The sequence below is a fragment of the Thermobia domestica genome, chromosome 6, assembly GCF_964235325.1.
Source record: "Thermobia domestica chromosome 6, izTheDome1.hap1.1, whole genome shotgun sequence".
Taxonomy (NCBI): Eukaryota; Metazoa; Arthropoda; class Insecta; order Zygentoma; family Lepismatidae; genus Thermobia; species Thermobia domestica.
In genome coordinates this window covers 42697961-42770049 of record NC_137459.1, presented here as the reverse complement: position 1 = coordinate 42770049, position 72089 = coordinate 42697961, and positions in this window count along the sequence as shown.

The following is a 72089-nucleotide window of genomic DNA, read 5'->3' as shown; positions in this document are numbered from 1 at the left end:
TCGCGAAAAGTGGACTTTGTGGTGAACAAACACCGTGTGCGTGAGTTTCTTCAGGGTTGTCCCATTTCCTCTCACTTTATTTAGTCTACCATGGTATTCATTTCTCATTATTATCGTCTCCTTTAGCCTATCCGACATAACCATGACACATAAAACTGCAAGATTTTATTTCATTTTCTACTCGTATTGTGAAGGTTCTTCATTACTCACAAGACAACGAGCCCTTGCATTACTGAAAGAGGAATGGATTTAGCCATCAATCAGCTTTCCAATGGAAGTAACTTTTCATTCGTTGTACTAATCTGGTTGCTCCAGTATCTCCTCCTCCCCCCGTTGCCGAATGTTCCATATGGTTTTGGCGTCTGCAGGCAGGCATACCTTATATTCACTTCTTTGAATTACTTGTTCATTTTGTAACCGTGGAACGTAAAATTCAAAGATTTCATTTCATTTTTGTTCATTTTGTAATTCTTCCTAAAATTTCAGAAGCTATGAAAAGCACATTAAACTGTCAATTGTTTAAAGCATTTCAAATGTTTTGGTTTCTAGACAATTGCTTACGGAAACTAGTATAGGCTTCATAATAATAGCATTATGTACTAAAAGCGATGAATGTAAAGTGAACTGAAAATTGTTTCCCTCAAAAACAAACAAACAAACAAAAATCTTCCCCTCCCCTTGCTCTAGTGTTCTCGCTACGAACCTGCCCTGCATTTCAACATAATATCCACCTGGACGCTCCACGACTATTATATCTGATTTTTCACCTTCGCTATCTATCTGACGAAATATTTAACGAAAGAACTTGCAGTGTACTTTTTTTTCTTTCTTTTTCTACTATGTAACTATGTTTTTATTCTTTTCTGGTAAGAAATTCATTTTTCTCATTACAACTTCCGGATTCCATTGTTTCAACCAATACTTGTAAACCTCTTTACTCGGCAAGATTGAAGCAACGCTATTCTTATGCTGTTAATTCTCAACCGATTACTGCATGTTTTACAATGAATTAATTACTCTACAGAATACATGATCTTCATTTCTTAGAAACCCATTCACATTTTTTTACTATTATTATGTTCTGGAAGATGTATAAAGGAAAACGAGGGAAGAGGAAATATTTGTTCTTTGAATGTTGTTTCTTCAACAATATAGGGGGTGGGGTACTGTGACTCAGTGATACAGTCACGAACATTAATAAATGGAGGTTGGAATCATAAGAAATAATGACATCAGCCTCCATTTATTAATGTTAGTGACTGTACAATGCTTTCCTCTAGTGCATAAGTTCCCTGTTTCAATCCCCGGTCAAGTAATTTTGTGGTGTACAACATCGTGTCTATGGGTTTTCTCGGGTATTCCTGTTTTCTCCCACACTCCCATGCCACCAATTCCCTCTTCCATCATCATTTACTTGCCTTAATCATCCACCTTCTTTAGCCTAAAGGATATAATCGTGGGACGTTAGAACAAAATATTTCATTTTCGTCTTCAAAAGTACAGGAAGAGGCAACGTTCTGTTTTTGTCTACTGTCGGCGAGTGTATGAATAGATAGACGCCAATAAGCATTCCCATTCATACCCACATTACAAGGTATTTGGTAGAACAATTCAGACAGACTTATTCAGATAGTGACGACTAGAAAACGATGACCATAATCATGTTGTAAAATACAATAAATAAAAAAATAAACAAACAACAAACTAACAAATAACATATCAGCATAAGAACTTATTTCATTACGCTCCTGGATTTCAAAACCCATTAGGAATCTGAATGTAACTGTAAATCTACAAGTAATGGCGACCTTTAGTGCTTTTGCTGCATAGATAGGTGAGATAGATCTTGAATGTTTTGAGTATTTCCTTGAACTCATAGTCTTCGGCATCTGTTGCTATAGGTGAAAGAAAGAAAGGAATAAAGTATATAAGGTGGGGGGACCCCCCCAAAAGAACGGATTGAAAGAGTGCTGCTGTTCCTAATCGTTTTTGCCTGCTCACACAGGATCAAATCATTCGTGTGAATTTGAGCCAGGACTTGAAAAATCCGATTGAAAGTGATCCAAACTTTTTGATCAACATGATGACATTTTCGAGAATTAAACAAAATCTAAAAGGAAAATGATTTGATGGTGTAGATGCTATAAAAAGAACTTCGCAGAGCGCACTGGACAATATAAAAGTTGAAGAGTTCCAGAGGCGCTTCAAACAGTGGAAAAGAAGATGGGAGAAATGAATCGCATTTAATAGAGAGTACTTTGAAGGAGACTGAAAGAATTTTGTAAAAAGAAAAAAAAAATAATATATATATTTTTTTTAGAACAAAAGTCCGGTTTCCTTTCGGTCCCCCTTGTTTGTAATTTAAAGCTAACTAAAATGTTGAAATTACAACAATTATATTATGTCTATGAGAAACTAAGATGCATATTTACTACATGAAATGTTTTAATACTACAGAAAAAATTCCACTACCTATTATTTGGAAAGTACAAACTAATACGCATTTTGTACAAAGATTACGCATATTGTTACTATGAAATAATGTATGCAAACAAAATATAATTTCCAGAATAGCTCATGCAAAAAAGCAATTGGAAGAAAAGCAGAAACTTCTAAGCGGAAACATCGACATAGATTTTTTCTAAAGTTTAACGTCTCATGTTTATGGCTATTATCCCTTTGAAATTACGACTTTTTAAAAGGTAAATTATAGATTTTCAGTTAAGTAGCTAAAGCATCATCCCTATTTATCCTAGGATCATTCCTTGTACCTCATTTTATTCATAATAGAACACCATTTTAAAGGGTATCATTCACATTTCTTTTTTATGGTTCTGAGGCGGGAAATTTTGAAAGAAATCAGGATTTCTTATTTTTTTTTTAAATTCTGAGCCCTCTGGACACCGTCCTCATTTTAACAGACATATCAAAATCAACGGAAAAATACTAATGGGTGTACTAATTGTGTGTAAAATAAACTCAAACTTCTATCTTGAATAGTAAGAGCGGGAAAAATATTTACCAATGAGCTAAGAACATCCCCACAATGCTCCAGATGACTCTGATATAATAATAAAAAAAATACCATAAGTCATCCCGATTTATCTTAGGATCATGGTTGATACATATAATAATTCTCTTCAGAATAGAACAGAGTTTCAAGTGGCTACCATCCACATGTCTCCATCTTGTATCTGGGGCGGTAAAATCGCGAAAAAAGAGTGTTCGTGTTAAAAATATCTTTTTTTTTTACTTTTTTTCTCCTCTGAACTCCCATGTTTTAACGCAGAGATCTGAAACAAATCTGAAAAATACTAAAGAGTTCACTGAATGCGTGTTGCTAAATTTCAATCATCCAGGTGCAAAAGTAAGGCCACCAAAAATAATATCCCTACAATACCCCAGATGCCCGTATAAACTAGATCTCAGGAAAAACAATTCTGAGACATCCCTATTTATCCTAGGATGCTTCATACATGGTTCTCTTCAGAATAGAACAAACTTTCAAACGGTACTACTCATATGTTTCCATTATGAATCTGAGGCGGGAAAATCGCGGAAAAAGAGATTTTTGTTAAAAATATCCTTTTCTTTAACTTTTTGCCCCTCTGAAACCCCCTGCTTTAACGCAGAGATCTGGAAAAAAATCTAGGGGCGCACTGAATGTGTGTGCAAAATATCAATCTTCTAGATGCAAAAGTAAGCCCGCCAAAAAATCATGGGCCTTTATGATTAGCGTCATACTAAAGGACTGACTACTGCAGGAATCATATGTTAGTCGAACTCTTTAGTATGGCACCAATCACGTGTCAAAACGACTCTGCATAAGGCCCAATAAAAGTAGGCATAACGAAAACATGTCTTTTAAGTTATGACGTCATCACACCCTATGTCGCGACACAGAAAGGCGTGAAAGCATACGAAACGTGTTACACAATGCCTCCAGGCTTGAAAAAAAAAAAACGAAGTAAAAAGCTTCAGTTTTACTTTTTTAATCGAATAATGAAAATTCTACCCTATACCCTAAAATGCAATTTAACAGGCCTAGATTTACGGGCGCTAGGGGTAGGCCAACCTTAATTTTTACTGACCCCCCTACAATTTTCTCGGTAGGATTGCAAATGAACTATAATAAGATGATGAACTATAATATGTTTGTACTGGGCCCCCCTAACTTCTACCGCCTCCCTAACTTCTACCGCCCCCCTACATTTTTGGGCTGGCTACGGGCCTGCAATTTAGAAGGGTTAATGGAAAGGAATTATTGTGAAATTAAAATTTTAGTGTCCTCTCATCGGGAATTGAACTCGAGACCACATTAGATATAGACTTGAAGAAAATGCTGATGACAGCGTACGTATGGAGTGTGGCGTTATATAAATGCGAGGCATGTACTCTAGGAGAAGAGGAAAAACGTAGAATGAAAATCCCTGAAATGTGGTACTAGAGAAGAATATTGAAAATTAAGATTGGTGGATAGGGCCTCAAATGAGCAAATATTCGAAATGGTAGGAGAAAAAAGGCTGTATTGGAAAATATTTCCAAAACAAGAAAAAGTTTAATTGGACATATTATGAGACATTGAGGAGTAGCTATGGAAGAAGTAGCAAACCAAGTGGAAGGACACGGACTAAATCTTACAAGATGTAGGAGGAGAAAGTACAAGGAAGTGAAAAGAGTGACTGATAATAAAGAAATGGGGCCGCGGTGGCTCAGTTGTAGAGCGTTTATCTCTGGTGCTTCGGGTCCCTTGTTCGAACCCAGCTCGCGCCAAGTGAACTTTGTGGTGAACAAACACCGTATGCGTGGATTTTCTCGGGGTTGTCCCGTTTCCTCCCACTTTCTTCATTCCACCGTTTCATTTATTTCTCATCATCACCGTCTCCTTTAGCCTATCCGGCATAACGTGGGACGTAAAACTGAAAGATTTCATTTCATGATAAGGAAAATTGCAGAGCTATGTGAAACCAATCGAAAGTTTGCTAACCTTAAAGGAAGGTCCGCAGCCAAGGGAGATATAGGACAGCCACGGCTTTCTAAAATTTTTGTTGCAATAGGATTGCGATTAGGGAAGCTAGTAGGCCAAACTTTGGGACTACTACAAGCACAGACTTTTTCTGATAACAAGTTCTTTGTCTTCCGAGCGGTATGGCAGGGAGCTGGATTTTGCTACCACACGTACGGTATTCCAGCAGCTACCCTATGCCCAAGATGTTCGCCATCTACACATATCTAGTCTTAGTCTATGGATAGTCTGTTCTTGGGGATAGTTTTATTTCAGACAGTTTTATCAGAAACTGCTCAAGCTACTTTGTTCACATTTCATAAATACAAATTTCACTAATTGTCCTATAATGTAGCGTAAGCCGTTTCTTCCGAAGGTATCTACTAGGGGTAGTTGGTTATTGGCGTTAGTTTCTTCAGACGATTTTCTCAGAAATTGCTAAGGCGTTTGTTTCATATAACACACTGACGATAGAATACGGAGATTTCGGTTTTCATCTACGGCAGGAGTTGTCAACATTTTCCACTGCCGCACCACAAAAGCATAATACCACCATAAGTAATACGCACCACCAACTACGGGTTCCATACTACAAGTAGTAGGCGTGTCATAGTTTGAGAAACCCTTTCAACTGAGCATTTAAAGAACCCTGTAGGTAAAAACTAAAATCTTCGTGAACCATTATCTACTGACGTATGAAAATCTCCGTATCGAGTCGTCAATGTGATAATATGCTCATGTTATTTCGAGTGAAAATCGACAAAGCGTAGTTTAGTTGTTCGAAGTTTTTGGAAAGCGGTTACTCTAGTATGTATCATGAGTTAATATACGTTTTTGAAATATCGATTATTATTAAAGGAGCTATAGTGAAGTGATACAATGAGGATTATGGCTACTACGCATACAACATCTGAATAATTGTTGATGTAAAGCGGTTTAGAATTTTTAACGACTTTTGCTCCCCCTAAACATTCTCGCTTCCCATTCCCCAAACTCCTTTGGCTGGTCGTAGACACGCTGAGAGGAGTTTGATCCTTGCATTAAGCTATTCCATTCGCCTGGGAAAAAAATTCAAGGGACAGTTCAATTTAGTACATTCTCTACATTTAATTATTATTGCTTTTTCTAGCTACAAGATTAGTTCTCTTTTCAACATTGAAGCTATATGGGAAGTAGACCTATAAAATAACCTAAAATTCAGTTTCCTTGTATTCTCTCCAGAAAGAAAACACAGATATTCGTAGATTGAACACGCGCCAAAGGCTATATAACTTCAATTAACTTTGTAATGTTACTGTTGTTACAATTAAAAACAATAGTTTTCGAATGTAGGCCTATCATATAAGAACGTCACATCACCAGTTATAGCTTCATATTTACTAGCATAATTAAAATTTAAACTGTGTATAAAAATTATAGAATTGGTATTACACATAAACATATCGTTGTGTAAGAGTATGTATTTTTCTCGTATAGGAAATTCGTTATTCCTTTTCACATATAGAAACTAGTGCCGCCTAGTAGCAAATGTATAAAATAGTCACATTTAAACTAATAACGCAAAATGCAGACAAAATACAGCGTTGTCATCTTTCGTATTCTTATTAGGTTCGTATTATCGATGACAGCGCTACGCTGTGCATACATTTTCCGTTATTAGTGTAAATGCGATTATTTTATACATTTGCTACTAGGCGGCGCTAATTATGTGAACAATAGTCTTATTAGGCGGGAAGCGATTCTGATTCGATCTCTCGTGACGCAACGTGAAGATTAAGTTTTAAATTTGAATTCGAGGATTTTAAATCAAAACCTGATGGTCAAACGTTGTGGTTTAATTTCACCGATTGTCTATACGTATATTTTAGTGGACTAGCATATAGTGGTAACTGGCAAAATTTTCGCTCTCAAAAATGTGTACTATGCACGTATACAACAGTTAGGTTAGTTACTGACGCACAATTGAATCGTTTAGAGTATTGATCATCATGTAACCATCATGTAACCATTTGTTTCTGAGGAGCCGTTAAATTGGTCTACCATAAAATAACACTTGCTTTTCCTGCCGGTGTGCATACCAAGGACGTGAAATGTGTGCTACCGATAGACAACTCCCATCTCGTGTTTCTTTCACACATGTTTTTGTGGGCACTGTATCCCGGCGCTCTGAGAGTGCCCTTCCCCCCTCGGAGGAGACCAAAATAATACGTCTATAAATATAATAAATAGAATAATGTAAGCAGTGCCCCCCGGAATACTAAGTGTGCCCTCCAGGAACATTGTTCATAAAAGAGTCTCTCCCATCTATGTATGCACTCGATTGTATATTTCACATTCCCCGGAGATCTATAAATATTTAAATATATGGAGGGTTTAATATTATAGAAACACTGTTACACCACATTGAGTACGATTGGAGATATGCCTCAGGGAAAAATTCTCCCGTGTCACTCTCTGAAATCATCACTGACTGTAACACTTCCAATTTATTCTCCAGATACCACGAAAAAGAAAATAAGAATGCCTATTTGGATAACTTTAATGTGGGTTAGTATTTCCTTTTCAGTTTAGCCAAAACCCAAACCATTGTGTAAATAACACACACCCCTGTGTATTCGGCTCTCTAACTATTGATGAGACTCTCATACCTCCCCTCTTTCCGCTTTGAATACTTCCTGGTAGATCACTTAAACCCCGTATTAAATAGCTAGTAGAATACAAGTTTTTAAATGATTATTACTAAGCGTTCTGCCTTTCTGCAGGTCCTGGGACTAATGAGGCGATTTCTTTTCTGTCTTTCTTTTTTTAAATTTTAGGTTTCTTCCAAATTTCTCGACCTTCAATTTCCTCTTTTAACTTCCAATATTTTTTGGATCAAAAGATCAAATATATTTCAGGCAGAAATTTTCTTGTAGGGCTTATATCTCGAGAACTTCATATAGTGTAGCCAAACCAAAACTACCACTTAGTATAATGTGCTTATTCCGAAAAAAAATACGAAAACTCGATTTAGGGGCCACTAAAAATTTTTGTGGTCCCTGATCCAAAAAATTCAATGTTTTTTATTCATTTACAAATTTTCTTGTAGGCCCTATATCTGGAGAACTGCACATACTGTAGCCAAACCAAACCTACCACTTAACTTAGTATGATGTCCTTATTCCACAAACAATATGAAATCTTAATTTAGGGTCCATTCAAAATTTTTGTGGCCCCTCATCCAAAAAAATCAATATATTTCATTCAATCAAATATTTTCTTGTGCGCCTTATATCTCGAAAACTACATACAGTGTATCAAAACCAGAACTACTACTTAACTAAGTATGATGTCCTTATTTCGTTAAAAAAAAAATACGAAATCTCGATTTAGAGGCCATTAAAATTTTTGTGGACCCTGATCCAAAAAATGCAATATATTTCATTCAACCAAACGTTTTATTGTACGTCTTATATCTGGAGAACTGCATATAGTGTATCCAAACCAAAATTACCACTTTACTCAATTTGATGTGCTTATTCCGTAAAATATACGGAAACTCGATTTATCTAGAGGCCGTTCAAAAATTTTGTGGCTGCTGTCCCAACATCTAATTATTGGCCAAGATCGCAATCTTTTGATCCATTTTTTGGATCATTCCTAAAATTCTTGTTTCTTCTATCTTTCAACTCATCGATTAGTTGTGTTTTTTGTTCTCTCAGTTTCGTTCCAGCTTTCCTTTTATGGCGGTATGAAGATGGTAATTTCTTCGCAAGATGTGTTCAATCCATTCGAAAGTAGCCGGCTAAAAGCGTTCTCTTCTCTCCTATCTGTTTCAGAGTATCTTCGTTCGTTATTTTCTCTGTTTATTTTATCTTATCCATTTCTCTATAACAGGCAAAGTTTCCAGATCTATCGGGTTTCTAACCTTAGTTTATGATGCTTCCTCGTAGTAAATGTTTATTTTCCTACTTCCTGAAGGAGGGTTAAACCACGAAATCCCCTTGGGTGCGCCACTGGTTCCACCCACATCGAATTAGGTTTACGATTTAAGGATTTAGATTTCTGGGCTTTCGGCATCTAAGGCCATTTAGCCCTTCACGTTTTGAGGGATGACGCCCCTCGGCGAGCACGCAATCCAGGGAATGGGAAGGAAGGAAACGGCCTGGGATCTAGAAGTTAGGTACCAGCCCGGCATCTGCCTAGTGGGAATGAGGAAAACCTAAAAAAACATCATTCAGCTGGCTGGCCTGAAAAAGCGTTTTAGGCGGGGATCGAATCCGGGACCCCTCGCACCAAAGACGAGAGCATTAGGGAGTACGCTACGAGGGACAAATCGAATTAAGGACACTTTGCTCTAGAGGTAAGTCTTGTAGTTCTAAACTCTACACTAACTCCGTAAACTTCATTGTGTATTAACAAGGAAAAAAATACGCAGGAAAAATAGGAAGTAAAGTATGACTGAAGAACGTCACGAAAAGTTGTTGTGTGTAAGATGAAATCGAGAGGAAAAATGCTAAAGTGATTATTCTATAAAATTAGTAGAGACATTATTTAAATACAGTGTACAATAGACAATCAGTAAATAATTTTAAAAGAAATTACTAATCCAAAAATTTACCATTTAACAACTAAAATTTGTGTGAAGAAAACATAACTGTTACTTCTACTGGTTGTCTATATGTCAACATATATCAAGCAGTTAGAGTACGTTTGTTTCTTCTTTGAACGCTTCTCGCTTAAAGGATGGGTCTGTCTGCAACGTGCGGTTACCACGCCAAAGTTAAGTTACGAGTTACAATACGCTAGGAAACAACAAAACGCAAGGCTACTCACAAGTCACTGTAACATACTTGTTCACGTGTGCCAACTAAGCAATTCAAATACCCGCCAAATAGCAATGTCCTCACTGATTGGCTAGCTGACAACTAACGTCACCTACATGACAAAGCCAATAAGACGTCTTTGGATTAAAACCTTCACGTGAGTGCTAGCAAAGCTACTTTAAAGGCCAACCAACTAACCAAGTGGATGGCGGGAAGTACGAAGATAAAACAAATGTACTATAGCTGAGGTCATCAATAGGAGAAAGACAAGAAAGTCCAACAATACATAAGGGAATATGACAACAACAGTAGGGATCTCATTCTGTAGTGGTTTGTCTCAACACAACACACAATTTGCATTTTAGTCCGCGATAATCCTTTTAGCAGCTATAATTATTTGTCGAAGTTTTTGCGTTGCGATCCCCAAATTGTGCGAAAACCAATACAAAATGTGGCCCCAGAAATGTAAAAGATTTCAAACTGTGTCTTTTATAATGGAATCCTACGTTTTGAGTGTTATTTACATTATTATTATTATTATTATTATTATTATTATTATTATTATTATTATTATTATTATTATTACTAGTAGTAGTCTTTAAGAGAACAAAGCATTGAATATTTAGAATTTTCAAAAATGGTGCAAGAGATATAATCTTGTGCTTAAAGATCAGTTTGTATACCAAGTTTCATTCCTAAGCTTGAGAGATTCTTGGGATAGCCTATTTCCTGTAAAAATGTTGATTTCCCACAGCCTAAGGAGAGGCAATTTAATGAAAATGGCATGATAAAATCCCAGCTCTAGATAGGTTCTATGTTAAGAAATTTGTACCACATGGTTTAGCTATTTTTTCGTTATTACGTAACGTGTAACGTCTTTCTAATTATTGCAATACGTATAGACTGGGAAAATAGATCGATGAAGACTATTGGAACCGTTTCTCTATCCTTAGAATACGCATTTTAATGTAAGTGCAAAGATAAAACCCGTAGTGTTCCCCCTACCACTAATACTTCTCACCTCAAATGAAAGGGGTTGTCCCTATTCACCACAGCAACCGCAGAAACAATAGACTGCATACTAATATAGGCTTAAGACCTTTTCAATTATTTCAAACTAGTTGAATATGCCGATGCTTCGCACGTGGGCTGTATTTGGAAGTTAACGCCTGTGGGAGTATCACCATTAATCTCAGCGAAAGCGAAAACTGTGAATTTTATATTAATATCGGTCATTTTGGGCTATTTTTAATGTCTCGGTATGCCCCACCCCGTTGACTCCCCGCCCGCATGCAATTGTAACTAAATTTGCAAGTTATCGCTAATGGAAGTGTCACCATTGATTTCAGCAACCGCTAAAACTATGGATTTGACACTAATATCGGTCATTTTCTACTACTTTTACATGTGCCGGTAAACGCCCCCCTGAAACCCCTCGTTCAAATTTTGACAAAAACGTTTAACTCTGGTCTGGAGCCTGGACCAATGTATTCGTGACTAAAATTTGGTAACTCTCGTTCAATTTGTCAGGTTCCCAAGCTGGTTCCAGTAAACGTCCCCCTGAGACCCCCTGGTTCGAAAGTTGATAAAAGGGCTTCGTTTTTATCGGGGGCCTGGGCCAAGGTACCCCTGGCCAAACTTTGGTATCTCTCGGTCCACTCGTCTGGTCCTCAGGCTGCGCACAGACACACAAACAAACTCTTTATTTTGTTTGTATTAGATTTTTGATACGGTTTCTTGCTTATTTCTCCGAGTGCTGCATCAGCGAGTGTCACCTCATTACTATTATTGTGTTATATAATCAGGGAAGGATTCAGCTCCCTTACAAAAAGAATGGAATTGCGGCTCCCTTGTTATTACTTACCTAGCGTTTGTCTCTGAACGTGGAACTAGTATCCAAAGAAGTGATCATATCTCTGTGAAACGTTTCAAATACTTCAACAAATGTAAGAAATTGAACTGTTTGCAACACACAAAGCATAGAAACACGAGCAAAACATTCGTTAACTGTTATTTCTTTTTTAATAACTAAATATTGACATTGCAATGAATACAAAAACAAACGCTAAATATTTCTAATTTTAAACATCCACCTGGTGGGTTTCTACGAAAGCTTTATGCTTCTTGCTCTTCATTGTGTTGGACCGCCCAGTTCAAGCGATTGTTTTGTTGCGTCTTGGTCTTTCATTTTTTGCTGTTCAAAATAGAAACAAACATTGTGTTCAAATGATATTAAGGTGGTGCTAGGGAGGTTTTACTCCTGCAGTATATTTAACACGGTATATTATAGTTTGTACCACGTTTGGTTGAAATCGATCCAGAGTTTCAGTGATCCCTATATATATATATATATATATATATATATATATATATATATATATATATATATATATATATATATATATATATATATATATATATATAATATAGATATATATATAATGTGTATATAAGGAAGTCCTGAATGAGTGACTGGCTGATCAACGCCAGAGCCAAAAGCCGTATGCTAGAACCTTGAAATTTCGACTGCGCACTGGACTTGTGGCGCCAAGTTCCACTAAAGAAATATATTTGAAAGCTCGGCATTGAACGGGTAATGTTATTCTTCCTGCCTTTTTCCTTTCTGTTTAAAAGAAATATGAAGAATATTGTAACACGTGTTTATTTTCAAGGGGAAGTTCATATACCAAAGGGTAAATACGTATACGGTCAATGGAATGATTATAGGGGAATTCTTTGACATTCTTTTTTCTAGACGTTTTGAATTAAGTCTTTGAGCGAAAGGTGCTTACTTTTTATCCAGTTTCTGAATTAGCAGCCTTCAACGACTGTTTACAGCTGACAAATACCAATGCAAAGAGAAAAGACATTTAAGGACATTCCTCTATCTCTCTTTTTTTTATCTAGGTTCTGAATTAAAACTCTGCTTACAGATTGCAATAGCTATTTGTCGTTATTTGAAAGGAAGTTGTGAAAAAAAATATCACCACAAGACAAGCCTATCCCTGACCGGGCCCAACCATCAAATATGGCGATCTTTATTTCCTAAACGATTGGCTATTGGTCCACTGAATTTTGTTCAGATCCGGTCAGCAATTGGTGAGAATGAAAGTACTACATACGAGAGGGGTGCTGATAAAGATTTAGCCTTACCAAGAAAAAAATGAGCTAGGAAGCCGAAATTAGCAGGATATATAGATCAGGATCTCTATAGACTATGTTACAAAATGCAATGTCCTGTGATATTAACACCCTTTTGTTTCTCGTTTCAGAAATGAACATAGCTACACCTCCAGTAGGGATGCACACGAGACAAGATTTGAGACTGTCTCGTCTCGAAAATGTACTGTAAAAGTGATGTATCGACTCAAAAAACGTATATTTTTCTATTGGAAGAGCTGTGTCTCGACTCGAATTTTCTCAGGAAAATTATGTCTTGACTCGACTCGTGAGCATCCCTAACCTCCAGCAAGCTTCAGTCCAGAGAAGCATAGGACCGTCATGAAGTTTGTCTTCCTCCAATGGAAAGGTGCAAAGCAGATCTACGATGAAATGAAACAAATTTTGAGGGACCGTGGGCCGTCATATGCAACTGTCAAATGCTGGGTGGCAAACTTCAGAACTGACCACTTTGATGTTGAAAGTGCGAAACTCAGTGGCAGGCCTGTTTCTGTGTCTGTTTTCGAAAATGGGCAAGCCATCCAGGACGTGATAACGGAAGATGGTCGAATATCAGCCAAAATAATTACTACATGTTTGGGCATATCACGTAAAAGAGTTGGAACCATTATTCATAATGATCTGGATATGAGGAAGGTTGCAGTAAAGTGGATCTCCAAACTTCTAACGAAGGAACAAAAGCAGGAAAGGGTAAAAACTTCCCAGACAGTTTTGGAACATTTTTCAAGAAGTGAGGTTGTTGTTTTGGAGAAACTCGTAACTGGCGATGAGACATGGATCTATTGTTATGATCCCGATAAAAAAAAAAACAGTCTAAGGAATGGAGGCACAGTTATTCTCCACGGCCAAAGAAGTGCCGTGTGAAGAGGTCTGCACAAAAAAAAAAAATGCAAAAATCTTTTGGAATATGGAATGAGTTCTGCTGGTGGACTACCTTCCAGTGAGTGCAGCAATTAATGCAGTATATTACTGCGGTCTCTTGAGTAAGTTGCGCGAAAACATCAAGCACAAACATCGTGATAAGATCTCCAAAGCTGTTCTGCTTTTGCTTGATAATGCCTCCTCACACACATCTGAAATCAGGATACGCTGGCTACCCTAGGCTTTCAAGTGTTGTCTCATCCTCCTTATTCGCAGGACCCAGCTCCTTCCGATTATGATCTGTTCCCGAATCTCAAAAACATCTCAAAGGTCACCGTTTCCAGAGTGTTCAAGTTGCAACTGATGCTTCAGATAAGTGGTTACAGCAGCAGGCAAAAGACTTGTATTTACAAGCATTTACAAAGTTGCAGGACAGATATCCCAAATGCATTGACCTATTAGGAAACTATGTAGAATACTGTAGGAGTTTTAGCTTCCTAGCTCAATATTTTCTTGGTAAGGTTCAATCTTTACCAGCACCCATAAGGCGAGGCAAGACAAACCAAACCTGTCCCTTGCCGAACCCGGCCTACCAAATTTAGCATTTTTCGTTTACTTGGACATAGCTTATTTACCTATCTAATTTGGTTTCAATCCGGTCAGTAGTAAGCGAAAAAGAAATCACACACACACACACATCTGGGGTAAAGATATAAACTACCACATACTTACGTCGAGAGCTAAAAATACAATCCATTAGAATTTTAAGTCAACTACACTTTAATAAAATGCAATAACATCCGTGTAGGCGTAAATAAGGAAATTGATGGAATAATAGTTTCCTGTTCTCGTCTTGTTTTCTTTCATAACTCTCGTCTCACCTTGATTATGAAAAATATCTTTCGTCCCTCGATTCTCGGAAAAGATTTCTCTACTTGTCTCATTTTTTTCTCGTTTCGTTTTATGTATAAAATTAATGAACTGACTCTTTTTTCAATGTCATCCAGAACTTTCCAGAACACTAAAATGCTGTGAATGATAGAATAAAGAATGCTACTGAAATAATACGTCTAATAAATTTAGATGTTACCGTGCGTACGAAGACAGTTCGGATTAAATTGAATTCAAGTGTAGCTTCTAAGTTACAGGCAGTTCAAGTAGAAATGAATGCAGCAAGTTAGAACGCTGGCTTGAGTGTGGCTCAGGAAGGATTATGTACTAAGATTGATACACAGTTGCAATCGGTGCGTACCGAAATGAAGGCGATTCTGACAGGCCATAGTTCTCAGTCATGTAGTCAAAAGCTAACTTAGAAGAGAAGTTTCAAGTTTTGAACACGAACATTAGTGGACTTACTTCACAATTGTTAATGCTTAGGCATAGTAATAATTAATATGGTAACAAAAGTCGACACTGTAAAAATGAATTTGCAATACGGTTAGACAGGTTTCAAATGAAATTTTGAAAATTAGGTGAACAAGTTAGATTAAATGAAATGAAATCTTTGAGTTTAACAAGTTAAATTAATAGAGAAATAATATGGTGAGTTTCGATGTTATGTATTGATAAAAATAAGTGAAGTAAAAGTGGAGATTCCCGAGATCAACGTAACAGTGAAATGGGTACTATAGTTCACTGGCACCCATTGGTTTCTCCTCCTTCGAGGGTCCCTATGTCGCAGTTTCCTTCAAACGTAGGTCAACTACTGAATAGAAGAAATACCTCAAATTCTTTCGTTGTTAATGAGAAAATGAGGATTATTATAAAACAGTACAAACGTTTGAGGTTAGATATACTGCTCTTTAGCTTGAGATGTGGAAAGTCACCACGCTACCAACAGAAAAATATCAACTTGATTTTAGTGATCGTTTGGAAATGCATACTCCATAGGACGTATATTTTAATCTTTTAACTTGGGGCTCAAGTGGAATACAATAATTTGAATTTTATTTGTTTTTGTTTTCTCGTAAAGTCATGCAATCGAGTTAGAAAAAGTGATGTCTAAAGTACCAACGCGATAAAGCAACCATAGTCAAATGAGAGTCCTGGCTTTAATTCTCTGACAACTGGACAATAAGATGTTTCCGTTTCTGTAATTTATCTATACCCTCTGTAAATTTAGGCAAACCTGTAACTCACATAGGAACTTATAAGGAGACTCAACTAGGCCCCTACCTCTCATTATCTTTTCTTTATGTGTTAATTCTTGTTTACTAGAATATTGAGGTAAACAATGACCTTTTATTGTTTGAGTTCTACAAAAAAACTAATGTATTTTATGCTGATTCATCTTTTTCTGTTTTATGTAATTATATGTAATAAAATGTAATAATCATGAATAAACTGAAAGATCATCCATAGCTCCACCTCCCTCGCCAACTTTATGCTCACGTCGTGGCCAGTTTTCGACGAAACCAGCTGTCCATCGAACCTAGATGGATCCTTGAAATACCCTCGTCTACTTCCGCACTGGGAGTCTTGCAAAGGTCTTGGGATAGTCTTTCGGAGATCTTTCTAAAGTCACTTAGAAGTCATCTAGCAGCCACGCTTTTTAACTGGTTCTTGGAACCACCGATACTTGGATACGTCCAGAACAAGGCGAAGCCGAAGCAGACACGCCCAAGGTAACTTCCCACAGAGCCTGAATTCATTATTTTCCCCTTAACCAACAATCTGTTTTCCTCAAATAATACTGCGTACCATTCTCTTTATATTTCTACAAAATTCTGCTACTTGCAGCACGGAAATACGAAGAGAATATGTTCTCCGTTCTCACTACACGTCCGTCTGAGCTAAACCTCCTGGTTAAGATCGGAGAACTATATTCTCCTGCTCGAAACAGCTCTTTAACTTCTCAACTTTCGCCATACTCTTTTATGGTGCAGATGTTTCTTTTCTAACCGTGTCTAGAAACCCTTCTAGCTATTCTTACTTGTTTTTTCTCATTTTCTATGACCTTTCTCTTTACTCCCACTTCTCATTCTTGTCTCAGCCTGCAGAATGCTTTCCCACTGAGGTACTTTTACCAAGAATAGTCTGTGTCTTCTCTTCTATTCTCGAAAGAGCTCTTTCGTGGCTAAGCTGTTAGTATACGCGCCTTTTGACATGGGAGACCCGGGTTCGATTCCCGGAGTGAGCTCATGTGGTTCGTATTCCACGTTAATCAGTAGGCCCTGTCTCATATAGCCTCGCTACTGAAAGGGATGTTAAATTCAAATACAATTCAACCCAAATTCTATTCTCAAATGCAACAGTTTAATCTTTGATTCTGTTTAAAGCGTCACATTACTGAAATTTAGTCAATGACAGCTGTCAACACTGCATGCTAAAACCTTTTTTGAACGTCGGGAGATAGCAGTTCTTCTGTCCTACACACAGAGAAGTACATCACGTTCGCAGCCCTGTTGTGAACGTAGTGTGATGATGGAACGTATATACGCAAGTGGAAAAGCAAGCGGAGAGTCTACTTTAAAAGAAAACTTGTGGGACTAACGTTACAGAAAATAAAAAAATAAAGAAACAAGATAATATAATACTCTGAACATTATTAAATAAAGTACGCACAGTATTAGATGATTCACGGGTTCTTATGGACTGCATCTTTGACTTAATTTCAACCGTAGGTAATGATGCAGGGCTTTTTAATAAGAGGTAGGTGGCCAGGTTTTTCTTGAACAAGATTGTACAAAGAAGTTATGGATGTCAAGTTCCCCCACGATAAATTTTTGACCCTCTCGGTCATAATGTCCTGGCTCCGGGCCTCAATCAGCCTCTTTCAAGTAGCAACGAAGGTAAAGTCGGTTGCACATTGATCAGAGGCGAGCAGGGGAGGCTGCAGAGAGAGAATGTGAATAGTGCATGGGCCATGTGTCTACACTAAAACGTTGCAGAGACCTTTGTTTAGTAAGTTTCCTGTGTGTAGTGTCACTCGGCTTGGATAGGCTGCCCTGCTGTCAATTAGCGGCCGGACTAGCACGTGCTCGAGTGAATATGCGGTACGAGGCTTTGCTGTATTGCTCACAGTACTGAACCTCTGCTAAGCTTTCCTGTGTTCAGGTCAAATTGCGACCAACTAAATGCTCACCAAATCACATCTCCTAAGTGTCGGGGTCGCGAAAACCGCCACTATTACACTTCTTGTAGTCCATATTGGCATGTCTCGAAACAGGAGATTTTTATACCTTTACTTGTGTGGAGCAGGCAGGATTTCATCAAGTAGGTAAGGCACTCAATTTCTCATTATTTCCAGAACAGCTTGATTTTAACACGAGTAGCAAGTTTTCATTTTCTTAAAATATGATCTTGCTCAAGGTTAGATTAAAACTCCGAACATCCCCACTTGTGTATGCCACTACTTTATATGTATACGGTCCCTAACACTTACATCACAAGCATGGTAGATTAAGTACAGTATGTATTAATTACCATATTTTTCAAGGCTAATTTAAAATATTATATATTTAAAAAATGCTGTTCTTGATTTCTAGTGTCTTCGTCCTCTCTGTTTCGAAATAAAATTTATTAAAATTTAAGACACATCAGTACATAAATGATTTATCTATTTTGTTTAATGAAAGCATTAAAAATAGTTCGTTCATAACTCAACGTTCTTTACCAGGATTGAGACTAGGGACGTTGTACAGGTTGTGGGTCCTAGGGATTCGGACATTCTTCCCCCCGGAATGCAGACTTTTCTTTAAATTTAGTCTAATTTTACAAATTTTAATGTAATTTATCCTGATATTGAATTAGGAGCCTCAAAAGCTTTGGACATCTTAAATAAATTCCTGACTACACACTTCGCTGAGGCTATATGAGAATTTAACGTAGAATATCAGAGACGGATCTAGGAGGTAAAAAGTGGGAGGAGACAACCAGAACCCAGACTATGATAGGTATATCATGAGTTTACTATAAACTTTCAAAAATATATAAATAAGCTGAAATTACGTTTGCCAGTCAAAAAAACTATGGGGGCCTCGCCCCCCGCCTTCGAGCTAGATCCGCCACTGTAGAAGGTATAGCTACCTTACATAACTAACAGAATTAATTAGATTAAATTTTGAGTTTAACGTCCCTTTCAGCAGCGAGACTATATAACACGTGGACCTCAGCTTAACGTAGAAGCCAAACCACATGAGCCTCCGTCGGGATCGAACTTGGGTTTCCAACGACAAAGGCGCATACGCTGACCGCTTAGCCACGAGAGAGCTCCCTAACAGAATTGTATGTTGAAACACGGATACTAAATATTCTTTTAAGTACATTTGCTCGTTTTTATCTTATTTTCTTCATCTTCTTCTTCTTGTTTTTTTTTTTTTGTATTTAACAAAATCACTTATGACTTCCTAACTCAGAACTTGACAATGGATAGTAAAAAAAAAGTTGAAAAAATTGGATTGGATTCGAACCGATGACAAAAGTATTTATCGCTTCAGAACGAGTGTGCATATTAAAAAGCTGTAAAAAATAAATTTGGTGGTGGATTATGCGGGAATAAGTTTAAAACGAAAGTAAAACAATTAGCGGGTGTGGTGGCAAAAGGTGAACGACTTTCGAATTCATTCAACACACCCTTTTCCAAATAATACACGAGCCTGGGGGTGAGCGAATTCATTCGACCGGGGCTCACCCCAGCAAATGGATAATTTTTTCTAATATATATATAAAAGGATTATATACTTTATAGTGAAAATGGATAAATTGTTTTCGGATTTGTAGTTTTGTTGAAATATCGGTTGTAAATGCATTGAGAATGTAAATATATTTAATTTGAAGCTTAATGTTAGTTTAAACACTGAAATCTTCCATAATAACGTCTTCCAACAAGGTCAAAATGGAAGGTGAAGAGTGTGTAAGCCTGTATTATTGTATAGATTGAGTTTGAAAATAACGTCAAAGCAGTATATTTCAACCTCATTTATTAAAGATATATGTGATAAGTACAATACTGCTATCAGGTTTCAAGTTATTAGGTGATAATGTACAAAATTATGAAGTGGATACTTCAATTGTAGTACACCTAGTTGCAATTCGTCAAACTAAACTTTGAACCTCACTGCTAACAGCACCTCGCCGTGGTAGAATTTTGAAATATTTTCAGTATAACAAAAGGGAATAAAATTGAAAGTGCTGATTCAAATAAGATCTAATGCCATTCTAATTAAAGTAAAAAATTAACATTGTAAAAGATTTACAATTGTAGAATGCGTAGGGAACAATATGGACTACATGTCTGCTAACGAATTCAGAGTTTGTACGCCATTGGCGTATCTACAATATTTTGTAGTTTCGCATCTCTTACGTGCAGATTAAGAAAGGTGGAGCATAGAGGTGATAACTCTTGTACGCATTGTGTTATGAGCAAAGTCAACCGCTAATAACTTAAATAGATGTACTATGCAACGTTTTATGACCGACGGGAGATGTGTAGCACGGAGAGTTAGGGTATCGAAGGCACTGCTGTGGGCGCTTTTGACAACCATTGCATGTTTAAAATTATTTAGAATATTCACAGCAAAATAAACTGAAAGCTGGTATATAGCAAGGGACTTACGGTTCCTAAAAGAACACTATTTGGCCTATGTTTAGCAGACGGGGTCCAGCTCTTTTCTCTAAAAAAAAAGTTATAATTTTGGTAATTTCTGCTCACATTCGGTTAGTTTGGGGTAGGGTTGGTTAGTTTAAATTAGGTTAGGCTAGTTTAGGTTACGTTAGGTTAGTTTAGTTTATGTTATATTAGTGTAGGAGTCCCGCATAATTTTCCAAAAAATGATAGAATTTCGCTTATTTCTACTAATATTACTTTAGTTTAGGTTAGTTCATGTTAGCTTACGTTAGTTTATGTTAGGTTAGGGTAGATTTGGTTACGTTATGTTACGTCTAAGTACTTGTATCACTCATTTCTCCTGTAAATTTTGCGTTTTTTACGTGCTTCTGGACCCTTTGTACTAAACATACCCCCACTATTTAAAGCGAACATGTTTTAAAACGCTTTCGAAAGCGCATAATGTATAAGGTATTTAAAAAGATTGATCTATATATACTTCCCTCCCTTATGGAGCATTCCATATGGGAGTGATTCTTATTTAATTAGGCTATGTTCTAGAACACGGAAAACAATGTGCCATGCGAAGCTCTAACCCGCCTTCACTCGCTAACGCTCGTTCGGCAACACTATGTGAATTAAATATTGAACTCTGGTTGTGAAAGAAACCATCTAGCTACTAACCTATATGGGAGGACCTATGTTCTAGAACCTCCCCATTAATTGTTTCATTTCTGCTTGTTGCTTTAGTTGAAAGTGCGTTACATGCAGATTTACAAAACACCGTCATATTCAAAAGTATTTTATTACAATTTTCGTGCTCTGAATGATTATTTAATACATTCTGTATCCTTATTTCCTTTTCACTTGCCCAAGTAATTGTGTACAGAATGATAATATACGTGCAAACTGTGTGATCGTTATTGGTATAACTACGAATTTGTACGAATGCCATAAAATTTATTGTGAAAAAAAGTACAGAAACATTAACCAACCTGAGCTAGGTATCCACTAAAAACCGTGAATGATATGCAACCGAGTCAGTGCAGGGGTGCAATGGGGCCGCACGCTTTGTGTCCGTAAAGTGCAGGCGCGTTAGCGACGGAGGGTATGCGCACAAACGAGTATAGGAGAAAACGTACTTTATATCTCATAACAAGAGCGTACTTGTATATGTTAGTATACAACTTGTTATGATTCCACGCTAGGAATTGTACAGTTGTAAACACAAAATATAATTTTCCTTCATTGTGGAGAAACAGTCCGCCGGTGAACATTAGTCTGCACTGTCCTAACATTGTTTTATTTTCACCTATTGCGCTTGATAATTTAGTAGATGTTACTCTGTGTGACTGAGTAGAGTTGCCCTATTTCTGCACCAAAAACGTAATTGAGGTATAGTTGTACAATAACAAAACCAAAGTTCTAATTTTACGGGCTACATCTACTGCCACTATGAAAGATCAATGCATAATGATCATATTTATGTTGGCAGGTTACCTCTAATTAGAGCAATAAGGTAGAAAACAGTATTGTAAAGATAATTACTTTACAATCCTCGTTGAAGGAAGCCGTCGACTCTGAGTATGGAGTTCAAAACTTTACATACACTTCACAATAATATTCTATGCTCCAGCAAGGGAAGTTGTCGACTGTATGTCTGGAACCCTAACTGTCAGTACCCTTCTCTCCCCATACCTTCGGGATCCTAATATTTCCACTGAGCTACGAAGCGAATCATGTTGTCCATATATACCTAACATAAATGAAAAATCGCTAATACAATCATAAATTTATGGCATTAGAATATGATTTTACGAAAAGAGGCATTTTGAAGTTCAATGTAGTTCAAACACTCCTTTGTATTATCTCTGACATAATTGAAATTTTATGTGTAAGTATTCTAAACAACAATTTTCTAGAAATGTTTGTGAACGAACTGTGTATTATTCTTATTGAAATATTTCTTCCAGCTTAAAGATGGCTGCTATGGATTCGAATAAGCCATATTTATCTGGAATTTCATGATAAGGATGAAGTTTCAGTCGTACTCAATTCGTGGATTTTTGTGGATGATAACGAAGAAATGCTATACTACTGACCGGACGAAGATCCAAGAATACTCAAACTGAAATCGGAACCAAGCCAATAAGGATGAATTACTTGGGGAATAGCTCGTGTATTTGCAGAATGTAGTAACTTAAACCTTTCTAGGTCATGCACTGTATCGAGCAGCATCACTGTTTAAGCATATGTTCTGTTAATGCTTTGCCAAACCACCGGGAACACGTGCAATATTTATTGCAAAAGGGGAGAAACTACTTTAGGATAACTTCCCCTCAAGTTGCATTTTAAAAGCCTGGAAAGGAATTCGATCTCTCAAGTTTTCCTTCTGCTCAAGGATGTATCAATTGAAAAAAGTCATTCCCCAATCACTATACAGGAAAGGGTTTTAAAAAGTCTATTCTGAGCCTTAATTTAATATTGGTAAGTATGGCCAAGTATGATAAGGACAAGCCAGCAAGACATGTTAGAATATCGTACTGAAGTAGGGCTTCGTCCTCGCCCCCTCTCCTGCACCATGTAAATCGCAAGTTTACAACTTAGTCACTATAATATTGTATTAGTAGTAAATGTAATTTGTGTGCATATTATGTTTTTTTATTTTGCAAAAAAAAAAAAATCTATCTTCTGTACAAGGAAACCACAATATTTTATCCTGTTTGTCTATCATGTTGGAAATATTGTAAAAGTAGCTATGTTTTTAGTCTAATATGAATATATAGTTGTAAAATCACATCAATGACATGTTCTATACCATATGGCAATCAGCCAATGTAAATGGTCATTGAACGCAATAAAATTCAATTCAACTCAATTAGTCGAGCGTTCAAATTACGTTCAAAGAGTTCGTTTAGGCAACGAATCGGACTAATTCCTGTACTTTATTTCAGAAAGACTTTCAGGACAGTCTTGATAATTGCTTGTCATCCAAAAGCAAATACATAAATAAAAGAGGAAAAAAATGATAGAGTCATATAACATGTCAACTGTAGAATGAGGGGTAGATCTTGCTTTTAGGAAATTTTAGTTTAACGTTGCATGATTATGCCCTGTATGCTGAAAGAGAAAGATGGTTAATGAAATTGAATGATTGTGAAATTATTTTTTTTTTTTCACTCTCACACCGGGAATCGAATCTGACCACGTGCATTAAAAGCGTATGCGCTAGCGAATAGAGCAGCGGTGAAGTGTGTCTGGCTTGTGTTGCAAACTACATATTTTATTTTCTTATTGTGCACATGTTTATAAATAACTATGTGTGAGGATTCTTTGCGCTCCAAGTCTCGGTCCGATAGCATTGTTATAATTAGAGCTCGGATTTTAGGAGCATAGAAAATTCGCAATACAGATGCATTTATGCTCGTAAAAATTACCAAAATATGACTTAAAAATACGAGCTTCCCACTATTGAAACACTTCAATTTAAGTGTTTCAAAAGTAGACTCAGTGATACCAGGTATTCTTAGATTTAAAAAAAAAAATCAAACAAATGTCAAATAATCCCCATTCTTAGAAAATACCCTTAAACTTCGTGAAATATATATATATATATCGAAAACAAAATGAAAGAAAAATCAAAACGGGTTTTTATCATAAATACCAGTGATGATTTTAGTGGGTGATCCGGGGGAAATTCTCGTAGAATCCCGTACTCAATGTGAGTTGCTAATAATTTCACAGTACTGCTTTCACCTCTTGTATATCTGAAGTCTTCCCCGGATATGAATGGAAATATTACCACCAATATGCAATAAAGAGACTTATTCAGATTCTAAAGAAACTGCAGGGGAACAGAAATGCAGGGACAGAGAGAGAGAGAGAGACAGAGGTTGCCATTTCTCATTTTTGTTTAGTTCATGCTACGACAAGTCAGGAACTTTTCCTCCCCATACTGTAGAGTATTCCTTTGTAATAGCGTAACACAATGCCAAATGTTTTTATGATATAAAATTCTAAACAATCTCGTTGACAATACTAGCACATATATATTTCTGAGTGATAAGTGAAAGTCGCCTAGAATATGAACAAAAATATGCTTTTCTATTGCTTCGAGCCCAAATATGACCTAGAGCTAAATCAAATATTTAGTTGTATTACCACAGAGATCTGTTTATATTTAACTAGGCATATAAGCAGATGCAAGGATAAAAATATGACAAATAGCATAGAAAGCAAAGGCATAGTTATGATCATTGAACGTTTCTTTTTTCAACACACAAAGAATAAAAAAGTAGATGACTGGACTAAGACTCGAACCCTGAACCCTCGCCCGATTAAGGGGTCTCAGTGAAAGAACACCGACTTCAAGGGTGAAAGAGTGTATAGCTGATCTGGGAGCGGACTTTATAGCATAGTGGTTAACGCGTTGGCTCAGTATTCCGAAAGACTTGGGTTTGAGTCCTTGCCCAGTCATCCACTTTTTTACTCTTTGCATATAGAATTCGCACCTAGAGAGGATTTGGTGTATTAGATATATGTTGTTTCCTTCTTTCATCAATATAGTTTCTCTTCAAACTTTGCAGTTAACTGCATCATTCCTCAGTGTGTAGCTTAACATTTTTTTTTTTAATTTTGAGAATTCTCCCCTCTCTCTCCCAAATACTTTTAGAGAGGAATTTGGTTGAGAGAATACATGTCAACGTTCAACATAATTTTAAAAATCAACAATTGCATATGTTTCATGATGCTTTGTCTTAGTAGTGGTAAATCTCGTTGTGATACTCATGCTTTAACACTAACGAATTTCTTTTTTTTTAATTTCTTTGTAAATTATTTCAAGATGATTTTATAAAAAGCAAAAGGTGCAAGACACATCTGGCGTGCATTTCACGGCCAACAAAACTATACAAGGAAATGAGATTAACCGGACACTGCTGGAGGTATCACTGGCAAAATTATACTCGCGGTAGATACTTGGCTACTGACAAAGACTGCATTTGCTGCAAGCGATATGGATACAGGTTTACTCGACGACATTCGCACAATGTCTGCATGTGGTTTACCCGTAGTTCATCTTTAAGGAAGACATTGATATCAAAATTATTTTCCTAGCTTAATTAGAAGCTGAGCCATTGAGGTTTAAATTGAATCACATTGCGGGGCGTCAAGCATGTGACTATTTCACACCGTAATGTCTCAATGGCCGTAATTCTGTAACAACGCATTTCGCGACATATAGTCATATGAACGTTTTTACTTGTCTACCCATAAGGAATCCATTCCTGAAATTTTGCCGTACCTTTTCGTTACACCCTGTATACCAGATCAAGGTCTACCATCATGCGAACTTAGATTTCGACCAGATGAGTTGGATGTATGACATCCTAGTTACGAAAAGTGACTCAAACTTTGCCCACCTATCCTATAAGTCAGGAACTGAGTTATAAAGAAGGTCAAAGTCTACCCCTGAACCAAGTTTTATTCAAATCGAATAAATTCTTTTTTTTCTATCTCGAAAATGTGACCGAATTGTATCTTCATTTCAATTCATAAATTTATGAATCAAAACGTATATAGCGTCCAAATATTTGGTCTAGTGTTTGATTTTTGGGTCTTTACGTTTGTTATTTGTAATACTTCAGACATTGCACTGACATTGAGTGAGAAGTGTAATGGATGAAGACGGAGCGTTTGTCTAATATGCTGTTTCACACTTCTCTCTGCTCATAGTTTTAAGGACGATCAATAGGCTTAAGTTTTATATGTATATTCTCAGCTGTATTTAGTACAAGTAATAATCTTAGTAACTTACGTAACTTACCTCCTTTCTTTTTTACTTGCTCGCACTGCTATATATATGAAGTACTACCTTAGTGATAAACCATATTTTAATCTCTAGGATATGTATTTGCGTTAAACCAGCTTATTAGCCGAAATTATTGCTTTTGTATGCACAACATAAGTTTATAAATTGTTGCTTCTTCTGTTAGTTTTTAGGGTGTGTTCAATAATATTTTATTCCAATTTATCAGTGTTCGCTTTATACATAAAGTACATACAAACTAAGTTTTTGATACAACTGTATTAAAAAAGAACAAAAACATCAATTACTCTTTAAAATCTAGCAGGAAATCAAACATAATGATCATGAATATTAGTCTAGTCATAAGTTAAACGATATATCCATAATTATTCTTCAGAAATGATTTCAGCATACTGGTATCACTGTGCATTGTTTACTAAATAACAGAGTACAAAAAGTAAAACATATAAATAATATAGAAAAACAATATGACTATGGAATGTTAGTTGTGGAAAGTAGAAGTTTCAGCTCAATGTTTTCAAATAAAAATTACTGGATAACATATTTTGAATATGTAATTCAAAGTGGGTTCAAAATTAGATTATTTTGTTAAAAACTTTTCTAAAACTTGACCCCAAGTCGTTCAATGTGAAGTTCTGTGACAAAATTTTGTTTAATCTGATGATTACCAATTCTTTGTTATTTAAAATATCATGATATACAGGGTGAACCTGAAATATATACACAAACTCCTGGAGGTGATTCGTGACATCAAAAGAAGGCAAAAAGTTCTCCTGTGTGTTGTCAAATTCCCCGTCATGTACAACTAAAACGGGTGACAACTTGGATTCGAAACTCGAATAGTGACAATTGGAACGGAATAGAAAGACGTGCAAAGCGTACACGACGAGGAATTCAACAACATGCAAGAGGACTTTTTGTCTCCTTTTGATGTTACGAATCACCCCCCGAAGTTTGTGCACATCTTTCAGATTCATCCCGTATATTGTGTCTATGAAAGCATTATTGTAATAAAAGCTTTGTGAGATACAGTTTGATAACTGGTGGGAATACATATAAAGAGTATTACACCTTAAACTTCAGGTATACGTCTCTTTTATCCTCCTTTTTATTCAGGTTACGGTGGCTCAGTGATAGAGGGTTCGCTTCTGGTACGAGGAATTCCTAGTTCTGTACGAGGTCATGTGAGTTGTACAGCATTGTGTCCGTAGTTTCTGTTGGGAGTTCTTTATTTTCCGCCCGCATTCCCATTCCTTGAAATCTTCCACAATCAATGATTTTTATTAATGATCCATCTCCTTTATCCTAAAGGGCATAACGTGGGACGTTAAACTAAAAATTTAATTATTTTTTTCTCTTATTAGTTTCGTGCTGAACAAAGATGTTAAACTATTAACAAAACGAAACAAAATAATTTTGAAGATTTCTCGATTATCAAAAAATATTCTCAAATTGAAGAAAATATGATGAAACCGGTAGAGAAAATTCCATGAGCATTACCAGAGCGAACTTAAAAAGAATGGAGAGATGGAGCTGGAGTAATAACTGTGATTGTTCTTACATGTAAAAGTAAATCTTTCTATCCGCACTTTCTGTTTCTCGCAAAATATCATCTCTCTATGACTTACGATTCCGAGATATGACTCCTTAAATCACTTGAAATTCGAACTTTTTTGGCCAATATCTGACAAAGGGTGGTCAGTTGGTCAGTGGCTACCGGTTGCCATTTGGTTCCAAAATGTTCACCATCCTCTTAGCTATTGGTCAACACAAATATGACCTCTCTATGACTCATGATTCCCGAAATATGGCTCCTTAAATCTCCCAAAATTGGACATCTTCTGGCCAATATCTCGGGAATGGTAAGAGAAATCGAAAAATTCCACCACTTTCTCAGATAGTTTGTGATGTTCTATTGAATGGCGGGCTCAAAATTGAAAAATTCGCAAATAACAGACACACAGATATAGAGAGTTCAGTAACGAACTTTTTAAGTTCGTTGAAAATACTTTTGAGGAATGCGAAATCGCCAGCATAATATCCGGCTATTCGTTCAAATATTTTTCTTGTTTCTTTTTCTTTTTTTGTGAACTGAGAACGAAAATTTTGAAAATCTTTATAGCTCATTTTATTTAGTGGGGTCTCTAGAAAATACCCTATATTTTATTTCTTATAAGCAGGGATATTGGATATGTTTAACAATTTCGTAAAGTTCAAAACAACAATTTTGGCAGTTTTCATTTGAAATTATAAGTTACTTCATAACATTATTATCATTATTATGTTGAAACTGATGCAAAAGAAAACTTTTTCATTAGAGCTCCTTCGTGGTTAAGCGGTTAATGCACGCGCCTTTGGCGTGGGAGACCTGGGTTCGATCCCCGCCGGGAGCTAATGTGGTTCGGATTTCACGTTAATCAGTAGGTCCATGTCTCATATAGCCTCGCGGCTGAAAGGGATGTTACTCCCAATATCAATTCAACTTTTGCATTAAACAAGTAATAAATATACACTGCTTAAATCCCTGAAGAGATACAACTTTTCTCCCTTCTTTTCCATGGGGGCGCGATGGCTCAGTGGTAGAGCGTTCACCTCCGGTGCATCGGGTCCCTGGTTCGATCCCAGCTCGCGCCGTGTGGACTTTGTGGTGGACAAACACTGTGCTCGTGGGTTTTCTCGTGGTTCTCCCTTTTCCTCCCACTTTCTTCAATCCACCATTTCATTCATTTCTCATCTTCACCGTCTCCTTTAGACTAGCCGGCATAATCGTGGGACGTAAAACTTAAAGATTTCATTTCATATTTCCTTCTTTTACATGCTCTTTTGACAACTCATCATCACCTGTTGAATGCATGTAGGGTTACTTTGGTGGGTGTCATACTCAAGATGGCTATATTTTGATCTCTGTTCCGTGTGCTGGGATTTGGCTGTATACCTGTACTGTAGTTGCATAATAACTTTCACTACTGTCTACTAGGTTCAATACCACTTCGGTATAATAATTTGGTATTCACTTAGATGTCGCTGACTGCATATTATATGCAATTTCTTTTAACTTGAAATATATTTGAAATTAATATTGAACAACTACATATTGTCTCCTAATACGAAAACAGAAAGCAGATTGATGAACAGAGTTACTGTAACAAGAGAAGCATTCCAGGTTTATATATTTGTTGTCATCAAAGAGAAAAAATTGTTCCCCAGTCCCCAGTGGCTTAGTGCTAGAGCGCTTACTTCTGGTGCATGATGTCCTTGGTTCGACCCCAGCTCGTGCCAAGTGAACTTCGTGATGGACAAACGCCGTTTGTGAAGGTTTTCTCGGGGTTCTCCCGTTCCCTCCCACTTCCTTGATTCCACCATTTCATTCATTTCCCATCATCACCGTCTTCTTTATCCTAGCCGGCATAAACGTGGGACGTAAAACTTCAAGATTCCATTTAATTTCATTTTTTTAATAGAAAAAATTTTACACGAAGTTTTGTAGTTACATAACGGCTACAATAAAACATTAGTTATATAAATCCTTCTTACAAAGTTTCATTAGTCTTACAAAGTTCATAAGTTTCTTTATATATGTTACCCAGACCATAGTATATAATGGTAAATACATAGTTGATTCATCTAACACAAAATACACATTACTGTTAACAAAATTGGCTATTACACAACTGTGACGTGCGTAGCAAGTGACCCACTCGAAACAGACACCAGTATAGAATTAAAAAAAAAAAAAGAAAAGAAAAATGCTAAATAATTTTAATAAATGCTTTTTGTAATAAGTTCTTCACGTTGGTAGTAGTAAAAGTCTGATAAGGGATTCAATGTACAGCCGTTCATAATATTGTGTTCGAATATGCTGGGATTAATACTGTTTTCCAAGGCATCCATAAGAAGCTTATTTGACAATTCTTTGTAATAGATTATGTAAAGAAAAACCATAGGACATCTGTTATTCTATTTTTTCTCAAATACACAATGTTCCTGTATTTTTCTGAGATAGCCTCACGAAAGTCCCTGAATACTTTCCATATTCACCAGGCCAAGCACTTCTGCAGCCGAGTAATTAAGAGAATGTATACCAAAACCAGTTGGGAACGCTCCGAGAGCATTCCCAGAACGAACTTTGAAAGAATGGAGTGATGGAGCGAAAGGATAACTGTGATTTTTTCTACATGTAAATCCTTTTATCCGCACCTTCTTCTGTTTCTCGCAAAATATCATCTCCATATGTCTTACGGTTTCCCAGACATGACTCCTTAAATCTCCCGATATTCAAACTTTTTTGGCCAATATCTGGGGAACAGTGGCCAGTTGGACAGTAGCCAGTTGTCCAGTCGTTACCGGTTACTGCTTACCACCAAAATGTTCACCATCCTCTTAGATATTGATCAACACCAATATGATCTCTTTCTATGACTTACGGTTCCCGAGATCTGACTCCTTAAATCTCCGGAAATCGGACATTTTTTGGCCAATATCTCGGGAACGGTAACAGTGAACCGAAAAATTCCATCACTTTCTCAGATAGGTTTTGATGCTCTATCAAATGGAGGGCTCAAAATTGAAAAAAATCGCAAATAACACAGACGGACAGACACACAGACATAGAAAAATCAGTGACGAACTTTTTAAGTTCGTTGATAATGTCTCAGTGTAGCCACCCCATAGTTTGATTCTGCCTCTCCTTCCTCACCTGGAAAATATTCTACAAGCAAACCAGACTAGAAATCAATACAGTTTAATGGAGAAAGCTAAAACTATGTATCTATCTTCTACCTTCAGCTTCGTAACACTATCACTCAAATCTGCATTTCAACATGGTTCCGACACGATTCATAGCTATTTCTATGTTTCTAATTATTTTTTCATGCTACTTTTTTCTTTCTATCTGATGACTAAGTTAGCGAAAGCACTAATAGTGTACACCATTCAGTGTATCACAATGTTTTCTGGTAGCCACTTTATATGCATTTTATGTACAATAGATAAGGAAATGCACATACATTAGTATATTAATTGCAATTTAACTAATTCCCCCTTCCCTTCTCTCTAGAAAGAAAGAGAGATGTGATCCAGCCTAATATAGCTTTGTTTATGTAACAGAGGTTGAAAAGATTAAAACTTACTGTTTGGTAAAAGATAAGTTCAGAAGAAGAAATTAAGAATTAGTATTTTCTCTGGTATTAGTATAAACTTGATTGGATTTGTATTGACTCTAGCGTTCTGTTCAGCCGCGAGGCTATATGAGACCGTATAGCCTTGGTCATATTGTCATGGATCTAGAGGTTAATGTAAGATTTTAACCACACGAGCTCCAGTCACGAATCGAATCCGTGGATGGACAAAAATATATAAACACCTGAGAAATTACACATTACCGTTATTATTAACGAGTAGGACCACCTTTGGAACGCAGAACGGCCTGTGGTCGACGGGGAATGGAGAAATACAGGTTGCGTATAATTGTCAAAGGATTGTTGTACCATTCTTCCGCCAAAGCAGCTGCAAGTTATTGCAGAGACGATGGTGGTCTATAGTAGGTTCGCAACTTGGTCTCCAAAACTCACCACATGGGCTCAATTATATTAAGGTCTGGCGATTGTGAGGTCACGGCAGATGTGACACTTCATCTTGGTGTTCATCAAACCAGTCTTGGACGACGTGAGCTGTATGAACAGGAGCTCTGTCATCTTGAAACACGACGTTACCATCTGGAAACAAAGTTTGCACTATGGGATGCATCTGGTCACTCAAAATGGTTACGTAGTCCTTGGCAATGATATGCCCATGCACGGTTATGATGGCTCCGGCAAAATACCAGCATATTGCTGCCCAAATCATCACTGAACCACCGCCATGCTTCACTCTTGGTAACAGGCAGTCTCTATCGTACTCTTGTGCTGGCGTTCTCCACAAGTAAACTCGGCCAGCAATTGGAAACAACTTAAAGAAGATTCATCCGACCAGATGGCAGTCTTCCACAGGAATATTGTCCAGTTTTTATGGGCATTGCACCACTGTCTCCGTATTGCAGCATAGTCAACAGTCACGATTGGTTGGGAATTGCAGATCTGCCATAAATACCTGCTTGCTAGTTCTCTTCTGACTGTTTTGACGGTAACAGGGTTTGTAAGTACTGTATTCAGTTCAGCTGTGACTTTTGGCGCTGTGGTGATCTTCTACTTGTCACAATCCTATTCAATTTGTGACTGCACCTGTCACGCAACATACCGTTGCGTCCACATTGGTGCTTTGCTGATGCGGGTTTTTAAGGAGCACATGCAGGCAGTCATGATCCTCTAGACTGTGCCTCTTGATACACCAAATATTCCCGCTACTTTCATCACGGTAGCTCCCACTCTACACACACCCAAAATTTGTCCTTTTTGAAACTCTGCCAGTTCAGACATGATTCACTATAACCTGCATGGACCGATCGCTGAACTGTAACTTGCCCATCTGTTTGATTGGTCAGGTTGTATACATCGTGATGATGACCACAGTAATCTAACACTCAGACGCAAATTGTGCTTGAAATGGCTACCTTTTTCATACCAGGTGCTTCCGAGTTTTTGTCTACCCCTTGTAAATCTGTATTGGCTAATATTTACAAAATTAACCAAAATTACGAAGGAACACAGTACTCTGCTTTTAACCAAGTAATATCCAATCTGATAGTATAGATCGATATACACTGTAAATTTGTAGAATAATACAGTTTACTCATTATAAAAATAGAATTCTAAAACTGATCGGCTTCTCCAGGTTTCCCGACATCGTTTAAAGCGAAGCACGTAAAATGAGGGATAAATGTAATTAATTTCTGTCATTTTAAGTTATTTTCTGCATGTCCAAGCATTGTAAAAGTAGCATTAAAATACAAATAAACACAACATGCAACTACGATCAAAGTAAAGTAAATGACCATAAGAAAGTCCACCTAATAATTTTTGTCTATATCTCGAACAACAAAGTAGACAACAATACAATTTTCACTTAATCTGAAACATTGTTATGTTGTGTACAAACTATGGAATTTGGAAGGTCTGGCCCAGTTCCATGCTGATCAGATCACATAAAAATATCAAAGGGACCTTATTAAATTATGGTGAGCACAATATGGCCCAGATTCTATCTGAGAATATTACTCTAATAATGTCATTTATGAAATGGATACGTATTTAAATTAATGACATTACAATTTGTGAGACAGTGATTTTATTCTTAGAGTTACGTATATACAGGGTGTAACAAAAAGGTACGGCAATATTTCGGTGATGGGTTCCTTATGGGTAGAAAAGTAAAAAAAAAAGTTCATATGACCATATGCTAGGAAATGCATCGTTACAGAGTTATGGACGTTGAGCCGTCTGACGGTGTGAAATAGTCACATTCTGGTCCCCCTTCAACGTGACTTAATTTAAACCTCAATAGCTCAACTCCGAATTAAGCTAGAAAAATAATTTTGGTACTAATGTTTTTCTGAAGAATGAATTATTTGTATAGAACATACAGATATGGCATGTATATCATCGGGCGAGCCTGTATCCATATCACCTGCAACGAGTGCAGTCTTTGTCAGCAGCCGACTATCTGTGGCGAGTACGCTTTTTAAAGTGTTACCTACAGCAGAGTCCCATTAATCTTCTTTTCTCATCTGTAATAGTGTATAAGATGAACCTTAGTTCACACGATAAGGCACTTACAATTACCATAATGTACATGTTAAAACCGACGATAATCCCCATGTGATCAGTCCCAGAAGACATCAACAATAATTGTCTTTCAGTGTGTAGTGCAGTATTGTCGGTGACACTTTACTAGGTCCACAACTACTCCCGGAGAGGCTGACGGGTAACACGTATCGAGACTTCCTGGAAACCCATATTCTGGATGCATTGAATAACTTGCCCTTGCGTCTACCTGTGAAAATGCATATCAGTGGAAAGCCTCATCCTTCAGGAACACATTGATACCAAAATTATCTTCATAGCGTATTTAGGAGCTGAACTATCGTGGTTTAAATTGAATCACATTGAGGGGCGTCCAAAATGTGACTATTTCACATCATCAGTCGGCTCAATGACCATAACTCTATAACGATGCATTTCCCTACATACGGTCATATGAAATTATTTACTTGTCTACCCATAAGGAATGCACCCCTGAAATTTCACCCTACATTTTTGTTACACCCTGTGTATATTAATTTCATTTTTGTAACACATTTTATTGTTCACAGTTATTCTCTTTCCCAGTTGCATTGCAATAGATTTAAATGATTATTTAGTTAGGTCTATTTTTATAAAATAATGAAATTAAAGAAATAAAAGATTGTTGTTCTCGAGAAATTCACACTGGACCTTATTGTGGTCACTTATCTTACCAGAACGTTGCATATCGTACGACATGATCACAGGGTGTTGCACAGTACACAGAGTTTTTCTGAGGACAGTGAGGAAATTGAACAACTCACTTTGCGAAAAGTGACCGGAAAAGTGGTTTGCAGACTAAGCAAGATAGTGCACTGCTTGCCTGCACCCGAATATTAGACCAGTCAGACAGTGGAAACAAAATTCAAATATTTCTAAAATTTGTAGAGATATAAGGAAATGCATTTTTATTTTAGTGAATTATAATGCAATATTGAAGAATTTAAAAGCCGACGTGGATTACACAGAAGAAGAAAGTAAAAAAAAAATGAAATGAAATGATGGATCGTCAGCAACAATTCTTGAAGCAGAAAGTTGCAAGAACGAAAGCACATTGAAGTGTGTCTTGCGGGTATTGTTTCGCGCAGAGGAAGTGTACAAAATCGCAAATACTATGCTCGTGAAGTCGTAGTAGGTGTGTGTATACAATCGTGAGTATTCATAATAACAAACACACGTGCCCTACCACGTGGTGAAACAGTAAGACTAAAACACGTGGGTAGTGTGATGACATCAGTTATTAAACAAATGCACGAGGCTCAGGAAGCACATGGCTAATCAAAGCAATAAGAAGGTAGGGGTTGTTTACATACTACTATAGACGTTTTCTGCATCGACTCACACTTCTTTTTACACTTTCCTACTTATTTCGACGATTAGAACATTTAAATGCTCATCACGATCACGACACAATATCAGGTGTAAATAAGCTCCTTTCTCTTCCCCTACACTCGCCGAAATATTACCTGAATAAGTTCTTTGTATCCACTATCCGTACATGGAATTACTTTCCAGCCAGCATACTTCTATATTTGATATCTCAGTGCATAAACTACGTAAATGCCGAGCACGTGATCCTGACAAAAACTGCTAGAGACAAAGTGAGAGCGCTTTCTGGATCCACTTTTTTTAATGCCATCAAATCTGGAGGTGATGGACCATCTTAAGAACATAATTTTAAATAGGGGCCCAAATGTTCAGGCAGCAATTACCTAAGAGGAAATTCTAGACTGACTGAAGCAGTGGATGATAGGCAACCAACATTTCTCTTACGTTAATTTGGTTGCATACCTACTACATAAGGAAATAATCTATGTATTGTAACAGGTCAATATAAATTATTGAATAAAACGCATCGAAATTTCATGTTTAACTGGGAGAAGCATTTACTTTGTTCATTAGTGCCCATTCAAACCACACATATTCAACCTAAACCTGAATCGTCTACTCTTGCAATTCATTTCTGTACTGATAATTGAATTGCTCGGGGAACACAATTGCATGCCACATATTCTAGTCTTGAGTTGAGTTCATTTTGAGTTTAACATCTCTTTCAGCAGCGTGGCTACTGATTAACATGGAATCCGATTTACATGAGTTCCAGCCGGGAATCGAACTATTCTATGCAATGACACATACTTCCCCTGCAATCTACCGGTATATTTTCGAAATCGAATTACTTTCAGCCCTTGTTAATACCTCTAGGGAGATGACAAGACGATGGCAGAGAAAACATAATCGAAAACGACTGACATTTTTGTACCTGAGATAAATACTTAGATAATGACTCTTCCGATGCCATTTAAGTCTAAGCTTAGAATCAGTGAAGTAAAACTCCATTGTTTCCCTATGAAGGGCGTGGGAAAGGAAAACGTGTAAAAATAATACACAGAAGACTGATATTAGTATTCGAATCCATATTTTTCAAAGTTGCTGAGTGACACTCCCGTTTCTGTTTAAATTCAAGTTCAGTCCCATCTACGCAAGAGCATTACCATGAGATCTTAATTTCAAGGTTTGACAAAGAATGAAAAATAAAGTATCTAAAATCACTAGATTAGTGTATTATTCATATTTTTAGGATAACTGTGCTGATTGGTGGTACTTCCGATAATATTTAAGCCCAATTTAAGTCACGATGGGCATTTCATTTGACAACGCCAGACCGTACACATATTTAATGACCTGTTAGAAATGACGAGAACTTGGGTGAGATATTTTATGCTTGCACCGTGTACCCTAAACCTAGCACCATCAGATTATAATTTATCTTGGTTTCTGTATAACTTTCTCAATGGTGTTAAGAATCCTGTGAAAACCACGTATAAACAATTTTTTGATCAGAAAACGTAGTTCTATACCGACGGGATTATGGCGTTGCCTGATAAATGGACGGTCATCGAACAAAATGGAACATAAGCGCCTTTATAATGATAATGTGCCTTTATTATATCAAAATAAATGTATTCCCAAGACTTATTTCCAAAGGCTCAATACTTTTACAGAACCTGATAAATGGATACATGTGTGTCTGCATGTCCCAGCATAATACCAGAATCAATTTCAACCAAATTTGGCTCATATGCAAGTTGTGCAAATAAGATTCTATAACTTACAACCTAAAAAAACCTGTTGAAGTAAGACACTCAAAGAAGTAGGAGATGGGAAGAAGATGGCATGTAAAAATAATCGGGAACAACTTGTATTGTTGTCGGATTTTATTTATTTAGGTTGCAAAGGTGAACAGTGACACTCCACATACCATTTAAATCGAAGGTCAGCCCCAATCGACAGGAATCTAAGAAGAGATGAGAAGTGAAATGTTCGAAATGACCGAGATTAGTGTTGGATGCATAATTTTTGGGGTCGAGAAAATGGCTGACACGTTAGAAATTACTTCAAAACTTGGTTACTACCTACCTCAGCCTGAGCCTTTTTTTTTTCATGTTACTTTGATTAAAGAGATTCTTCCAAAAGGTAGAATGTTTCAAAATGTATGTCAAATAATATTCTAAGGAGGTAGGATTTGAGGACTTTTATCATTATACCTTCATTGGGGACAAGGTGGCTGAATCGTAGAGCGCTTTCTATTAGTACGTAGGGTCCGTGGTTCGATCCCCGGCTAAATAACTTTGTGGTGGACAATATCGTGTTCGTGGGTATTCTCGGGTACTCCCATTTCCTCCTACATTATCATTCCACCAATTCTTCCATCATCATTCGCTTGTCTTAAATCATCCGCCTCTCTTAGCTTAAATGACATAATCGTTCGACGCAAAAATGAACGATTTCATTTCACTTTTTTTACACGTTCATTGGAATGCATATCCTAAGCGAATAAGGGATTCAAATATTTTCCGTAGATGTATTCTCCATGTGAGAAGATTGGGTGTCTTATCATGTATAGGGTAAAATCGTCTTCTATTGCTATAAAATTATATTAGTGATTTTTTGCTTATGTTAGGTATACATATTTAATAGATTTTTCATTTATATTAGGCGATTTCTTTCATACATCAATGGGAATATTGGGAGCCCGAAGGTTTGCGGGCAGGAGAGTACAACAGTTAGAGCGCCAGAAGCAAAGTCGGGAATTTCACTTGTTGTGGCTTAGGATATGATTGTGAAGTATATGTACAGTATTGAAGTCCGTATATAGGTTTGTTTTAAGGAAGATTGTAAAGTAATAGTCTTTGTATCTTTGTTTTTCTACCTCATTGCTTTAATTTGAGGTACCTGTCCAGCATATATATGATCAATGTGAATTGATGGGTTATGTTTAGCAGAAGGGGTCCAGAAGCATGTAAAAAAACAAAATTTACAGAAATGAATGATGCAAGTACTTAGACCAAACATAATGTCACCAAATCTAATCTAACCTAACCTTACCTAAGCTAACCTGAAGTAACCTAATATCAGTACAAATAAGCGAAATTCTAAAATATTTTTGAAAATTTTGCTGGACCCCTACACTAACATAATGTAACATACACAAACCAAACTTAAACTAACCTAATGTGAACAGAAATTACTGAAACTGTAACATTTTTTACAATAATTGCTGGACTTCTTCTGCTAAACATAAACCGAACTGATTTCTCACAGTGATAATAGATGGAGGTCTTACAACTCTGGTTCCCTTATTGTTCAGCTGCACTAATTCTTTTCCTGTAATATTTATATTTAAATATATATTTTCGGTGCATACTTTTTGGAAATTTTAAAAAGGGAAGTACATAAAAAATCAGCTCTCTTTGCACCTTATACATTATGCGCTTCCTAAAGTGTTTTAAAATATATTTACTCTAAATAATGATCTCTTCGGTACCATAAGCGGTCCTTTCATTATATGTATGCCTTCATTTTAATGTACTACGAAATTTCTTTTTACACTTTCACTGGTCGTTAATAGCGCCTGCAGCAGTGGCTTCGCCCTTTAACCCTGAATGCTACTCGCCTCCAGTTGTATAATGATGCATAACGTTGCCTGAGGATATCTAGCAAAAATGGGAAGTCAGCAATTAATTGTAACCTTTTAGGTTATTAGAGCTAAATTTGAGGATAACACAATACGTGTAGGAGTTATTACTTTTATGCTTCGCCATTCTTAATCTGCACCTAGGACACTCGAAATGACAATTTTAGCGTGGATCAAAAAAATAATTCGACGAATGGACACTAGGTGTCTTACCATTGCATACTACAGGCTTGGATAATTATATACGTAGTGTACTTCGTAATTTAGGACACAATCACCTAATAACTTAAAAAAGATAGCGGAATTATACTTTCCGCATAGTCCTTTACTAAATCAGGTTGAAATGAATTGCTTTCACGCCATTTTCAAACACTCAATTCATACAATAATACAGGCCTTGGCCTACTCACGCTTCACTCTTTATTCTGATCTTTCTATAAGACACTATTATGGAAGTCTTCAGTATTTATAAGATAATATTAAGTTCCAAATTTAATATTTACTTTTCTCAATACATTTCACAACCAATATTTCCACAATATTACAAATTTAAAATCATGTTTACTATCAATTAGTTCATACATATATTACACAAAATGAGGTATTTGTTGGGGTGAGCCACAGTTGAATGAATTCGCTCACCCTAGTTATTAATTTAAATGAGATTAATTCATACATTTGCTACTAGGCGGCGCTAATTATGTGAACAATAGTATTATTAGGCGCGAAGCGATTCTGATTCGATCTCTCGTGACACACCGTGAAGAGTAAGGTTTAAATTTGAATTCGAGGATTTTAAACCAAAATCTGATGGTCAAATATTGTGGTTTAATTTCACCGATTGTCTACATTTTAGTGGACTACAGGAATACGCACGAGTCGAGACATGTCTCGAATGTCGAGTCGACTCAGCTCAAAATCGAGTCGAGACATAGATTGTAAAATTCGTAACGAGTCGGGTCAATATGACTCGCAGAAATCTCGACTCGACTCGAAAATCTTTCCATAGTTTTTAATTTTATTTGGAAGAAAGTATTTACTCAGAAACAGAATTAAAACCATTTCCTGCATTTATTACTGTACAAAGGTACAGAATGCATAAACTTAATAATTTAATAATTAATCTGAAGATTTAATTTTCAGCTCAATTCAGTTAACTAAAACTAATAATTGCGCATCGCCCCATCCCCGGAATTTACGGGAATATAGGTGACCTATGTGTGCACTGTGGTGCAAACTCTCTCCAGTGATCTACCAAGAATCATTGTGTCCATTCCAAGGCGTGTCGCCGTTGTTATCCGTGCCAAAAATGGACATACTGACATTTAGTTAGGTAGTCATAATGTTCTGGCTGATATGTGCGTATATTTTAATTCGTTTAGAGTATGGGGGCGCGGTGGCTCAGTGGTAGGGCGTTCACCTCTGGTGCTTGGATCCCTGGTTCGATCCCAGCTCACGCCGTGTGGACTTTGTGGTGGACAAACACCGTGCTCGTGGGTTTTCTCGGCGTTCTCCCGTTTCCTCCCACTTTCTTCATTCCACCATTTCACTCATCTCTCATCATCACCGTCTCCTTTAGCCTAACCGGCATAAGCGTGAGACGTAAAACAAAGATTTCATTTCATTTTTTCGTTTAGAGTATAGATCATCATGGAATAAAGATCATACCATTTGTTTCTGAGAAGCCGTTAAATTGCTCTACCATAAAATATCACTTGCTTTTCCTGGCGGTGTGCATACCAAGGTGGTGAAATATGTTCTATGTTAGACGTAATTCTGAATATACAAACATGATAGACAACTCCCATCTGTGTATACAGTCCATTGTATATTTCAGATTTCCCGGTGAACTATAAATATACAAATATATGAAGGGTTAAGTTAGTACTGTTAAAACACGTTGATTATGATTGCAGATCTGCCTCGGGGGAAAAAATTCTCTATTGTCTCTTCCTGAAATCATCGCTGATGGTAACCTTTAAATGTATCCTACAGATGTCACGAAAAAAATAAGTAAGCTTATTTGGATAACCTTGATATGGGTCAGAATTTGCAATTGAGTTTAGCCTAAACCCCAAACCCAAAAATTAACATACGCCCTGTACATTTGGCTCTCTAATTATCGATGCTACTCGCATGCTTTCTTTCTCTCCACTTCGAATACTTTCGGGTGGATCACTTAATCTCCGTATCAAGGTGTTTGTAAAATACTAGTTCTTTAGGCAATATTTTTATTCAGTGTTCTGACTTTTTGCAGGTCCGGTTGGTTTCTTTTCTTTTCTTTTTAATTTTAGGTTTGGGTCTGAAAATGTTTCTTCCACGTTTCTTGATCTTCAGTTTCATTCAACAACTAAAATTTGAGTGAAGAAAACAAAGCTTTTACTTCTACTGGTTTCCGATTGCAAGTATCCACTATATGTTAACATATTTCAAGCAGTTAGCTGCGGTCATCAGCAGGACAAAGACAAGAAATTCCAAGAATCTATAAGGGAGTATGACAGGAACAGTAGGGGTCTCTTTCTGTAGTGCTTTCTCTCAACACAGCACAAAATTTGAATTTTAGTCCGTGATAATCGTCATAGCGGCCATAAAGGACCTTCCACATTTTATGTAACGCATTTTTTACCAATTTTACCCCCACCCTTCTTCACGTTTTAACGCAAGGCGGAACCCCTCTCCCTTTTGGTATATAACACTTTTTGATTTGTTTCTTCATAAATTTTGCTTATTTTGCGGATTATTACAAGAAAAACTATTTTTAATGGTAGAACTTTTTATTAAAAAGTATTTGTAATCTGAATATATTCTAGTGTTTTTCGCCGACAAACCAAAGTATTAGAAAATGGTATAGTGCATCCAAAATGTGTTGATCCGTGGCAAAGATGCGAATTAAGGCTCACCCCCACGCGTTGAACCAATAAGGGTTCAGCTGTTGCTTAGCGAGAGAGCTTTGCAGCCGTCTACGCTATTCCTTCAGCCGATAGCAGCGCTTGGAACACAAGACTAGGTATCAAGTCAATGTGATATATAGTACCGTAATGATAGTTTAATACCATAAGATTTTTTAATTAATCGGTTTTAATTTTTCGAAATTGAATATTGTCGTTTTCTCGAGGGAATCGCACCCATCCTTTTAGGTCACCGATGTCTGGCAAGGAGAAAATCCTGCTGCAAAACGCAGGTGAAACAGGATTTAAATAACTGACATCGACCTCATTTTGGGGAATCCAGGCTGCTTTGTGTTTAAGTTTGCCAGATTGCCAATGTCGACGATACAAAGAAATTCTCTTCCTCGTCGACCACAGATTCGAAGTGGCAACACACGTGAAGGTGCAAGGATATCTTTGAGAACAAACTTTCGAGCATCTTCTTTGGACCTGGGACTTCAGTTTACCCCTTTTTAAATTCTTCTTGTCCTAAATCAGTGCCAGAATCTGAATAAACTTGATTTGACCAGATATATTCGATTTAAAAAAAAACATCAGTCACATGAATACGAATTAGGTTTTTATATCTTATTTTGCTCCAAATCGTGGATCGTTCCGTCGCAGAAAATATTATTTCAGGAAAAAGAGTTCCTTCTGTTTCACATGCAAAACCCCTTAGAGGAACAGAATGGGGTAATGATTCAAATCTAAGGTTTTAATTAATATTCTCAGAAATAGCGATACGAGTGGGAACGCGAGTTTATTTTCAAGCGGTGGTTACGATCCCTAACAACTAACTCCAGAAAAGGGTATGCCGTAAATGCATGTTTAGCTGGGATAACCACAAGACGGAACTTTATTGTGTTGTAATACACGAAGTGCTCGTCACCAGTCATGCTGGTGTCTGATAGCGTCTTCGAATCTATACTTCCCTTTGACATTTTACTATTAGAAATAGAACTCTTAAATTTGTCAAATTTACATACTATATATAGTAAAAAGTTTATACTAATAAATCTGCCATGTTTTCTTCATGGGAATACGGGACACCTTAGATCGCCTTCCCCCCAAAATTTTCAACACAATCCAATAAACTGTACCTCTGGTTATAAATAACAGTATAATAGGCCGCGGTGGCTCAGTGGTATAGCGTTCATTTCTGGTGCATGGGGTTCTTGGTTTGATCCCAGCTCACTTCAAGTAAGCTTTATAGTGGAAAAACACCGTGTGCGTGGGTTTCTCGGGGTTCTCCCATTTCCTACCACTTTCTTCATTCCACCATTTCATTCGTTTCTCATCACCGCCGTCTCCTTTAGCCTAGCCTACATTTGTTTTTTTTTCAACAATATAATAGGCGGAAGTTCCCTAAGCTGCAGCTACTTTTCTCTCGTCGTTTCCTGCAGTTAACTTTACGGACTGAAGATGTTTACAATCCAACTACGAAAAAATTGCCTTAAAAACTTATTCTTATAAAAATGCTTTACAGAAAAACAATATGCAAACGGTTTAAATCAGTGATACAGTCTACATTCAATATTCTCCGCGCGTTTAGCAATATTTATTTACATGGTAGTATTTGCCAAAATTATGTTTGTCAGTTTAATCTGATGAAAAGTTGATTTTTCTCCTTGTGTCGTGTATAATTGTCAGGATCAGATTTACATATTTCTAAGCCCTGGACCAAGCACAATTCTGTGCCCATAGTCTCTCAAAAATATTATAATTCTTGTTACTTTATTTAATGTCTCTCTGAAGGAAAAGTCACTCATCTTTCCTGTGCTTGTACATGTAGAAACACTCAAAGCCATCTTACTTTTTTTTTTATGTTGGAGTATCCAAGTTTCCACCAGGTATTTGGTCTAGGAATTAATTCGTGCGGGTGGACAAGAGATGGCGCAACGAACGGAGCGTCCCACAGTTCCGTGTATCCACACATGTGTTGCAAACCCCTGTCATCGCGTATCGTTCGTAGTATAGGGCAGTGGATTAAAGCGTCAACAACACCAGTTTGTAGTTAAGTGAACATGGCGCAATTTGTGCCTGATAAAGTGCTTTTGCGGGGTGTCCTGCTGCATTACTTTAACATGCAGAAAAGTGCGACTGAAAGTCATCATATTTTGGTGGAAGTGTATGGTGACCATGCTCTAGCTGAGCGAACGTGTCAGAAGTGGTTTGCACGGTTTAGAAGTGGTGATTTCGGCTTGGCAGACCAAGAGCGAGCTGGACAGCCAAAAAAATTTCAAGACGAAGAATTGACAGCATTGCTCGAGCAGGATTCGTGTCAAACGCAGGAACAACTTGCAGCAGCATTAGGCGTTGATCAAACAACAGTCTCCAAACGCTTGAAAGCCATGGGAATGATTCAAAAGATGTCACATTGAGTTCCACATGAATTGAAAGACAGAGACGTTGAAAGACGAAAAAGCATTTGCGAATTGCTGCTTCAACGACAGAGCAAAAAGGGGTTTCTGCATCGAATTATTACGGGTGATGAGAAGTGGATCCATTACGAAAACCCTAAACGAAAAAAGGCCTGGGTGAAACCAGGTGAACCAGGTCCATCACAACCAAAACGAGATATTCACTGTGCAAAGGTTGTGCTGTGCATATGGTGGGATATGAAAGGTGTGGTGTACTATGAGCTGCTGCAGCCGGGTGAAACTATGAATGGAGAACGTTATCGACGACAATTAATGCGTTTGAAGCAAGCTCTGGCCAGAACACGACCAGAATGGGAGAACAGACATGATAAACTTATTGCTCAACATGATAACGCTCGCCCACATGTCGCAAAACCGGTCAAAACCTATTTAGAAAATGTCGGATGGGAAGTTTTACCCCACCCGCCGTATTTACCAGACGTTGCTCCTTCGGACTACTACTTGTTCGATTGCATGAACAACGATTTGATTGGACAGCGGTTTACTTCTTCAGAAGGTATCGAAACATGGGTCTCTGACTGGATCGCTTCCAAGGATGAAGACTTCTTTCGCCACGGAATCCGTACATTGCCTGACAGATGGGCGAAAGTGGTGGCTAGCGATGGACAATATTTTTCTTAAGGTATTTATGTATTTTGTGTTTGTACTACAGCTTCAATGTGTGCGTACCAACCGCACGAATTAATTCCTAGACCAAATACATTGGAAAAAGCAGTGTTGCAAATTTCGCTCGCTATCAAGTCGGACAGGGTACTGTGTAACTTGCTCAAAACTGTTACATGCTACAATTTAATGTTCATTCACATTATCCCAGCCACTTCATTACTTTTCGAATAAGCTTATATTGATAGCAGAAATGGGATGGAATTAAAATATGGTTTGCCTGTTCCGACTAAATTTATTGGTACGCCGGATTCTCGGGCCCAAAATCGGGATTGTCCGGTTTTTTTTACGGGACGTATAACAGGCTTAATACTAACCAGCCACTGCCTTGTTCTTGTTTTATTAATACCAATTCTGCCAGTCACTACCTGTTGCCTTGTATACGCTCTTGTATCAAATGCTTTTGCGTCAAATGCTCTACTTGCCACCGAAACGCCTCTTCTGTCTGTCTTTGTATGCCAACTCTATTCTGCTTTTGTCAGTGGTACAATTCCCTACTTTTCATTAAAGATTCTTCAAAATGTTTACGAATATCAAATGAACAAAAGTGAAGTGTGATCACTTGCAACAAGTAAAGAAACTTTAAACGAATATATCAATTTATTTCAAGATTGGAAACCACACAAAACTTTTGCCAAGTCTATAAGAGAACTGATAATAATTTACAGCAACTGGGTACCTAAGAAAATGTTAAACTGAATAAGTCAATTGAACAAAACGGCATTCTTCAAATTGCCAACTATATATTTTAATTTGCCAACTTGTCAATAAATTGGTAACTTTGGGAGGGGAGGCTCCACCCTTTACTCCCTCTTAACGACCCCCCTGAGTGCCCTCCAAAAACAGGTCTGGAAGAAACACCGATTCCCATATTTTATATAAAGTGATAAACTAATTCTTGAATATTATTGGTTACTGTTAACTAATAACAACCAAGATTTTTTTCATTGTATACTTCAGAGAAAAGTACATTTTTAATTAGCTAGGTAAGACTAATCTTGCAGTTCTTTCTTTTTCTTTTTTGAAAGTTTGCTAAATGTGCCTCACCTACACCTCATTAGAAGTTCATTATGCCTCACCTGCACATCATTAAAAGTTTACTTTATGACTAAAAATATTAACATGCTATTGGTTCTAAAATGTTGATGACAACTCTGTCCCTTGAGGAAGTGACAGAGGCTTCATAAAATGTTACCTCTCCGGGGGAAATTTGTCGAGGAAGACTTTGTCCTAGACGCATTTCTTCACGGGGGGATTATGTACTATCTGGTGTCTTTGGGGGAGATTTCGCCCGGGGGGAATTTGTCCGAATACCGTGGACGACCCCTAATTGCTTGTCGAAACTTTTGCGTTGCGATCCGCAAATTTTGAAAAAACTAATACAGAATGTGGCCGGAGAAATGTAAAAATAATTCAAAGGTTGTCTTTTTGACGGGAACTAATTCCTAGGTTTTGAGTGTTATTTCCATTATTATTATTATTATTATTATTATTATTATTATTATTATTATTATTATTATTATTATTATTATTATTATTATTATTATTATTATATTAGTCTTAAGAGTACACAGCGCTGCAAATTAGAATTTTGAAAAATGCGGTAAGGGTTATAATCTTGTGCGTAATTATCAGTTTATATACCAAGTTACATCTCCCAAGCATGAGACCTTCCTGGTTTAGCTTATTTTCTGAAAAATGTTTATCCTCCACCCTTCTAAGGAAAGGAATTTTAATGAAAATGACAGGATAAAAAAACAGTTCAAGATAGGTCTAGAAATTTGTATCAAAGAGACCAGTTAATTTTCTGTTATGATACATACAACATTTTTGCATTATTGCAATATAGACTAGCTGAAATGTACATTCCTTGCACTGGGAGAATAGGTGGATGAAGAATATTTGAACCCTTTCTCTACCATTAGAATACATATTTCAATGAAAGTGTGATGCTAATAATCCGTAACGTCCACCCTTCCACTAACCCTTCTCACCTCTTATAGAAGGGAATGTCACCATTCATCACAGCAACCCCACAAACTACAGACTGGATACTAATATAAGTCATTTTCAATCATTATATATTTCATCCCCTCCCCTCATACCCAAGGCCGATGCAGAACGAAATTTGATTTAAGGGGCATTGCTCACTATCAATCTGAGTGATCCCGAAAACCATCGATATAACACTATTATCGATCCTTTCCGATTATTTTTACACGTATGCGCCCTCACCATGACTAAAATGTAATGGAAACCTGAGTTAGTCCAAGATTCACTCATATATATATATATATATATATATATATATATATATATATATATATATAAATCATCACAATTGGTGATGTCTAGGCAGAATTGGAAGTCAAAGAAACATATTTTTACATGTCAACCCCCTCAACCCTCCTTGGGAGAAATGTGCTAAGCATTTAAGTTATGCCACGGTGCACTTATATACCAAAAGTCGTCTTATCAGTAAGTGGTCTAAGAGTGGTTACCGAAAAAAATAGTTACATTCATTTTTATGTATATGGATATAATGTAATTGTGGCAAATTTTCAAAAGAATATACTCAAAAGATCTCCGAACTGTCAAGCAAATGTCTCTCTTTAATTCATACTGTTGAGATTTTAGTTTATCATCAATGAAAAGTAGCGTATCCTCTGTTGTAATTGTTTTCAAGGTATAACTTCATTTGTGTTTAATTTTCGTTACTTCAGTAGTTTACAGCAAATGCTCTTAGGTGGAGCCTGTGTCGTGTGTGTTATAAGAATCCTTCAACACGGTGCGTTCTATTTTTGTTATATATATTTCACCTACCACATCACCTGTTGTCAGAAATTTGCAACAACGGTTTATCATGTTAATGTAGCTTACAGCAAATGCTATTAAAATATTTAATGCTATATAAATAATTACTGGCAAATATAGGCGTACATAGAATTCTGTGCGTGGGAGAAGACAAACTGGGTACTGGGTCCAATAGTTATACGTGTTTAAGCACATGTAAGTACTGGCCAAAAATAAATAATATGCAGTTCCATATTGTTTACAATTACTTTTTTATGCTTGCACTTAAAAATAAATATGTATTCAATTGTATGCAAACCAGATGCAACACAGAACGGAGAAATGTTTAATTTCAGATTTAAACTAAATTATACTATTTAAAAATAAATAAACTTAGCTACTTCTTTTATGTAAAACTTAAATTGAACAAATTTCAAAATGAAAAAAAAATGTTCTAACAGGGTTTGAACCTTCGAACTTGTCCGTGGAAAGAAGAAATCGGTTGGTGGTAGTGGTTTGCATAGGTGGAGTCAAGTTATCCCTGCCTTAAGCTGAAGGGGGGGGCAGGGACGTCATGCAGCACCTCATGACACTCCGGACTCTATGCGCACCTTATCGTCCCCAGGGAACCTGAGGAGATCCTACCATTTCCGATTCCCGGCCTCCACGCACGCTGTATTACAGGTGTTCGCCACAACACCCAGCCACCAAACAACCATGAAATTCTTCTACTTAAGGAGATTTGATTTAGAGTAAGAAGCGATGACCGGTAGACTTACATATCGCTATAAAAATAAAACAATGGTTGCATAATGGGCAGATAAAACTGGTAGAAACGCTGGCGATCAAAGCAGTATGGTAGATAATTTTCGTACAATATTTATATATATATATATATATAGAATGAAAGTCCAAGTTTATTGCTGCGACAATCGTGCCGAGATTAACAATATATCGGGCAACATATGACTACAAATTCATTATCTTCTAGAAAGATAAACTTGGATATGAAGATATATGGCCAACATAATAATTATAAATGCACTTTTAAAAAGTGTGGTTAAGTTTTCTTTTTTAAAAATAGAAATAATTCCTCAAAAACTAGTGTTCTTTCACTAAATATATAGGCATATTTTTGAATTTGGGGGGCCAGAATATTTTACTTATATTTCATGGTTTCTTGCTATATTTTCTGTATTTTTTCAAGGTTTAGCTTAGGTTAGGTCAGTTTAAGTTAGTTTTGGTTAGGTCAGATAAGAATTGTTGAATTTGGTGGGACCAGAATTCTCTGCTTAAAATTCGTACTTTCTTCCTATATTTTCTGTTCTTCATGATTTAGGCTAGGTTAGGTTAGTACTCAGTAATTATCCTTACGTAACATCAACTCATTGCTCCTGTAAACATGATGATTTTACCTGATTTTGGCCTCCAAGTTCCTAAAACTATTCCAATATTTCTCGTTCCCTTTACAAAAGAAAATAAAATGATTTTTTTCGGTTTAATGTCTCACAATTATATGCACTGTAGGCTAAGGGAAGGGAGAAGATATTTAATGCAAGTGAATGATGATGAAAAAATTGTTGGAATAAGAATGTGGAAGGAAACTGTAGTACCCGGAGAAAACCTACGGACACGGTGTTCTCCACTACGAACTTACTTTGCCGGGGATCGAACTAGGGACCCTCCCATCGCAGAAGATATGCACAGTTTAATATGCCTAAACCTTATAGGTGGGTGCGATGTTTAACTGCTACTACAGTTGTGCATATTTTTAGAGAAAAAATGTATACCAATGCATAATAACCTGGTACTCAACTGACGTCTTTTATTTGTAGCGGTAGGGTTCAAAATGGCTATATATAATAAATGTAGAAATAAAATCTTTGTAAAAATAGTTACTTAACATCTTAAAAGCTTGTGTTCTACGAGAAACTTTACGTTTATACTAGATATGCTTGCACCAGAGGATTTGTTTTATGAACCATCCTGATGTGTAGTAGTCCGACGTAGCGAAGGCAGGCGAGTAACTCAAGCAGTTAGGGTGCCGAAGGCAGTTGGTGAAGCATTATTAGTAGTCCTGCTTGTTGCTTTCTAAAACAAAGTTGCACATCTTTAAATTGGTGCAGGTTTACTTTGGATCATCCTAAAATTGGTTATTTTACAGTTAAAATTAGTGGATACAAATGAAAGAGGACTATCTAGGATATAAAATTCCACTGCCGAAGAACTCTGCAGAATATGGGAAACTAGTATTTTACAAGTGTGAAACAATTACAAGTGCTATAACCATTATAACGGTTAAAATGAGTGAGTGCATATGAAAGACAACCGTGTAACATTAATTGCCAGGTGACAGTGTTTCTACCCAATGTATGGAACGTGTAATTTATGGTCACAAGTATACAGTTACCATGACAAGTGCTATAACCCATACCAGGATTCCTACTGGTCAGAAAAAACACAGAAAAATTGTGCAGGTCAGGCAAACGCATGGGAAAAGACTGGAAATCAGAGAAAGCCAGGGAGATTTTGTAAAATATATTTTTCTAACATTAATTATACTTCAATTTCAGCTTAGCCAACCACTAGTGATCACAGTATGGAACGTTGCTCGGATTTTTATGGATGGTAAGTATAATGTACCTATTAGCAATTGATTACTATTTGTCTCTATAGTATAAATGTTCTCATATGTAAATATTCACCGTTGTTTATTCCTTATGTATCCTTATCCTTATCTATTTCTTATCCTTATCTATCTATCGACAGGTATGGCAGTAAGAACTATCAGAGATAATGATTTACAAAAGATAGATATAGTGTGTCAAGAGCAAGTTCCATCTCAGTTTTTATTCCTGTATGCAAACCGTAAGTAATAAATTTAACTACTTCCGGTTTCAATGTTGGATCCCTATAGAACAAAAACGGTGTGAGATAATAATGCAATGCATTTAGAGTTCCAAGAATAGCTTCCATCAATGCTGGCTCTCCCATATGTGCAAGGGAGCAAAATCTGTCACAACTATATTATTTAAAATAAATATTTCTTGTTGGAAACAGACTTCATGATGGTGGTTGTTAAATTTACTAAGCTGACCTTCTATTTGAATACTACATTCAGAAGTTATGTTTAGATCGTATTAGTTTAAGGTAACATGGGCAGTGCTAAAGTAATGTTGCTAAGAAACAAATACCAGCATGAATTGCTTTATTGTTGTCAAATACAAGAACTCAATTCTCGATCTGTAACGAACACCTGTTCCATTTAGTTATTACAGTTATGATTTGAAAACTAGTCTTATCTTTGTCACAAACAAGTTTCTTATCATTGAAGGTAGAAAGAAGTATTTTTTAATAAATTTTTAACAGATGTAGAAGCAAACTCAAGAAATAGAGATTAAAAAAGCTAGTTGCACTGGTATTGCAAACTAATATATTAAGATTGAAGCTCGATATTCTATAAAAAGGATTATCGTCTTTCCTCTGCTGGTGTGTTTGCTTTATCTTTCACTAGCATAATTGATTATTATTCAAACAAAAAAACAGACACAGCGACATTGTATTTGTAGTGTTTAGGCCTTTCTGAGTGCGATTTTCTTTCGCTCCCTTCGTTGTTCATAATAGGCTAAGATACATAAAATCTTTTATTTATTTTTTTTTTTTAAGAGGAGATGGTAGAGTGTGTGCGGAGGAATTATGGCATTGCACGGGTCGGTAAATTGTCTAGGTTCGGCCCTAGCTTACACTTCCCCCTTTATTCCTGTGTTGAAACAAGTAAGATGGTATCTTTGTGATTATGGTGAAACCGATTTACCTTCACTATTATCAAAATCCATTATTCTGATTCTGCAATACTTCTATAAAAATCCATAGTGGTCGACTTAAAGTTTATCCTTTAGATCTCGGATAGTAAGATGACAATAGCGTCATTTGAAAGCCATCTAGTGAGGGATTTTGGGAACCCGACTAATGTTTCCTCAGACACACACACATACACAAAAAAGAAAGAAAAAAAAAAGGCCGGTAGATCTGCAACTTCCGTTATAGTCTTATATACTCATAGTTTGGAATTTCATCGTAATTTTACAATGTGAAGCAAATATTTATGGTAATATTAATATTTCAGGAAATATAAATTGACTTACTTAATTACTATCTTTCTTGTGAAGATAGGTTATGTACAAAGTGCATCTGACCCGATTGTTCGCACATTTCCTTTCAGCTTTTCACGTTTTCGTTCCTCTTCTTTTATTATCTGCCATGTGTGTCTTGGTCTTCTTGCACTTGAATGTTCCTGATTATTCCAGTCCAACATTTGCTTCACTTTGTGTATTTTTTCTTAGTGAGTAATATTGTGCTTACTCCCCAAACACCTCTCTGGACCTTGGTGCTGCTACAGCGCTACTTGGTGCAACACAAGAAACTTTTTACTACAGCACTAATCCATGATAAGAATTGTGTTTCTCGTGAAAATTTGCGATTTTGAAGAATAAATAAATAATGTACTAATATTTAATAAAACTGTAAATCAATTAAATAATGTTCTTGTCAGACTAGGGCTCTAATATATCTGTCCGGTGGGAAAATCGACACCACGATTCTCGGACGATGCCTTGAAAGCAGGTTGGCTGCTGATGGAAAATTGCAGGGCTAAGAGCGAATCACTTCTTTAAACTGAAAGTTATTTTTTCTAAAGTTGGTCACTAAAAGTTACTTTTTTTTTTCAAGTTTGTCACAAAAGTCACTTTTTTCGGAGGTAAAGTCATTTTTTCATGTGATTTGTATTTTGAATTGGCAGTTTTCTAAGAAAAATATAAAAATAATTGGAAAAAGACAGAAACTTGTTACTTATTATTTATTATTTATATATTTATTTATTTATTTATTTATTGATTTTGAAGGGGTGGAGAAGTTGCAGCGTCGAAGTGCCAAGTGTGTTTACCTTCGAGGGGACTATGTTGAATAGCCTCACACTTTCATGCCTGCAGCTCAAGTCCGCGTGGGTCAGGTCGAGAACTTCTCAGCCCACCCTCGTATCTATCTATCTTCTGCTTTCAGCTTCGTAACACTATCACTCGAATCTGCATTCCAACATGATACCAGCCTGTACGCATCATAGCTATTTCTTTGTTTTTAATTATTTTACTTACTACTTTTTCTCTTGCTATCCGATGAATTATTTAGCGAAAGCACTAGCAGTTTACACTACTCAGTGTATCACAATGTATTGACTAATTTCTGGTAGGTACTCTATATGTATTGTATGCATGCTGAACGAGGAAATGCATACACTTTAGTGTATGAAGTGCAATTTAACTAATTCCCTCTTCCCTTGTCTCTACAAAGAGAGAGAGCGTGAGAGAGAGTATAGATGTGACCCAGCCTAATATGGCTTTGTTTATGTACGAGAGGTTGAAAAGATGAAAATTTACTGTTCGGTGAAAGGTAAGTTCAGAAGAAGAAATTAAGAATTAGTATTTCCTCTGCTATTAGTGTAAACTTGATTGAATTGGTATTGAGTTTAGCGTTCTGTTCAGCCGCGAGGCTATATGAGACCATATAGCCGGCTCATATTGCCATGGACCTACAGCCTAATGTAGGATTTTAACAACATCAGCTCCCGCCGCGAATCGAGTCCGGGGATGGACAAAAATATGGAAACACCTAAAAAAAAAAAATTGCACATTACCTTTATTTATAGCGGGTAGCATAGAAATATAGGTCGCGTATGGTTGGCAAAGGAATGTTGTACCATTCTTCCGCCAAAGAAGCTGCAACTTATTGTAAAGACGACGATGGTGGGAAGCGGGCTCGCAACTTGGTCTCCAAAACTGATTACAAGGGCTCAATAATATTGAGGTCTGGCGATTGTGGAGGCCATGGCAGATGTAAAACTTCATCTTGGTCTCATCACAACATTACCATCTGGAAACAAAGTTTGCACTATGTGATACAGTTGGTCACTCAGAATGGTTACGTAGTCCTTTTCAGTGATATGTCCATGCAGGGTAAAGATGAGTCCGGCAAAATACCAGGTTATTTCTGCACAAATCATCACTGAACCACCGCCATGCATCACTCTTGGAACAGACTGTATGTATCGTACTCTTGTGCTGGCGTTTTCCACACGTAAACTCGGCTAGCAGTTAGAAACAACTTAAAGGAAGATTTATCCGACCAGATGAGTCTTCCGCTGCTCCATTGTCCGTTGAACCATTGTCTCCGTATAGCAGCATAATCAATAGTCACGATTGGTTGGGAATTGCAGATCTGCCATAAATACCCTGCTTGTGAATTCTCTTCTGACTGTTTTGACGCTAACAGGGTTTGTAAGCACTCTATTCAACTCAGCTGTGACTTATGGCCCGTGGTGAACTATTTGGTCACAATCCTACAAAATGTGCGTCTGTCTGTGCCACACAACACACACATGCATCCACACTAGTGCTTCGCTGATGAAGTTTTTCCGTAACTCTCGTAAGCAATCATGACCCTCAAGACTCTGCCTCTTGATACACCAAATATTCCCGCTACTTTCGTTACGGAGGCTTCCACCATGCACACACCTACAATTTGCCCATTTTGAAATCCTTTCAGATCAGACATGATTCACGATAACTTGCACGAACTGATCACTGAACTGTAACTGGCCCATCTGTTTGATTGATCAGGTTGTATAGCTCAAAGGATGTGCTGTGACCACAGCGATATCTACCATTCAGACGCAAATCGTATTTGAAATGGCTACCTCTTTTATACCAGATTTTTTTTGTCTATCCCCTGTAAGTCTGTATTGGCTAATGTTTACAATTAACCACAATTACGAAGAAACACATTACTCTGCTTTTAACCAAGTAATATAAAATGTAGATACCTCTACACTGTAAATTTGTATAACAATACAGTTAAGTCATCATAAAAATTGGATTTTGAAACTGATCGGCTGTCCCAGGTTTTCCAACATCATTTAAAGGGACGTACGTAAACTGAGGGATAAATGTAATTGATTTATGCCATTTAAAATTATTTTCTGCACGTCTACCATTGTAAAATAGCATTAAAATACAAATAAACACAACATGCAACTACGATCGAGGTAAGGTAAATGACCACAATAAAGTCCACCTAAAAGTGTTTGTCTATATCTCGAACAACAAAGTAATCAACAATCTAATATTAACGTAATCTGAAACATTGTTATGTTGTGTAAAAATTATTGAGATTTGGAGAGTCTGGCTCAATGCTATGCTTCAGATCATATAAATAAAAAAGATGTCAAAAGGGCCTTTGAGCATAATAAAACCCAGCTTCTATCTGATATTATTACTCTAATAAAGTTGCACATGAAATGGATATGTATTCAAATCAATGACATTACAGTTTGTGAGGCAGTAATTTAACCATAGTGTTACATAATACAGAGTGTGATAAAAAAAAAAAGCACGGCAAAATTTCTGGAGCGGATTCCTTATGGGTAGACAAGTAAGAAAGTTCATATGACCACATGTCGGAAAATGCATCTTTACAGAGTTGCGACCATTGAGCCGTCTGACGGTGTGAAATAGCCACGTTCTGGACGCCCCTCAATGCGACTCAATTTAAACCTCAATTGCTCAGCTCCCAATTAAGCTAGGAGGATAATTTTAGTATTAATGTCTTTTTGAAGGATGAACTACGTGTAAACTACGTACAGATATATCATGTATCTCATCGAGTGAGCCTGTATTCATATCACTTGCAGCGAGTGCAGTCTTTGTCAGCAGCCGACTAACTGCCGCGAGTACGCTTTTGCCAGTTATACCTCGAGCAGTGTAACTTTCATGTCATGTTCTCGTCTGTAATAGTGTTTACAGATGAGGCTCAGTTTACAAGAGAAGGCATCTTCAATTATCATAATGTACATGTTTGAGCAGACTATAATTCTCATGCAATCAGTCCCAGGAGACATCAATTGCTGTCAGTGTGTAATGCAGTATTGTCGGTGACACTTTACTAGGCCTACACATACTTCCGCAGAGGCTGACGGGTAACACCTATCGAGACTTCCTGAAAACCCACATTCAAAATGCATTGGATAACTTGCCCTTGGCTCTGCACCCACCCGTGAAAATACATATCAGTGGAAAGACCCATCTTTCAGGAAGACATTGATACCAAAGTTATCTTCGTATCTTAATTAGGAGTTGAGCTATTGAGATTTAAATTGGATCACATTGAATTGAGGTGCGCCCAGAATGTGACTATTTCACACGGTCAGACGGCTTAATGGCCGTAACTCTGTAAATGGACTTCCCGACATATATCATCATATGAACCTTTTTACTTGTGTACCCATAAGGAATCCACCCCTGAAATTTTACTGTACTTTTTTTTTACAGATTGTATATGTTAATTTCATTTTTCTTATGCGTTTTATTATTCAGAGTTATTCTCTTCCCCATATGTATTGCAATAGAATTAAATAATTAGTTAGTTGGTTTACTTTTATAAAATAATGGAAATAAGACAATGAAAGCTTATAGTTCTCGAGAAATTCACACTGGACATTATTGTGGTCACTTACCTTACAAGAACGTTGTATGTCGAACCACATGGTTCTAGTGGTGTTGCACAGTACACACATTTTTTCTTAGGACTGTTAGGAAGTTGAACATCACTGCGTAAAGTGGCCAAGAAAGTGTTTTGTAAGCTAATTAAGACAGTGTATGCTTACTTGCACCCGTGCGAATGTTAGACGAATCGAACAGTGAGAACCAAATTCAAAAAATTCTAAATCTCATAGAGATATAAGGAAATGCATTTTTTAGTGAATTATGTTGCAGTATTGAAAGATTTGAAAGCCGACGTGGATTCCTCAGGAGAAGAAAGTAAAAAAAAAAAAAAAAAAAAAATCATCAGCAAAATACTTGAAGCAGAAATTTGCAAAAGTGAGTGAACTTTGAAGTGTGACTGTCCGTACTGGCGTTTTCTTTTTTTCGCGCAGAGGAAGTTTGCTAAATAGCGAATACTATGCTTGTGAAGTGGACGTAGGTGTGTGTATACTACAATGACTACGTGAGTAACTACAATAACAAACACACATGCCCCACCACCTGGTGAAATAGTAAGACTAAAACACATGGGTAGTGTGGTGACAACAGCTGTTATACAAATGCACTAAGAAGGTAGGTATTGTATATTAGAAATATCAGTGCATTAACTACGGAAGTACCGAGCACGTGGTCTTGACTAAAAAGTGCTAAACATGTTTTTTTCTTGGAAGTGCTAGAGACAAATGGAGAGTGTTTTCTGGCTTTTGTTTGGGAAATTTTATCAAATCTGGAGATGATGGACCATTCTATGAACATGATTTTGAACAGGGCTCAAATATTCTGGCAGCAATTACCAAAATGGCATTGATTTACTGACTGATGTCGTGGATGATAGGCAACCAAAATTGTTCATACGTTAATTTGGTTGCATATACACTGCATAAGGGAAGATTTTATGTATTGTAAAAACAGGTAAGTACGAATTATTGGATAAACGAAATCGAAATTTCAATGTTTAACTGGGACAAGCATTGATTTCGCCCACTAGTGTTTATTCAAAACACACAAATTTGGCCTGAACCTGAATCGTCTATTCTTGCAATTCATTTCTGTACTTATAGTTGAGTTGCTCTGGGAACACAATCATATGCCACATATTCTAGCTTGGGAGTAAACTAGAAAAAGAAGTTATACATTCTCAGGCAATGGAACGAAAAGACACATACCAAACAATTTTCCCCAGCCATCTGCAGGTATATTTCCGAAATTGAATTACTTTCATATTGTCAAAGAGCCCGAACCCAATACATTCCACTTAATAAATGAATTTCATCGGAAGTAACGTTTATCATTATGTTCACTCGAGCTTCTCATATGTAAATGAGGACTATTTTGTTTTAGAAGTCACTTAATCCACTGGAGTAGACGATACAGAGACAAGATAAAACTATTGTACGTCGCCACCCTTCCAACATCGATACATAGACTCTACTGTTGAATCATTTTGGAATAGCTAGCTTTAAAACATACCGAATGTAATCGAAGTGCTTGCCAAATGAAACTAAATTTTTCCAGGAGCTGATCTTGAAATTTCAGGGAACTCAGCAGACAGTTGAGAAATTGTAGTCTACAACTTTCACGAACCACACGATTCACGCTTTCACCAAGGTCGTCTGAAGCCATGCTTTTCCACCCCTGACCGCTGTTGTCGTGTCTGTGTATATTGGTAAGTCTCTCTCTTTAAAATATCTCCGATAGTCCCTTCATCAATTAAAAAGATTCCACTATACTGCTTATTAACAAAAAGATGAATCACTACTGCACTATGCCTTTCACCTGAATCATTCAAATTACTTAATGTAGTTCACACTTGGCGAGCGCTTCGATAGCATTCGATATGTTTTTCATAATGATTGAATGGAAGGTTCTGTCTATAGGATGAGGAAGGGGTAGCATATATAAACCAGCATTGTCTTATTTCCATTACGGCACCTCACGTAACTCTCCGCCAGTGGCTTAAAGGAGATTGAAAAATATATCCCTCCTATATTAAGTTGTTGAGTAAAAACAGAATCAAAAAAAAAAATTGGAAAAATATTGTTGCGAACGAATAGAAAGACAGGAGTTAAGATTTTTTAAACATGATAATAGAATAGGGAGTTATTACTATTTGTATTGTAAATTATAATTGTTTTTGTATACTTTAGAGCAATGTCTCCAACCTTGTTTACTTGGCGCTCATTTGTAAACGCGGAATACTTCACGCCTCCAATAATAATAATAATAATAATAATAATCATATACTCATCAACTTAGCATTATTCCCTTCAAGATTTTGTATACCACTGCAGAGCAATATGATTACTTTGTAACTGGCCATTACAAAAAAGAAAAGGTAAATTTCAAATGACATTTACAATTGGTACTTTCATAATTTCACAGTTTATTTCTGTCAGTAGCTCATTTATTTCTGTCCCTGCTCTTCACGGTCCCATTTTGCCATTAATGTGTCCCACCAGGAAACATTGTGGTGAACAAACACCGTGTGCGTGGATTTTCTCGGGTTTCTCCCGTTTCCATCCACTTTCTTCATTGTACCGTTTCATTTATTTCTCATTATCACCGTCTCCTTTAGCCTATCCGGCATAAACGTGGGACGTAAAACTGAAAGATTTCATTTCATAATTAGGAAAATTGCATAGCTATGTTGAAACCAATCGAAAGTTTGCTGACCTCAGAGACAGGCCCACAGCCAAGGGAGTATAGAACAGCCACTGCCTTCCAAAATTTTTGTTGCAATAGGATTGCGATTAGGGATGCTAGAAGGCCAAACGTTGTGACTACTACAAGCACAATTTTTTCCTGATAAGAAGTTTTTTATCTTTCCAGATGTATGGCAGGGAGCTGGATTTTGCTGCTACACGTACGGTATTCCAGCAGCTACCCTATGCCCAAGATGTTCGCCAACTACACATATCTAGTCTTAGTCTATGGAAAGTCTGTTCTTGGGGATAGTTTTTTTTCAGACGGTTTTATCAGAAACTGCTCAAGCTATTTTGTTCACGTTTGATAAATACAAATTTCACTAATTGTCCTATAATGTGACGTAAGCCGTTTCTTCCGAAGGTATCTACGAGGGGTAGTTGATTATTGGTGTCAGTTTCTTCAGACGATTTTCTCAGAAATTTCTAAGGCGTTTGTTTCGTATATTATAAATAACCATAATAACACATTGACGATAGAATACGGAGATTTCGGTTTTCACCTACGGCAGAAGTTGTCAACATTTTCCACTGCCATACCTCAAAAGCATTACCACCATATGTAATAAGCACCACCAACTACCGGTACGGGTTCCCTACTACAAGTACTAGGAGTGTCATAGTTTGAGAAACCCTTTCAACTGAGCATTTAAAGTACCCTGTGGATAAAAACTGAAATCTTCGTGACCCGTTATCTACTGAAGTATGAAAATCTCCGTATCGAGTCGTCAATGTGATAATATGCTCATGTTATTTCGAGTGAAAATCGACAAAGCGTAGTTTAGTTTTTCAAAGTTTTCGGTAAGCGGTTACTCTAGTAGGCATCATGGGTTAATATACGTTTTTGAAATATCCATTATTATTAGAGTAAGGAGCTATATAGTGAGGTGATACAATGAGAATTATGATTACTACCCATACAAAGTTTGAATAATTGTTGATGTAAAGCGGTTTAGAATTTTTAACGACCTGTGCTTCCCCTAAACATTCACGCTTCCCATTCCCCAAACTCCTTTAGGCGCATGCAGACTTGCTGAGAGGAGTTTGTTCCTTGCATTAGGCTATTCCATTCGCCTTGAGAAAAAATTCAAGGGGCAATTCGATTTGGTACATTCTCTACATTTGATTAAGCTACAAGATTAGGTCTCTTTTCAACATTGAAGCTATATGAGAAGTAGGCCTATAAAATAACATAAAATTCAGTTTCCCTGTATTCTCTCCAGAAAGAGAACACAGATCTTAATAGATTGAACACGCGCCAAAGGCTATACAACCTCAATTAACTTTGTAATGTTACTGTTGTTACAATTAAAAACAATAGTTTTCGTATCTAGGAATATCATATAAGAACGTCACATCAGTAGTTTTAACTTCATATTTAATAGCATAATTAAAAAAATAAAGTGTATATAAAAATAATAAATTGGTATTACACATAAACATATCATTGTGTAGGAGTATGTATTTTTCTCGTATAGGAAATTCGTTATTCCTTTTCACATATAGAAACAAGCGCCGCCTAGTAGCAAATGAATAAAATAGTCACATTTAAACTAATAACGCACAATGGAGACACAATACAGCGTTGTCATCTTTCGTATTCTTATTAGATTCGTATTATCGATGACAGCGCTACGCTCTGCATACATTTTCCGTTATTAGTGTAAATGCGATTATTTTATACATTTGCTACTAGGCGGCGCTAATTATGTGAACAATAGTCTTATTAGGCTGGAAGCGATTCTGATTCGATCTCTCGTGACGCAACTTGAAGATTAAGGTTTAAATTTGAATTCGAGGATTTTAAATCAAAATCTGATGGTCAAATGTTGTGATTTAATTTCACCGATTGTCTATACCTATATTTTAGTGGACTAGCATATAGTGGTAACTGGCAAAATTTTCGCTCCCAAAAATGTGTACTATGCACGTAGTATGTATACAACAGTTAGGTTAGTTACTGAGGCTTAATTAAATCGTTTAGAGTATTGATCATCATGTAACAAAAAATACCATTTGTTTCTGAGGAGGCGTTAAATTGGTCTACCATAAAATAACATTTGCTTTTCCTGCCGGTGTGCATACCAAAGTGGTGAAATATGTACTCAGTGGCGGATCTGGCCCGGGGTAGTGGAGGCCTAGGCCCCCCAGTTTTTTAAATGACAAAAATAACAAGCTATTATTATATGTTTTTTAAAGTTTATATTAAACCCGTGATATACCTATCATAGTGTGGGTTCTGGCTGCTCCCTCCGAGTTTTTACCCTCTAGATCCGCCACTGTATGTACAATGTTAGTAGTCATTCTGAATAAATAAACATGATAGACAATTCCCATCCAGTCTATCTTTCAGACATGTTTTTGTGGGCACTGTACCCCGGAGCTCTGAGAGTGCCCTTCCCCCTCGGAGCAGACCAAAATAATACGTCTATAAATATAATAAATAGAATAATGCCAGCAGTGCCCTCCGGAATACTAAGTGTGTCCTCCCGGAACGTTCCTGAAAGAGTCCCTCCCATCTATGTATGCACTCGATTGTGTATTTCAGATTTCCCCGAGATCTATAAATATTTAAATATACGGAGGGTTTAATATTGTAGAAACACTGTTACATCACATTGAGTACGATTGGAGATATGCCTCAGGGAAAAATTATCCCGTGTCACTCTCTGAAATTATCACTGATTGTAACACTTCCAATTTATTCTCCAGATACCACGAAAAAGAAAATAAGTATGCTTATTTGGATAATTTTGGAATGGGTTAGTATTTCCTTTTTAGTTTAGCCCAAACCCAAACCATTGTGTAAATAGCACACGCCCCTGTATATTCGCCTCTCTAACCATCGAAGATACTCTTATGCCTCCCCTCTCTCCGCTTTCAATACTTCCTGGTAGATCACTTAAACCCCGTATTAAATAGCTAGTAGAATACGAGTTTTTAAGACATTATTACTAAGTGTTCTGCCTTGTTGCAGGTCCTGGGACTAATGAGGCGATTTCTTTTCTGTCTTTCTTTATTTTCTTTCTTTTTTTTAAGTATACGTTTCTTCCAAATTTCTCCACCTTCAGTTTCCTCTTTTAACTTCCAATAATTTTTGGATCAAAAGATCAAATATATTTCAGACAGAAATTTTCTTGTAGGCCTTATATCTGGAGGACTACATATAATGTAGTCAAACCAAAACGACCACTTAATTCAGTATGATGTGCTTATTCCGAAAAAAAAATCCTAAAACTTTATTTAGGGGCTACTAAAAACTTTTGTGGGCCCTGATCCAAAAAATCCAATAGATTTCATTCAATTATAAATTTTCTTGTAGGCCTTATATCTGGAGAACTACATACAGTGCAGCCAAACAAAAACTACCACTTAACTCAGTATGATGTAATTATTCCGTAAAAAAATACGAAATCTCGATTTAGGGGGTTGGGCCGCGGTGGCTCAGTGGTAGAGCGTTCATTTCTGGTTCTTGGGGTCCCGGGTTCGATCCCAGCCCCCGCCAAGTGAACTTTGTGGTGGACAAACACCGTGTGCGTGGGTTTTCTCGGGGTTCTCCCGTTTCCTCCCACTCTCTTCATTCCACCATTTCACTCATTATCACCGTCTCCTTTAGCCTAACCGGCATAACCGTGGGACGTTAAACTTAAAGATTTCATTTCATTTTTTTCGATTTAGGGGCCGTTCAAAATTTTTGTGGCCCCTGATCCAAAAAATCCAATGTGTTTTTATTCAACTACAAATTTTCTTGTTTGCCTTATATCTCGATAACTACACACACTTTAGCCAAAGCAAAACTATCACTTAACTCAGTATGGTGTGCTTATTCCGTAAAAAATATCTAATCTCGATATAGTGTCCATTCAAAAATTGTGTGGCCCCTGATCCAAAAAATCCAATATATTTAATTCAATCAAGTATTTTCTTGTACGCCCTATATTCCGACAACTACATATAGTGCAGCCAAACCAAAACTACCACTTAACTCAGTATGACGTCCTTACTCCGTAAATATACAAAATCTCGATTTAGGGGCCATTAAAAATTTTTGTGGCCCCTGATCCAAAAACATCCAATATATTTTATTCAACCAAACGTTTTCTTGTACATCTTATATCTGGAGAACTACATGTATTGTATCCAAATGAAAACTACCACTTAGTATGATGTGCTTATTCCGTACAAAATACGAAATCTCGATTTAGGGGCCATCCAAAATTTTTGTGGTCCCTGATCCAAAAAAATCCAATGTTTTTTTATTCAACTACAAATTTTCTTGTTTGCCTTATATCTCGATAACTACACACACTTTAGCCAAAGCAATACTATCACTTAACTCAGTATGGTGTGTTTATTCCGTAAATATACAAAATCTCGATTTAGGGGCCATTAAAAATTTTTGTGGCCCCTGATCCAAAAACATCCAATATATTTAATTCAATCAAGTATTTTCTTGTACGCCCTATATTCCGACAACTACATATAGTGCAGCCAAACCAAAACTACCACTTAACTCAGTATGACGTCCTTACTCCGTAAATATACAAAATCTCGATTTAGGGGCCATTAAAAATTTTTGTGGCCCCTGATCCAAAAACATCCAATATATTTTATTCAACCAAACGTTTTCTTGTACATCTTATATCTGGAGAACTACATGTATTGTATCCAAATGAAAACTACCACTTAGTATGATGTGCTTATTCCGTACAAAATACGAAATCTCGATTTAGGGGCCATCCAAAATTTTTGTGGTCCCTGATCCAAAAAAATCCAATGTTTTTTTATTCAACTACAAATTTTCTTGTTTGCCTTATATCTCGATAACTACACACACTTTAGCCAAAGCAATACTATCACTTAACTCAGTATGGTGTGTTTATTCCGTAAATATACAAAATCTCGATTTAGGGGCCATTAAAAATTTTTGTGGCCCCTGATCCAAAAACATCCAATATATTTAATTCAATCAAGTATTTTCTTGTACGCCCTATATTCCGACAACTACATATAGTGCAGCCAAACCAAAACTACCACTTAACTCAGTATGACGTCCTTACTCCGTAAATATACAAAATCTCGATTTAGGGGCCATTAAAAATTTTTGTGGCCCCTGATCCAAAAACATCCAATATATTTAATTCAACCAAACATTTTCTTGTACGTCTTATATCTGGAGAACTTCATATAGTGTATCCACACCAAAACTAGCACATAACTCAGTTTGATGTGCTTATTCCGTAAAATATATGGAAACTCGATTTATCTAGATGCCGCTCAGAAATTTTGTGGCTCCTGACCCAGCATCTAACTATTGGCCAAGATCGCAATCTTTTGATCCATTTTTTGAATCATTTCTAAAATTTTTGGTTCTTCTATCTTTCAACTCATCGATCAGTTGTGTTCTTTGTACTCCTCACTTTCGTTCCAGCTTTCCTTTTATGGCGGTTCCAATTTCTTCGCAAGATATGTCCAATCCATTCGAAAGTAGCAGGCTAAAAGCGTTCTCTTCTCTCCTATCTGTTTCAGAGTATCTTCGTTCGTTATTTCCTCTGGCCATTTTAAATTGTCCATTCATCTATAGCAGGCGAAATTTCCAGAAATATCGAGTTTCTAACCTTAGTTTATGATCCTTCCTCGTAGTAAATGTTAATTTTCCTCCTTCCTGGAGGAGGGTTAAACCCCGAAATTCCCTTGGGTGTGCCACTGGTTCCACCCACATGACAAATCGAATTATGTTTAGGATTTAAGAACTTAGATTTCTGGACTTTCGGCATCTAAGGCCATTTAGCCCTTCACGTTTTAAGGGATGACGTCCCCCGGCGAGCACGCAATCCAGGGAAAGGGAAGGAAGGAAGCGACCTGGGATGATTTTACAAATTTGAATATAATTTATTCTCATTTTAAATTTGGACTCCCTCCCGAAATAGTCCAACGTATGTGCCTATCACGAGGTATAAGACACGTATAACTTACTACGTTTTCTTCATTCATGATGTCGTGGTGTTACAGCCTTGAAAGGACTAACTAACGCCAATAGCACTGGTAAAAAGTGCCCTCGCTTGGAAAAATTTTTGATTGTTTTTAAATCGCTAAATCCAATGTATCTATTTTTAAACAAATCCGTTCATGAGGTCGCTAGCCAAATAGCCTCAAAACTGGAATTTTTGAACTTCCATTTATGCCAATAAAAGTTTGATGGTTGAATACGTTTCGAATTGCTGTTTTCTATACTAACTAGCTGCGTTCACCCCGCTTCGCTGCGGTCACCCCGGAACGCAATAAACTTTGTTACTTAGATAATTTTTACTTTTTCGCTTTCAAGTGATATGATAAAAACCATAGAAGATTGCAGTAAATCTTAACATTATATCGCCTGTCATTTATGTTAACCCGCCCCGCTTCGCTGCGGTCATCCCGGTGCTGGCATATTGTAAAAGTGTCTGTAAAAATAAGCAAATCAATTAAAAAATTTTAAACAGAAGATTCAAGCTATTTTCCGCTGTATATCGCCTGTCATTTATGTTAACCCGCCGAGTGACACGGTCATGCGGGTTGCATATAAATACGTTTATTTTTACCTATGATGAACTAATAACAAAGGATTTGTACGTTATGGACACTTGAATGGTCAATTATCTCAAGACACTGGTAATTAAAAATTAAAGTGATATGATAAAAACCATCTAGGGTCCAAATCCTAATAACCCCCCAAAAATGAAAGAAATTGGTTCAGCCGTATTAGCGTGATGAGCGGACAAAGGATTTTGTACGTTCTCTTTTATATATATAGATTTGAGGACACTGAGGCCAATAGAAGGATGTTTCAACACATTGGTGTATGAAGCGACGATAAAAATGACATCAATGGATGGATATGCATACTTCATTCTCATGACTTCATGAACGGATATGCGTTAAAATAGTTCAATTGGATTCAGAGTCCTCAAATTAGTATGAAAATAGCAATTAGAAATTTATTCAATAGTACGCACTTTCTACTAGTGGCAATATCGTTTATCTCTGGGTGCAATACAGTGATTCGGATTCCACCTAAAACTGCAGATGTACGTTTCATATAGCATCGGTGCTAAAAGGAACAAGCTTTCTTCATATTTTGTTGATATTGATATTTGGGAGCGGTGTCATAGTGAGTTGTGGTATAAGCCTGTAAAGTGCTTTCGATTCGATTCGAGTCCATGATTTTAGCCAAAGTATGATAAACAAAGCATGTATTTCGAAATAATTGAAAGCCGCACATACAAACTGTTTTCATGTGCCTCCCCGAATTGCATGAATTTCTCATTACGGGATTTTCACATGTTTATACTGCCTCTTCCAGTCTCGGTCGCTTCACCAAAAATGACAACAGAGTCACGTTCTTCAGTTTCTTACTCATCTTCAACACAAACACACACACACTAACAGAGTCACCGTAAATTAATATATAACGGGTTGAATTTGAAATATGTTAAAATTACAGTCACGCAAAAAATATCTTTATCGCTGTCAATGTAACAAAGTAGGGTCACACGGTTAAAAGTTATCTTGTCATAAAGCCCCTCCCATTTCTCCTCTGTGTAGATAAATATAGATTTCCTTTGTTGCACTAAAGTGATCGCAGGAAAACATGAAGCTTGACATAAATCTATCGATTTCACTATAAAATAGAATGCAAGAGCATGGTCCGATCGTCGACTCCTATCCATTATATTTTTTAATCGTCCTCTCTGAGAAGGATATAATCTGAACTATAGCGTTATGCGAAGAACATTTCCTGATGGGCAAAATGTTGTTGGATTTTCGATGCGTTTCGTTTTGTGAAACTCAATATTTCACCACGACTTCAATTTTTCAACATTGTTGAGGTTTTCTTAAATGTGTGTTCGGATTGAGGCTCCATAAATCGTACCAAAATCTTCTGATGTATCAAAGGTGAGGGAAACTTTTCTATGATCGGTATACAACCCAGGATTCACGAGATGTTGGAAGTTACTGATAAACCTTGGCATTATGTATCCATAGAATTGCTCATTTCTGAAGAAAAAAACTTTCAACTGTATTCAATTGATGTATTTAAAGATGAATGTATCAGAAATTCAATTGCTGGTACGTTCAGGAATTTTTCACTTAAACAGAAGAGAGCGAGAAGACAAATATAGGACACTGTTACAAAAGTGTATGCAAAGGGTATTATTTTGGTTTGTTGCTTGAGTGGTAACGACATGGCGGCTAAAGGAGACGTTCACTTACTGATTATAATAGAACCCGAACCACTTTTTTGTTCAAATGTACTCCAACCGGGAATCGAACCGGAGACCATGAGCACCGTATAGGGTATTTTGTCCGAGTTCACCGCTTTTGCAGTGGTATAATTGAGTATGTAAAGAAAAAAGTAATAGACCAGACTAAGAACAGGAGGTTAGAAATTGGCTCTATTAAGTAATTTGTTAAATGTAGCTTTTAGAAACATAGTGTAATTATAGTTATTCCTATAGCAACAATAAAATTATATTATACTAGCCTTCGCCTAGGATGAGGCTTCGCCTCCAGACCCCCAATTTGCTTGGAATACGGGCTCGCCCAATATAGCAAATGCTCATACGTGTTACTATGGTTCAATATTTAGCGTTCTTCCTTCTGTATCTTTCATATAGAATTGAATTGAGCTAAAACTCTGTCACAAAATTCAAACACCCCGAAAGGCATTTTAGTGAATCACCCCCAGCTCTCTTCCTACATTTATTTTTATTCAGGTAAAGGTAATTGAAGTTTGGGGACCAGAATTTCTTTTTCATATCCTTTTCCTAGGATACAATTTTAAAATATACGTCTTTAATTCAAAGAGTGAGCCGTCTTACCCTCCTTCCTACAGCTGTTCGCCCAACGAATGAATCATATATTCGCTCTTTTGGGGCTTATGGTGTCTGCCTAAGGAACTAGGGATAAAAGTATTCATAATTAAAATATGTCTGTATTAAGTATTATTAATACCGCACATTTTGATTACACTATCCTAGGCTTGTTACACAAATTGGATCGGTCGTGAAAAGGCAATACTTATATTTGCCAATGACAAATGCTAGAAATATAAAAAAAAAGAAAGACCTTTGGGGGGCGGTCGCTCCTCCGCCCCCTCCGTGTATCCGCCAGTGCTATGATAGGTATATCATGAGTTTACTATAAATTTTCAAAAATATATAATTGAGCTGAAATTACTTTTGTCAGTGAAAAACTAAGAGGGCCTAGCCCCCCGGCTCTGGGATATATCCGCCACTGTAAAAGGTATAGCTACCTTATATAACTAACAGAATTGATTAATTGATTAGATTAAATTTTGAGTTTAGCGTCCCTTTCAGCAGCGAGACTATATAACACGTGGACCTCAGCTTACCGTAGAATCCAAACCACATGAGCCTCCTTCGGGAATCGAACTTGGGTTTCCAACGACAAAGGCGCATATGCTGACCGCTTAGCCACGAGAGAGCTCCCTAACAGAATTGAATGTTGAAACACGGATACTATATATTCTTTTAAGTACATTTGCTCATTTTTCTTTTCTTTTCTTCTTCTTCTTTTTTTTCTATATAATAAAATCACTTATGACTTCCTGACTCAGAACTTGACAATGGATAGTAAAAAAAAAAGTTGAAAAACTTGGATTGGATTCGAACCGATGACAAAAACATTTATCGCTTCAGAACGAGTGTGCATATAAACTAGCTGTAAAAAATAAATTTGGTGGTGGATTATGCGGGAATAAGTTTAAAACGAAAGTAAAACAATTAGCGGGTGTGATGGCAAAAGGTGAACGACTTTCGAGTTCATTCAACACACCCTTTTCCAAATAATATTCGAAGCTAGAGGGTGAGCGAATTCATTCGACCGGGGCTCACCCCAGCAGAAGGCTCATTTTCTCTTATATATAAACAAAGTATTATATACCTTATAGTGAAAATAGATAAATTGTTTTCGGATTTGTAATTTTGGGGAAATATCGTTTGTAAATATATTGTTTGAGAATGTAAATATATTTAATTTGAAACCTAATGTTAGTTTAAACACTGAAATCTTCCATAACAGCGTATTTCAACAATGTCAAAATGGAAGGTGAAGCTTGTGTAAGCTGTATTATTGTATAGATTGAGTTTGAAAATAACGTCAAAGCAGTATATTTCAACCTCATTTATTAAAGATATGTGTGAAAAGTACAATACTGCTATCAGGTTTCAAGTTATTAGGTGATTATGTCCAAAATTATGAAGTGGACACTTCAATTGTAGTACACCTAGTGGCAATTAGTCAAATTAAACTTCGATCCTCACTACTAACAGCACCTCGCCGTGGTAGAATTATGAAATATTTTCAGTATAACAAAAGGGAATAAAATTGCGAGTGCTGATTCAAATAAGATCTAATGCCATTCTAATTAGTAGACGATATCAATGACATTCTAATTAAAGTAAAAAAATGTAGAAGATTTACGATTGTAGAATGCGTAGGGACAGAGTTTGTACGCCATTGGCGTATCTACAATATTTTGTATATTCGCATCTCTTACGCGCAGATTAAGAAAAGTGGAGCATATAGGTGATAACTCATGCACGTATTGTGTTATGGGCAAAGTCAACCGCTAATAAATTAAAGTTAGGAATTGATTGTGTACGTCCCATTTTTACTAGATGTACTATGCAACGTTTTATGACCGACGGGAGACGTGTAGCACTGAGAATTAGGGTATCGAAGGCACTGCTATGGGCGCTATTGCATGTTTAAAATAATTTAGAATATTTACAGCAAAATAAAATGAATTCTGGTATATAGCAAGGGATTTACGGTTGCGAAAATAACACTATTTAGAGCGAGCATGTGTTAAAACACTTTCGAAAGCGCATAATGTATACGGTATTAAAATAGATTGATCTGTATATACTTCCCTCCCTTATGGAGCATTCCATATGGGAGTGATTCTTATTTAATTAGGCAATGTTCTAGAACACGGAAAACAATGTGCCCTGCGAAATTCTAACCCACCTTCACTCGCTGACGCTCGTTCGGCAATATGTGGATTAAATATTGAACTTTGGTAGGGAAAGAAACCTATCTAGCTACTAACCTATATGGGAGGACCTATGTTCTAGAACCTTCCCATTAATTGTTTCATTTCTCCTGTTGCTTTAGTTAATAGTGCATTGCATGCAGATTTAAAATACACCGTCATATTAAAAAGTATTTTGTTTCAATTTTCGTGCTCTGAATTATTTAATACATTCTGTTGCCTTTTCACTTGCCCACATAATTGTGTACAGAATGATAATAAACGTGCAAACTGTGATCGTTATTGGTATAACTACGAATTTGTACGAATGCCATAAAAACTATTGTGAAAAAATTACAAAAACGTTAACCAACCTGTGCTAGACATCCACTAAAAACCGTGAATGATATCCAACCGAGTCAGTGCAGGGGAGCCATGGGGCCGCCGCTTTGTGTCCGTAGAGTGCAGGCGCGTTAGCGACGGAGGGTATGCGCAAAAACGAGAATAGCAGATAACGTACTTTATATCTCATAACAAGAGCGTACTTGTATAGGTTAGTATACAACTTGTTATTATTCCACACTAGGAATTGTACAGTTGTAAACATAAAATATAATTTTCCTTCATTGTGGAGAAACAGTCGGCCGGTGAAAATTAGTCTGCACTGTCCTAACATTGTTTTATTTTCACCTATTGCGCTTGATAATTTAATAGATATTACTCTATGTGACTGAGTGGATTATAGTTTAAATTTTCGAAAAAAAGTTGCCCGATATCAGCACCAATAATGTAATTGAGGTATAGTTGGACAGTATGAAAACTAAAGTTCTAATTTTACAGGCTACATCTACTGCCACTATGAAAGACCAATGAATAATGATCATATTTATGTTAGCAGGTTACTTCTAATTAGAGCAATAAGGTAGAAAAAAATATTGTAAAGATAATTACTTTACAATCCTCGTTGAAGAAAGCCGTCGACCCTGAGTACGGAGTTCAAAACTTTACATATACTTCACAATAATATTCTAAGCCTCAGCAAATGAAGTTGTCGACTGTATTTCTGGCACCCTAACTGTTAGTACCCCCTGTCCCCATACCTTCGGGATCCTAATATTTCCACTAAGCTACGAAGCAAATCATGTTGTCCATGTATATCTTACATAAATGAAAAATCGCTAATACAATGATAAATTTATAGCATTAGAATGTGATTTTACGAAAAAAAGGCATTTTGAAGTTCTCTGTAGTTCAAACACTCCTTTGTATTATCTCTGACAGAATTGAAATTTTATTTGTAAGTATTCTAAACAACAATTCCCTGGAAACGTTTGTGAACGAACTGTATCCTTATTTAAATATTTCTTCCAGCTTAAAGATGGCTGCTATGGATTCGAATAAGTCATATTTATCTGGAATTTCAAGATAAGGATGAAGTTTCAGTCGTACTCAATTCGTGGAATTTTGTGGATGATAACGAAAAAATGGTACACTACTGACCGGACGAAGATCCAAGAATACTCAAACTGAAATCGGAACCAAGCCAATAAGGATGGATTACTTAGGGAATAGCTCGTGTATTTGCAGAATGTAGTAACTTAAACCTTTCTAGGTCATGCACTGTATCGAGCAGCATTACTGTTTAAGCATATGTTCTGTTAATGCTTTGCCAAACCACCGGGAACACGTGCATTATTTACAGCAAAAGTGGACAAAACTGCTTTAGGACAACTTTCCATCTAGTTGCATTTTAAAAGCCTCGAAATGAATTCGATCTCTCAAGTTTTCCTTCCGCTCAAGGATGTATGATCAATTGAACAAAGTCATTCCCCAATCACTATACAGGGAAGGGTTTAAAAAATCTTTTCTGAGCCTTAATTTAATGTTGGTAAGTATGGCCAAGTATGATAAGGACAAGCCAGCAACACATGTTAGAATATCTTTCTGAATTAGGGCTTCGTCCTCGACCCTCTCCTGCCCCATGTAAATCGCAAGTTTACAACTTAGTCACTATAA